The sequence below is a fragment of the Dreissena polymorpha genome, chromosome 14 (assembly GCF_020536995.1).
Source record: "Dreissena polymorpha isolate Duluth1 chromosome 14, UMN_Dpol_1.0, whole genome shotgun sequence".
In the NCBI taxonomy this organism is placed as follows: Eukaryota; Metazoa; Mollusca; class Bivalvia; order Myida; family Dreissenidae; genus Dreissena; species Dreissena polymorpha.
In genome coordinates this window covers 47525813-47597901 of record NC_068368.1, presented here as the reverse complement: position 1 = coordinate 47597901, position 72089 = coordinate 47525813, and the positions used below count along the sequence as shown (strand labels likewise).

Genomic DNA, 72089 nt, shown 5'->3' with positions numbered 1-72089 from the left:
ATGTGTATCTCATGGAGCTGCACATTTTGAGTGGTGAAGGGTCAAGGTCAAGGTCATCCTTCAAGGTCAAACATCATATAGGGGTCAAGGTCATCCTTCATGGTCAAACATCATATAGGGGGACATTGTGTTTCACAAACACATCTTGTTCTCTCTATGTATATAGTGACAACGTTAACACTCTAGAAGTCACATTTTTGGCCCAATTTTCATGAATTTGGTCAGAACATTTGTTTCTTTGATACAAAGGTTGAGTTTAAAAATGGTTTTGGTCAAACCTTGTGATGGAACACTATGGAAGTCATATTTTTATGCCCCCCTTCGAAGAAGAGGGGTATATTGTTTTGCTCATGTCGGTCCGTATGTCTGTCCACCAGATGGTTTCCGAATGATAAGTCAAGAACGCTTAGGCCTAGGATCATGAAACTTCATAGGTACATTGATCATGACTGGCAGATGACCCCTATTGATTTTGAGGTCACTAGGTCAAGGTCACAGTGGCCCGAAATATTAAAATGGTTTCCGGATGATAACTCAAGAACGCTTACGCCTAAGATCATGAAACTTCATAGGTACATTGAGGTGACCCAAAATAGTAAAATTGTTTTACTTAGAACACTTATGCCTAGGATGATGAAACTTCATAGGTACATTGATCATGACTCACAGATGACCCCTATTGATTTTGTCAGGAACGCTTATGCCTAGGATGATGAAACTTCATAGGTAATTATATATTGATGAAAACTTGTATAAATTGTCTACATTGATGTGTCAAGTCCATTTAGAGAAGAAATTGTTTGCATTTGATTATCTGATAGTCTATATTAAAAATCAGGCACCAGTTTTGTCCACAGGGACATAATTTGGTACTTGACTAATAAACTAGTACAAGATAAGTATTGATGCAAAGCATCAAAGGGCATCGGGAATTTCAGTGTAAAAGGCACTCAATGAAGTTTCATGGAACAATTTTTTTTTCTACTGTAAATATTAATATAAATATTAATATAATTATTGGTCGATTATTTTAAACAAAAAAGAAAAAGATACTGGTATAACCATTAAATATAATTTTGTGTTATAACAACCAAACAAGGGCTGTTTGTAAAACATGCATGCCCCCCATATGGGCTGTCCGTTGTACCGGCAGCCATTGTGTGAATACGACTTTTGTCACTGTGACCTTGACCTTTGACCTAGTGACCAGAAAATCTATAGGGGTCATCTGCAAGTCACGATCAATGTACCTATGAAGTGTCATGATCCTAGGCAAAAACATTCTTGAGTTATCATCCGAAAATCATTTTACTATTTCGGGTCACCGTGACCTTGACCTTTTACCTTGTGACCTCAAAATCAATAGGGGTCATCTGCGAGTCATGATCAATCTACCTATGAAGTTTCATGATCCTAGGCATATGCGTTCTTGAGTTATCATCCGAAAATCATTTTACTATTTCGGGTCACCTTGACCTTTGACCAAGTGACCTGAAAATCAATAGGGGTCATCTGTGAGTCATGATCAATCTACCTATAAAGTTTCATGATCCTAGGCATATGCGTTCTTGAATTATCATCCGAAAACCATTTTACTATTTCGGGTCACCGTGACCTTGACCTTTGACCTAGTGACCTCAAAATCAATAGGGGTCATCTGCGAGTCATGATCAATCTACCCATGAAGTTTCATGATCCTAGGCGTATGCGTTCTTGAGTAATCATCCGGAAACCATTTTACTATTTCGGGTCACGGTGACCTTGACCTTTGACCTAGTGACCTCAAAATCAATAGGGGTCATCTGCGAGTCATGATCAATCTACCCATGAAGTTTCATGATCCTAGGCGTATGCGTTCTTGAGTTATCATCCGGAAACCATTTTACTATTTCGGGTCACCGTGACCTTGACCTAGTGACCTCAAAATCAATAGGGGTCATCTGCAAGTCATGATCAATGTACCTATGAAGTTTCATGATCCTAGGCCCAAGCGTTCTTGAGTTATCGTCTGACAACCACCTGGTGGACGGACGGACCGACCGACCGACCTACCGACATGAGCAAAGCAATATACCCCCTCTTCTTCGAAGGGGGGCATAATAACCGTTATTTATGATGTTGTGTTATAACTCCCAAATAACCATTATCTATGATTTTGTGTTGTAACCCCCAAATATTTCATAGTTCATTTTATTTACATTGGTTTCCTTTTTTTTAACTGGCATCCGTGTGCAGTTTTCATTAATTGAACAGAACTGTGTAGGTTTTAAAAAGTTTGCTTCATCTTGTAAGCGTAATTTCATACTTTTCTCAACTTCAAGGGGAGATGATTCTGAACTTATTCTTACGTTGCTCATTTACGATAGGAGTTGAGTACTCATTGATATAAAAACACTGTAAAAGTTTGAAAATAAATTGAATGAAAACTGTAAATTGCATAAAGAAGCTGCATTTAACAATACTTTGAAATTCAGTAAAAGATCATAATAGATTTATTGCTCCGATATTCATCTTTTTCAATAGGGTTCGAGTAATACTGATATAAAAACACTTGACAGGTTTGGAAAGATTCAGACGAAAGTTGTGAAATCTTTTAAACAAGTGGAAATTTTGTCAAATTTAATAAGAAAAAAACTCTGGACTTATTGTCCCGATGTTTCTCATTTTAATTGAGGTAAAAATGCTCATTGATATGAAGACACTCTAAGTTTTGAAAGAATCTGATGAAAAATGTTGACATAATCACCTAACCAAGCAGTCTTTCACTTTTATTTTTAAATTCAAAGAGACATCATTCTGGACTTATGGTCCGATATTGCTCATATAGAGTTTGGGTTGGGTCCTCATTGATAAAAAAATCTGTGCAAGTTTGGGAACAATCGGATGAAAATTTGGACATCGAACAACGATTTCAAAATTTCTCAAATTCTAAGGAAGATAACTATGGACATAATGGTAGGATAATGCTATAGGGCCCATACCACCTGGATAATAATACGTGTCGCGCTTCGCGCTCTATATGTGGTTCTTAAAAAAAACTCCGAGGAGTTCTTGACTCTAGGGAAACGGGTTGCTGGGACACAGCTCCTCCTTGATAAGCGACTGCTTCCTTTATCGCAACTCATTGTTACAATCAATAATACACGTCGCGCTTCACGCTCTATATGTGGTACGGATAGTACTTAGGGCCTATGATAGACAACCATAAAAATACATGGATAATAGATGTGTTGTTTGCATTTATTTGTTAACATAAAAACACGTGTATTTTTTATAAGATATTAAAGTGATGTAAGAAATTTTAATTAGCGTTGTCACCACGCAGCATCCATTAATTTTAATAAAAATGTCTAATTGTAGTAAAATGGATTTTAAAATGTCTACATAAAATAAAGCTTTATCATATTTATTAACCTGACTGAAAACAAATTGTCAGCCGCCGAACTGTTCCTTTGTGCCGGAACCCGGGATTTGTACCGGTGGCCTTTAGATGATTGTTGCGTAAACAACTTCAGTCTAATGCTCTCCCAACTGAGCTATTCCGGCTGACATCATTTATGTACTGCTATTTGGTGAAGTTGTGTATAGCGATCGTTATTATATGCCTATTAATAAACTAATACATTGTACGTTTTCGTACCACTACACCTTTCAATAAACTTGCTTGCGCAATAGGTCGTCAAATATCGTACTACATTGATTCTCCACTAAGTAAGCAAATTAGAAAAACCACAAAATAAATATATTTTGATTATGTTTTGTTTTTATACAAAACCAGAAAGTTTCGCGTATTTGCCCAGTCCCTGTGATCTTTCCCCTGTGATCAGTTGTGGATCAGTTATTAATTAAAACAATTAGCTTTGCATTATTGGCAATAAATGTGGTAATAAATGTAATAGGCACAAATGCAGTACTTATTTACACTAATTTACACAAAAAATCACCACTATGCAAGATATTCTTAAAACAACAAGAGGGCCAAGATGGCCCTAGTTCGCTCACCTGAGAAGAGTGTGTTCATTGAATTATTGTAAAACATGCATGCCTGCATATGGTCAGTTGTAATGGCAGCCATTGTGTGGATATGAATATATTAGTCATTGTGACTTTGATTTTTGACCTTGGTTTCTTGAGTTGTCATCTGGACACCATTTTACAGTGTTGAGTCATTGTTATTAAGACGTTTGACCAAGTGACTCAGACATTATGTTGGTCATCTGCCAGTCATGATCTATGTAACTATGAAGATCATGAATCTAGGCGTAAGCATTGTCTGTAAATATCAAGAAACAATTTTATTGTTTTGAGTCACTGTGATGTTGATCTTTGATGTAGTGATTTATATATATAACCAAACTGCCTTTAATCATTAAATGTTTGCAATATTTTAGGTGGTGGAACAGGATTCGTAGGCAGGCATCTGTCAAAAATGCTGAGAGAAAAAGGGCACAGAGTTATTGTTGTTTCTCGCACAGCAGGAAAGGAAAAACTAACATGGGTATTAAACAATTAATTAATATTTTAATATGGTTTTTAAAATGTTTCAACCTTTAAAGATTTTTCTAAAGTGACCAAGTGGGCCCTGTCTTACAAAAAATTATAGTTAACAAAAAAAGACAATAACCATTCATTTGTAATTAATTTTATTTGATTTTTAATTAATCAAACAAAGCTAAGGCTAAAAGGGAAATACTTGAATCACTGAAATAAACTTAAAATTTAATTATAAGGTTGGTGCTTAGCATTGATACTTCTTAAATAATTGAATCATGACTAAAATTTCTCTTGGATAGGTGTGTAAACAGTATACATGTGTGTATTTTTTATTAGAAAATGTATGTATAAAAATTGTATAAGATACTAATTTTTATGCCCCTCATCGAAGAAGAAGGGGTTTATTGTTTTGCTGGATGTCGGTCGGTCTGTCTGTCGGTAGACCAGTCTGTCTGTCGGTAGACCAGTCTGTCTGTCTGTAGACCAGTTTGTTTCCGATCCATTACATGTCAGCGAATTGACAGATTGGCTTGATACCTCACATGTGCATTGGCCTTGGACAGTAGATGATCCCTATTGAAATTGGGATCTCTTGGTCAAAGGTCAAGGTCACTATCACACTAATTGTGAAAATCGTTTCTGATCAATAACTCGTTAACCAAATGACCGAATGGCTTGATACTTCACATGTGCATTGGCCATGGACAGTAGATGACCCCTATTGAAATTGGGGTCGCTAGTTTGCCCTGTTTGGTGGGGCATATGTCTCTGATACAAAAGACTTGTTAAATAATTATTATCACTGTAAAATTATTGCTTATTTGCTTCAAAACGTAGCAACATATATTAAGATCTTGACCTGCATTACAAATAATATGTGAGCATTATTAAGGATGATGTGAAGAAAAACGGACTTCCATCTGGATGTACTGCTGTGGTGAACCTTGCAGGACGTCTCATACTTGAGCCATTCAAACGGTAACATCATAATACTAGAACCTTTCAAACCGTAACAGCATAATACTGGAGCCTTTCAAGCAGTAACATCATAACATGAGAGCCTTTCAAACAGTAACATCATAATACGAGAGCCTTTCAAGCAGTAACATCATAACACGAGAGCCTTTCAAGCAGTAACATCATAACATGAGAGCCTTTCAAACGGTAACATCATAACACGAGAGCCTTTCAAACCGTAACAGCATAATACTGGAGCCTTTCAAGCAGTAACATCATAGCACGAGAGCCTTTCAAACAGTAACATCATAATAAGAGAGCCTTTCAAGCAGTAACATCATAACACGAGAGCAAGTAACATCATAACACGAGAGTACTTCAGCCATTCAAACGGTAACATCATAACACGAAAGTACTTCAGCCATTCAAACGGTAACATCATAACACGAGAGCCTTTCAAACAGTAACATCATAACACAAGAGCCTTTCAAACTGTAACATCATAACACGAGAGCCTTTCATACGGTAACATCATAACACAAGAGCCTTTCAAACGGTAACATCATAACACAAGAGCCTTTCAAACAGTAACATCATAATCTCTGCAATTCTATGCCTTTCTCAACAACTTCTTATGCTGCATAAAAACTTAATGAATTAAATTATTTCAGTTAAGTCTTTCATATATAATTGCTTTCATACCTGTTGTGGTATCCAAGAAATGCACTTTAAAAATTGAAAAATTAATTTTTGGTACGAAAAATTAAAGCCCTATACTTAAAAATGCTGTTTTATTGTCTAATCAATTTGGTTATGGTTTATTTCAGTCTCGATGAAAAGTATTTGAAAGAACTCCATGACAGCAGAATAGACACATCCAAGCTATTAGTTAGTGCTATCACTTCTGCAAATGTGCCACCAAAAGTGTTTGTTACTATATCTGGTGTAGGTAGGTATCATAACTCATATTTGAAGTTACAAACCAAGGAATTATGGGATTTAAGTTTGATAAATGTTTGACATTAGAAGTCAACTGTTGCTTACCACTAAGATGTGCAAGTTAATTTCATGGTGCAAATTTGTCACTAAAAGATTAGCTCAATTCACTCTTGTAGCGTGTGCTGCTGGGTTTGAGTCTTGGACTGGCTGCCTAATTTACTTTCTCTGTGACATTTACTCCTAAAATAGAGCCATGTCTTTATCTTGGGTATACTGTACAAGGGCCATAGTCATAACACCCTCAATCCCCGCATCAGCACATATTTGCGTCATTTTGGTGTCTGAAATCTGCCCACATCGCCCTAGTCAAAGTTCCTATACCCGGCCCCCCACCCCCCCCCCCAAAACCCCCCCCAAAAAAACGACCTGACCCTGTATTCGAAGAGGACGTCATATTTGAGAGTAGGTGTTTGTCAAGGCATAAACATCGTCACATTAGGGTAGTTGTATGGCTGCCCTGTAAACTCAGTTGTGAGTGCCCTCGTCCTGATAGCAAGGCTCCTGGTTGGAGGAGGAACTCATTTTCAAATGGATTTTTTTACCAAAGTAAAAACTTGGTCCTGGAAAGAAGTTGGGGTCAATTTGGCTCAGTTTGCTGAGAACCTCCTTGATAGTGGGAAGGGGCTATGAGTACCAGATGGCAGCACAATTTCTTCGTTTTGACAGAAAGAAATGCAAACAGTATACACTTATTTTATGGATGCGTGGTGAACAGTTAAAACTGTTTCCCAAGGTATCAGGGATGACTTTGGTACTGTCGGCCTCGGGCAACAGTTCCAAATGTCAGCCCTGATACCGAGGGACAACAGTTTTGACTGTTCACCAAGCATCCATGAAATAAGTGTTTTATTACCTGATCAAATTTCCAACATAGAAATAACAGCAAACTAAATTTTTATTTAAACACAACAGTAATCGATAAAATAAATAATTTTGACTGTTTAACTGTAAAATGACGTCATTTTTTTGACGAAATGACGTCATTATTCCAGCGGGCAACAGTTCAAACTGTTGACCGGTCAACAGTTCGATATTCACCGGTAACAGTTTAAAACATTGCAAATTTCTTTTTCGACGAGGAAATAGCAAAAATTAATTAATTATCATTTATATAAGACATCAGGTAATAATACATGTTATGAGCACTTAGCATGTGTGGAGAAGGTCTTGTTTTTGTGTCGCTCTGTAAAGAAGGAAGCATTTAGCAGTTGCACTATCCATCTGTATGTCCTAAAGTCTGTATGAGAGTCAAGATGTCTGTCTAAAAATTCCTGTCTCTACCTTGCTTTGCCTGTCTTTGCCACATATCATATGGATGGCTGTAAAGAGGATTTTGCACAAATGCAAACTATCATAAGAAGACGTGTGGTCACCCATGTCCATACCTCAAAGGTCAGGGTCACACTTAGAGGTCAAAAGTCAAATTGGCCATAAAATACCTTGTCTAATGTCAAAGTCACACTGAAGAGGTCAAAAGCCGAAATTTGCTTTATAACATAAATGCTTGTTTTTGACATTAGCGTTAAGACCAACTTGGAATGTGGGGGGCACGACTAATCTTGTGAGAGTTAAATTTCTCACATTTACACCTTATTACAGTTACTAGTAATCATTAGCCAAACATGAAATAGTCATTATAGTGATTGATGTTATTTAAATTTCTCACATCTACACCTAATTACAGTTACTAGCAATCATTAGCCCAACATGAAAATAGTGATTGATGTTATTTAATTTTCTCACATCTACACCTAATAATAGTTACTAGCAATCATTAGCCCAACACGAAAATAGTGATTGATGTTATTTAATTTTCTCACATCTACACCTAATTACAGTTACTAGCAATCATTAGCCCAACATGAAAATAGTGATTGATGTTATTTAATTTTCTCACATCTACACCTAATTACAGTTACTAGCAATCATTAGCCCAACATGAAATAGTGATTGATGTTATTTAATTTTCTCACATCTACACCTAATAACAGTTACTAGCAATCATTAGCCAAACATGAAAATAGTGATTGATGTTATTTAATTTCTCACATCTACACCTAATTACAGTTACTAGCAATCATTAGCCCAACATGAAAATAGTGACTGATGTTATTTAAATGTTTCTTTACTTCTTGGGATTTTTCATTAAAACATGAAAATGCACTAAAATCTGCTTTCAGACTAAACTTTAAAAAGGGCTTGACTTGCCTGTTTATATCAGTTTAAAAAACAAATAAGAGACGTCTGTAAAATTAGCCCTTTGTCAATGTTCATGTGTTCTATAATAGTGCCTTTTCCTGTCCCCAGGCTACTACCCTCCCAGCCCCACTGCCACATACACAGAGGATGGAGTCAATGGTTCAGACTGGCTGGCAAAACTGGCCAAAGAATGGGAGGCGGCCGGAGTGCTACCAGAGCATGTGACCACACGCAGAGTCATTGTACGATCAGGTATGGTAAACAGATTTTGCTTAACACATGTATCTATGCTTGTAAGTTTGTTATTCAATAAATGTCACAATGTTATTCTTCAAATTGGCCTTTACATGTATATCAAATCCGTACAAAAATGTTGGTTCTAGTTTCTTGTTAAATTGAGTCTCATCAAACAAGATTGCTTATTTAAAATGTTAAAGTATAATGAAATTGTCATTTTCCCTGCAGGAGTTGTGTTGGGTGCAGATGGTGGGATGATAAAGACACTTTTACCGGTTCCTGCAGCTGTCTACCTCCCTATGCTGCAGCTGGGATCTGGAAAACAGTGGTTCCCTTGGATACACGTGAAGGACATTGCTGGAATCATAACTCATGCTATCGAAAAAGAACACATGAAAGGAGTGTTGAATGGGGTTGCTCCGCATGCAATAAATAACAAGGACTTTACTGAGGCATTTAACAAAGCGTTTAAGAAAATGAGTTACGGGCCGATGTTTGTGCCTGCGTTTACCCTGAATATGGTCTATGGATCTGAGATGGCCAAGATTGTGCTTGAAGGGCAGAAGGTCGTGCCAGAAAGGACATTAGAGGCGGGCTACGAGTATTTTTACCCTAGTATTAATGACTCTATGAAAGAAATCAGTGCAAAATTTTAAGTGTTTGAGTTTGGTATTTGTTAGAAGGTGTTTTTGTACACGAACAATTTATTTAACGTTGTATAGGCTTAAAGTCCTGTTAGATATTTGTTAAAACTTTGTTAATACATTGTATTGTGAATAAATACCAATAGGAAAGTATGTTAAAAACATTTAATTAAATAATGCATTGCATTATCTGCATAAAAATATAAGCAAGTCAAACCACAACTTGAGACACTTCTAAACTTTTTATTACACCCCCACAAGCAAAGTTTAGGGGGGTATATAAAGGCTTGCTACTTAACTTGAAAAGTCAGGGAAATTTGATTTTTATTCAAGGTCAGTGAAAAGTCAGGGAATTTAAAAAAATAGTCAGTGAAAAATGAAATTTCAGAAAAGTCAGGTCAGTGAAAAGTCTGGGAAAAATAGAATTTTTGGTCGATGCATACCGGAAAGTTATTTAGTGGCTATGGCAGTCTTCAGGTATCATTTGTTTAAGTAGATTAAACAGTATTTTTTTGTTGAAATGTTTTGACTATTCCTATGTACATAAAACATTAACATGTGTAAAGCATGTTCAACAATGAAAATCTTTGATCATTTTTTGTATCCTTGAAAGCTGAATGGCTTTGCAACCCTTGCCCCCAGTGCTGATTAATTCTATATTTTATGCTTTGCAGGATCATTAGAGATGACAACATGAAAGAGCTAAACTAACTTTGCTTATTTATTTCAGTTATCAAGAAGACCTGCCTCTGCTTCTAACTGCATGATTTTCATGTTTTAACCTACCATATATCACAGATCACAAATTGATTTTCTCTTCTAATTTCGGATGTATTACATAATGTACACATAGATAGACATATTACCAGCATGAGTGAACAGACATTATTTAATGATTGTTGGCTCAAACACCCTGAGTTTTCATCCTGGTTTGGCAAAAACTCTAAAAATAGAAATAAAGCACGTTGTCTTACATGTATACGTGGTGGTGGTTCCTTTAAGCTGTGAACATGGGAAAACAAGCTCTAAGGAGTCATTCCAAAGGCAAAAAGCACAAAGACAAGACATGTTTTTTTTTGTGTCATAGGTGTTTTGCTACTACTGTTGAAGCGTTTCACCCGTCATGCCGGCTATCACATTAAAATTAAATTAATAATTCAAATTATAATTTATTTAGACAGGGAAAGCTACTGGGGCTCGTCTGAGACTAGCTTGAGGCACAAGAAAAATCAACAACAATGTGACTAAACTATTTTTATTCTTTCCACACATTCATCATTTATACGCAATAATGCAAACAATACAAACAATTCATACAGAAATACAGTTCATAAACGTTCAACAGTTAATCATAATTGAGACAAAGTTTCAAAAACAATTATACACTTTCTTGTCTAAACTGGTTCAACAGTTTGTGTTCAGTATGAGGCATATGCCTGTATAAAACACTAGGGTAAACAAACACCCATCACCACTATAATTAAATTCACTCACAAACTTCACTTTCACTTTACATATAATTCAGAGCTCACTTTCATAGTATTGTTCACTTACATCTAATGTTAGTCGGTTAATGAAAACAAACAGTTTAAATCCATTTCTTCAACTTTGATAAATCACTTATAACTTGCATTAATCACAACACACGAAGTCACTTTGATTAAAAGACTAGCTGAGATTTGTCATTTAATAAATTCACTATGTTCACTCATCACTTATTAAAACACTAACTTGTTGTTGCACAAATTCACTAAGTCCTATTCTTTATTAAACCACTAACTCAAATTTCCACTTGAGAGAAAAATACTAAGTCCCTTTGCCTTAGTAATCACTAAGTTAATAATCTCACTTTGTTAAAAGAACTAAACAAACTTCACTAACTTAACATTTCCAGTTAGTGAAACACAAACAAAATCACTAATTCAATATTTTCATTTAGAGAAAATTGCTAAGTCCCTTTTACTTAGTTATCACTAAGTTAATATTCCCTCTTAGTTAAAAGAACTAAACCAACTTCACTAACTTAACATTTCCAGTTAGTGAAACACAAACAAAATCACTAATTCAATATTTTCATTTAGAGAAAAATACTAAGTCCCTTTTACTTAGTAAAATTTCAACTTAGAACATTAAACTCACCTCCATGATAGAGTTAGTCCACTAAATGAAAGTTTGGGGTTAATGAATTACTAACTTGCCAGATCAGTTTAGAGAAACAAGCTGTTTGGTTTATTGTGTACCCAGATGTTTTGAGAGTTCTTTAGGGAAAGGCCAACAATGTGCCAGTCCCCCTTATTCTGAGGTGTTTCTTGCATATATTGTTAGCTGCCTAGACAAACATCCAATCAAATTAGAGCACTTCTATTCTTAGTATCCAGGTAAAGATAAGCACTGGTCAGAAGAGATGCTGACCACTGATGTAAACTACCCACACTCACAGAGAGTTTAAAGCATGATAGTATTATCATACAGTGAAACTATACCGGATCTATCATTTATGAATTTAACAGTTATTAAAAATTGTAATTTAATGAATCATAATTGTAAGAATTAAAACAAAGTAAACAATTACAAGGCAGGCGTTACAATGCCCCCTACCTAAAAGATTTGGTCCCCAAATTGAGGGTAATTCTTGTAAGTACACACATAAAGGCATATATATATATGATCAAGAATTATTGTTAAACAAAACTACCTACATATTATACAAAACAATTGCATAAGATGTGACAAATTACATTACCTACATCAAAACACATACACACAATCTTTGTGAAACAAACCCTCCAGTTGAGGTCCCTTTCAACAATGCATTTATCTACAATCTAAATGTTCCGATGAAAACGACACTTAAAATAATAAAGATTCCTAAATTATATTTAAAATTGAAAACTGGCATCAACCTGACAATGAGCACAATTTCCCCCGACACTAATGAACCTAGTATAAACCTATTTGTTTGAGAAACATATTATAAAAACAAGTATTCATTAAAGAATGAGTGGTTTCACTCTGTCACTTGGAATCCTAAACACAATTTATTAATATTGCGTTAATTAAATCCACTTGACTTTTCATTTCACATGACACAGATTCATTTGTAATGATGTTTTGCCATCACATTCCTAATGTGAGCTTCTACGGCTTGGATAAAACCATCCAGTTCATAATATTTTGCTTCATAGAACATTTCCCAAAGGTACCGGATGTCCCCTGGGAGTGTTTTCAAATCAACATTTTTATTTCTGGGGTAATTCAAAATGAATCTGAAATGAGCAGGATCACGGTCTATAAAGATGGCTGTTTCGTTTGACTCTGCCCTTCTTGCTAACAATGATGGAAAGGCCATCAGAGTTTTTCTGGTTGTTATGAATATTGTTCCTCCAACATTTAAAGTTATCTGTTCTTCACCTATCAGATCTGTTGTGTTTTCATTGACACTTAAGACGTCACCCATGTCGTTTTTCACTGGGGTCATGTTTGCTGGAATTGATTTACTGACTTTTATTACTCTAAGATCAAGAGCGTCACTTGCAGAACTATCTGTATCCTTAGTTGTTAGATCTTCAGGCTCTGGACTTGCTGAGGAATGGGATGAGGAGGCTGTTGATGAAGATGATGATGAAGAGTTTGATGATTGTGAGGATGAACTTGATGATGATGAAGTTTCCTCGTCATCCTCCTGAGAATCTTTGTTCGTTCGAGGTGGCGACATTACGTCTACCTCACTGATATCGGACAGGTCTGGAATGTTGTTCAGTTGGTTTCTTAAATCGACAGTGTTTGGTGCCGGGGCCTTATTGTAGGTTTCATCGACTTCCGTAAGGTGCTTGATGTATCCATTTGGGACTTGTCTAACCATTCTTGGTAAATTCTTTCTTTTCCAATCTTGCAGACGTTCAAACGCGTTGTGCCTATTACCATGTTGGTCCATGATGGTAAAGTCCTCTGGACGTACTTTTCTGCAAGGAGCATGGCTGAGAACCTTTCTAGCAAAGGACTTTTTGCAATAGGTACATTGGTATCGGAACATTCCGTGCCACTCTGTTACGTGTCTATGTGCCAGGTTCTCCCTCACAAATGTGACATTGCCGCAAGGCACACACAGAAACTGGAAATAGATAACAACCAAAAACATAAAGAACAGTTCTTGATGATTAAATTTTTATTATATATTCTTGTTTTATTATTATTATCATTTAATTACTCCTTTCCACCTCTGTATAATTTCAACATGTCATGGTGAACAACTTTTGGTTTAGAACGTGTTGAAAATTGAACCTTATAATTAACATCATTTAATTTTGAAACTACTTCACAAGGACCTATCCAATGTCTTGCAAATTTACTACCAACACCAGGTTTAATTTGTGGTCTATATAACCAGACTTTGTCACCAACACTATACTTATGTTCTACAATATTTTTGTCATAGGCTCGCTTTTGTGTTTCACTTGCAAACTTTATATTCTTTCGAGCCATTTCATGAACTTTTTCAAGTCGATTTTCCAGTTCCCTAGCATATTCACTGTGATTTACTAATGATTTTTCAGGATTTCCTAGCACAAGATCAAGAGGTAAATTCATTTCTCTTCCGAACATCAATAGACTTGGAGAAAAACCACTACTTTCCTGCACTGACGAATTATAAGCAAAACACAAAACAGACAAATATTTATCCCAATCTTTTTGGTTTTCAGAAACGAACTTTGAGACCATTGATTTAATTGTCCGGTTGGCACGTTCCGCTAAACCATCTGATTGTGGTCTAAACGCAGTTGTTCTTGTTTTTTCAGCTCCTATTATTTGACACATTTCTTTAAAAACCTTTGATTCAAAATTTGTTCCCTGATCGGAATGAATTTGTCTTGGAACACCAAACACTGTCACGAATTTTTCAACATATTTGTCTGCAACAGTTGTAGCTTCCTGATTTCGCATAGGCACTGCCACAATCCATTTTGTGAAATAATCAACTATTGTCAAAATATATTTATTACCCTTAGTTGTACGAGTCATTGGACCAATTATATCCATTCCTACCCTCTCAAGAGGTGCGCCAACATTGTATTGTTGAAACGAAGCCTTAGCTTTTCTCTGAGGACCACGTCTACAAGCACAAGTGTCACATTTATTACACCAATCAGTAACATCTTTCCTCATTCTATACCAATAAAACCGGTTTTTAACTTTGAACAATGTTTTCTTTATTCCTAAATGCCCTGCAGTGGGAGTGTCGTGTAATTCTTTTAAAACATGTGGTATGAGTGGTTTTGGCACAACAATGAGCAATTCTCCACCAGTGTCTATCTCATTTTCCCATCTTCGATACAAAATACCATCTTTCACTTCAAGGGAATCCAAGCGATTCCAGTTATATTTCACCTCTACTGAGAGAGAGGCAACCTCCGACCACGTGGGTTTCACATCTACACTTTTCCAATGTTTAACTAAACTTATGACGTCATCTTCATTCTGAAAGTGCCTTAGGATTTTAATATCAAGACTTGCGACATTATCTATACATATTTCATCCTCATTTACATTTGAGTTCTTGAAAATGTGCTCCTTTAGAACTTTTCCACTTCCGTCTGTTAGAACATCAATGTTTTGATTTTCAGAACTTGCTTCTTTTGATTTAATACCAATCAACTTTCTCTTTATCATGTTTCTTTGACATTGATTATTGCTTTTGGCCGTACCGGTCACACCAAAGCTAATGTCACGAACATTTGAAACATCTTTGCCGAGAGCACTGGACCTATCAGTGAAATCAGGGGCCCTCTGAGTATCATCACTGTCAGTCACAGTGCCACTTCGTGTGCTCATGTCATACTTCTTTCTCTTTTCACTCTGGCCGGTCTCATGATGATTATTAAAATCACCACCAGCTCTAAGCGAGTGTTCTTGACATTCATTCTGCGCACAAACATCCTGACAATTCACAGTGCTCACATTAGCAGACAGTGAAAAATCATCGACACCATTTGGGATATTGCCGTTCATGTATTTTCCCTCAATTCTGTCACAATACTTGCACTTGTCAGACAAACAAGGGCGCCTGGACAATGCATCAGCATTTGAATGAACACGTCCAGCCCTGTAATTTATTTCAAAGTCGTAGGTTGACAATATTTCCAACCATCTAGCCATTTGACCTTCAGGCTTTTTGAAATTGTTCAACCAACGCAAAGCACCATGGTCACTTCTAACAACAAAGTGTCGACCATAAAGGTAATGATGGAAGTATCTAACTGCACTTACAACAGCAAACAGCTCTTTCCTAGTTACACAATACTTTCGTTCAGTTTTAGAAAGGCATCTGCTATAATATGCTACAACTTTAATATTATCACCTTGTATTTGAGATAACACTGCTCCCACTGCACTATGACTTGCATCTGTATCTAATATGAATGTTCCGTCTGAAATAGGATATGCTAACAAAGGTGCACTTGTAAGTTTATGTTTTAATTCATTAAAAGATCTTTCGCAATCATTACACCAAAGAAAATGATTGTTTTTCTCTGTCAACCTGTGTAAGGGTTTTGCGATCTTTGCAAAGTCTTGAACAAACTTTATATAATAAGAACACAATCCTAGGAAACTTCTTACATCTTTTACTGAACGTGGACGTGGCCAGTTGGACACATCTTTTATTTTCTTTTCACTTGTGGCCATCCCTTTAGCACTAATAACATGTCCTAAAAAATCTACACTTTCCTGGCACAACACACATTTCTCTGGGCTCAATTTGACATTTGCTTCTTTTAATTTTGTGAACACATTATTTAAACAAGTCATATGCCCTTCAAATGTTTTCGAAAATGTGATAATGTCGTCTAAATATATGAGACATTGTTCCCATGTCAACCCTGCTAATATTCTTTCCATGAGACGTTCGTAAGTAGCTGGGGCATTACATAAGCCAAAGGGCATGACTGTGAATTTCCACAGGCCACTGCCTTGAATGGAAAAAGCTGTTTTCTCTTTATCTTTTTCTGCCAAACCAACTTGCCAAAACCCAGATTTACAATCAAGTGTACTGAACCATGCTGACCCAGATAAAGCATCAAGTGTGTCGTCAATTCGCGGTAAAGGGTGACTATCTTTTATAGTACATTCATTTAATTTTCTATAATCACAACAAAATCTTATTGAACCATTTGGTTTGGTAACCATAACAACTGGACTGCTCCATGGACTAGTAGATGGTTCAATAATACCTTTTTCGTGCATTGACTTAATTTCCTGTTCGGCAGCCTTACGCTTGGCTAAAGGCACTCTATATGGGTGTTGTTTTATAGGTAAAGATGCCCCAGTATTTATTGTATGTTCAATTAAGTGTGTCCTACCCAGGTCACTATCTGATCTTGAGAAAACACTTTGGTTATTTACTAAAAGATATCTTAATTTTTGACATTGATCATTTGTTAATGTTTTTGATGATTTTTCATACATATCTATTAAATGTTTTGGCAAGTCCTGTTTTTCAGAGTTCCCAAAATTTACGCTATTAACAGGTTTAATGTCAGGAAAGTTTTTATTTTCAAGAGTTTCACTTATTTCACAACTCTCTAAATATGCAGCTATCGTATTTTTGTACAATTTGCACGGAGAACTACTCAAATTGGCTACTCTGATAGGTATTATTTTCTGAGTGCTATCAATCAAAGTCTTTCCAATTAACAAACCACTCTTCTCAACAAATATGGAGTTTGGCTCAACTATACATGTGTTTTTAGGCATAACCCCAATAATATGACCTTGAACCAATACTTCAGTTTCAGATGGAATCACTATATCCTCAGTCACTGCAATTTTACAACATGAAGTGCTATCATTTTCAAATGAACACATTATTTTTGTTTCTCCTATATAAAGTACTTTTTCTTTCAAGTTAATTGAGCAGTTGTTTTTCTCCAGAAAATCCATTCCAAGTATACCATCATTTTTAATGTTTGCCAATAAAACATTACTGTTTATTGCACACGTACCTATCACCATTTCTAAAGATACTTTTCCGGAAAAGGGTTCAGTTTCACCAGTTGCAGTTTGCATTTTAAAGTTAACTCTTTCAACAGGCAATGCTAAATTCATTTTTTCAAATACAGAAGTTTTCAAAATTGTCACATTTGATCCAGTATCTACCAAAAATGAAATAGGTAGGTCATTGATTTTAACATTCACCATTAAACCCGTTTCTTCTGTTGTTACACTTGATAGTTGTATTTCTTTGACTGTGGACCTCGATATGTTGGTCGGGTTTCGGTCCTTAAACCCGACTTCATTTCGTTTCCCAATCTTCTTTGCTGCAAGAAGTCCCTTGAGTCCTGTTGATTATGGAATTTGTGTTCATCCAAGTAATTTTGTTTTGTATATCTTCCTTGGTTATATCGGTTAGCATTATGATTGGAGTTATGTGCCTGATTGTTTTGATATCCTGAGCGGTTTATTGGTTTCTCAATAGTGTGTTGTCTATATTCACTCATGTCTTTCATAAGTTTCTTCATTTGCTCTGATAATTCATTCAACTTTTTCTCAGTCTGATTTACTTCAGGCTGAACACTCCTCACTGAATGTTTTCCCCGGTTTTTATCAGCCACCTTGTGAGCATCAAGCCTGACTGCTATTTTCTCAGCTTCACTGATTGACGTAGGCCCGACCTCTCTTAATCTCAGCCTTATATCAGTATCAGGCAATGCGTCAATAAAATGATCAATTGCCAGTAATTCTAAAACATCTTTTGTCGCACTGGGATATGCTTTTCTTGTGAGCTTTCGAATCGATTGTGCTAACTCTGGCAGTGTTTCATTTCTTTCCAAGGTGCGACTTTGTAATTTAGAGCGATAAATTTCTGCTCTATGTATTGAACCATATCGGATTTGAAGTGTCTGTACTATTGAATCATAATCCTTTCTCCCCTTGTCATCAAGTTCACACAGATTAGCACGTGCATTTCCCACTATGCTACTAGCAAGGTAAAGGGATTTTGTTTCATAGCCCCATTGGTTTAATTCAGCCACAATGTTAAATTGCGTAAGATACTCATCAAGATCATCTTCACCATTAAATGTATGTGGTTTGATGTTGTTTCTGGCATTGACACTTATTTCACGGTTTGCATTGTGTCTTACTACACGTTTTTCGTCATTATTTACAGGAAACGCAAGTGTTTCTTCTTGTACTTTAATAGAAGACAACATTTTATTCACTGTTTCCTGAGGCCTCGACTTATCGCCCTTACTGTCTAACTGTGTTTGAAGATTTCCAAGTTTATTATCAAATTCACGCAATGACTGCTGAACACTGCTTTTCATCATGTGCATGCCATTTTTGAATTCAGTTGTCATTTCAAGTAAAATTCTCTCAAATTTTTGTTCAAATTTATTTTCAAAATCACCTTTTACACTGTCTTCCTTATTCACTTGGTCATCTTCAATCACCTCATTAATTTCATTTTCACTATGTATGTCATCCACTGCAACTTCATTATTATGCACCTCAACTTCGACCTCGTGCACATTGTTTGGCTCATTATGCTCTTCTCCATGGGGAATATTAAGTATCACTTCATTGTCTTGTTCAGTCATGATTATTTCTTTTCTATGTGCCACTAGTCTCAGATTTATTTGGCCTAACACATACAATGTCACTAAAGAATATTATCTATTTGATTTTCCTTTGTTATGCCTTGCCCCACGTTGGGCGCCATTGAAGCATTTCACCCGTCATGCCGGCTATCACATTAAAATTAAATTAATAATTCAAATTATAATTTATTTAGACAGGGAAAGCTACTGGGGCTCGTCTGAGACTAGCTTGAGGCACAAGAAAAATCAACAACAATGTGACTAAACTATTTTTATTCTTTCCACACATTCATCATTTATACGCAATAATGCAAACAATACAAACAATTCATACAGAAATACAGTTCATAAACGTTCAACAGTTAATCATAATTGAGACAAAGTTTCAAAAACAATTATACACTTTCTTGTCTAAACTGGTTCAACAGTTTGTGTTCAGTATGAGGCATATGCCTGTATAAAACACTAGGGTAAACAAACACCCATCACCACTATAATTAAATTCACTCACAAACTTCACTTTCACTATACATATAATTCAGAGCTCACTTTCATAGTATTGTTCACTTACATCTAATGTTAGTCGGTTAATGAAAACAAACAGTTTAAATCCATTTATTCAACTTTGATAAATCACTTATAACTTGCATTAATCACAACACACGAAGTCACTTTGATTAAAAGACTAGCTGAGATTTGTCATTTAATAAATTCACTATGTTCACTCATCACTTATTAAAACACTAACTTGTTGTTGCACAAATTCACTAAGTCCTATTCTTTATTAAACCACTAACTCAAATTTCCACTTGAGAGAAAAATACTAAGTCCCTTTGCCTTAGTAATCACTAAGTTAATAATCTCACTTTGTTAAAAGAACTAAACAAACTTCACTAACTTAACATTTCCAGTTAGTGAAACACAAACAAAATCACTAATTCAATATTTTCATTTAGAGAAAATTGCTAAGTCCCTTTTACTTAGTTATCACTAAGTTAATATTCCCTCTTAGTTAAAAGAACTAAACCAACTTCACTAACTTAACATTTCCAGTTAGTGAAACACAAACAAAATCACTAATTCAATATTTTCATTTAGAGAAAAATACTAAGTCCCTTTTATTTAGTAAAATTTCAACTTAGAACATTAAACTCACCTCCATGATAGAGTTAGTCCACTAAATGAAAGTTTGGGGTTAATGAATTACTAACTTGCCAGATCAGTTTGGAGAAACAAGCTGTTTGGTTTATTGTGTACCCAGATGTTTTGAGAGTTCTTTAGGGAAAGGCCAACAATGTGCCAGTCCCCCTTATTCTGAGGTGTTTCTTGCATATATTGTAAGCTGCCTAGACAAACATCCAATCAAATTAGAGCACTTCTATTCTTAGTATCCAGGTAAAGATAAGCACTGGCCAGAAGAGATGCTGACCACTGATGTAAACTACCCACACTCACAGAGAGTTTAAAGCATGATAGTATTATCATACAGTGAAACTATACCGGATCTATCATTTATGAATTTAACAGTTATTAAAAATTGTAATTTAATGAATCATAATTGTAAGAATTAAAACAAAGTAAACAATTACAAGGCAGGCGTTACACTGTATTGCCATAACTAACATCACATGTATCTACCTATAGAAGTACATGTATGTTTTGTTCATAGATTTTGAGACGTAATCATATTACGTGGTGGTTGTACATGTATGCATAACTTTTTATCTTTGGTTTTATGGTATTTACTATATAGCCTTGCATCAATCATAGTTAAGTGTACAGGAAGTACTGCTTTGTTATTTGTTAAATATTTTATGTTAAAGAATAAAATAAACATTAAATGGGTGGATTTGGTTGGCTGTATGGGGAGGAGGAGGCCAAATTTGTCCCTAAAGTAGTCAGTGAAAACCAAGATTTGGTCAGGGAAAAGTCAGTGAAAAGTCAGGGAATTTTATTTCATCAGGTTGGTGGCAACCCTGATATAGGAGTGAACTTGTTTGTCGGTCGGTCTGTCTGTCGGTGGGTCCATATTAAGTGTCCGCTCTCTAATTCAAGTTGCTTTCATGCGAGCTTCACCAAACTTGGTCAGATGTTGTATCTAGATGATGTCTAGGTAAGGTTCGAATATGGGTCATGCCGGGTCAAAAACTAGATCTACGGGTCACTTAGTGCGTTTTAAACAATGAGCATGGTGTCCGCTCTCTAATTCAAGTAGTTTTCATCTGAGCTTCACCAAACTTGGTCAGAAGTTGTATCTAGATGATGTCTAGGCCAAGTTCGAACATGGGTTATGACGGGCAAAAAACTAGGTAACGGGGTCACTTAATGCGTTTTAAATATTGAGCATGCATGGTGTCGGCTCTCTAATTCAAGTAGTTTTCATTATATCTTCACTACACTTGGTCAGAAGTTGTATCTAGATGATGTGTAGGTCAAGTTTGAACATGGGCCATGCCAGGTCAAAAACTAGGTCATGGGGTCACTTAGTGCGTTTTTAACATTTAGCATGGTGTCCGCTGTTATTTGTGAAGACAACATGCAAAATATTCTGTGTCAATGCAGCATGTGGTGGTATTCGTCACCTCTGTGACAAAGCTCTAGTTAACCATTGCAGCAAAGATGTAGGGAGCAGCACAGGAATGCCCTTCGTCCGTCACTCAGTGTCCCTTTTTTCCACACTTTATCAATGGAATTTTTTTGCATCAAACATTGAGGGTATTGTGATGATGTGCAGAATGCATTAGTCAGTTTTGCTGGCGGAAGGTCAAGGTTGTAATTCAAGGTCAAGGGTTTGATCATCCATTTTTGTGTCCACTCTTTTTATGTCTTTTACTCTTTGAAGGATTGTCATGAAACTTTTCTAAGATGTCTTGATCATTGAGACGATGTGCTGAAGGCATGCCTCAGTCACCCTGGCTGAAGGTCAAGTTTATACTTTTAATGCCAAAGGTGTTAGCCTCTCATTTGGTGTCTGCCTAATATCTCCTGTATCTCTTCAATGATTTTCATGAAACTAGCCACAGGGGGAACCCTTTAACCTGTTATAGGGAAGTAGACAATGTAAAGAAGGCATGAGTCAGTCATACCAGCTCAAGGTTAAACTCATACTCGTACTAAAGGTCAAAGGTTTTAGACTTTTTTGTGTCTGGTCAATATCATCTTTACCCATTAAGTTATTTTCATCAAACCTGGCCACAGTGTTTCTATCATTGTGACATTGTTCAGACGGCATTATTAAGTCACATTGACTCAAATTCAAGGTCACCACTGAATGGGGAAAAATATATGGGTGGGTGATATAGCTGTCTCTTGGACCTCTTTGTTGTTTATTTTCAGTTTTTCGTTGTGTTCCTACACTACTGTAATACTCTACATTTCTTTCAATGCAAATTCTTATGCCTCAGATAGCTGCTTTGTAGCTTCAATGTGCAGAAGGGTACATTGTGTTTCACAAACACAGCTGCTGCTGTTGTTGTTGTTATTTTTTCCCAGATTAAAAGCTCTAAAAGAACAGGAGATTGTATTGTTTTTGTTTCATACCCTCTAATCAAATTTAAAAAAAAAACACCCGACAAACAAAGTTGTAAGTGGGGTGTATTGATTTTAGGTTCCTGATGTCAACTGTTTTAGGTATCAACTTAAAACATAATAGATACATATATGGGGTTGGAGTGCATTGCAAAAAGCTACATCTTGCTCACCTATTTATAAAATTATTGCCCTGAAATAAAATGTTTAAAAAAAATCTGGAACATAACTTGAAAACTAACAGAAAGTATCAGCATGAAACTCCTTAGGCAGGTACACCTTATATTAAGGGGCGTGCAGTGCACAAGAACCTTAACTCTTGCTCCCCTGGTTTTTTAGTCATTGTTAATTTATTTACTTAGATTTGTCCTGAAAATATCTTCAAATCTCAAAGAGGTATCTACTTGAAACTTCATATGTAGGTGTCATGAATCCTTCTCACTTATTTTTAAGGGTTTTGCCCTTTGCTAATACATACATTAATAACTCAAATCTCAGAGAAGGAAAAAAATAGGTAGATTTTATTCAATTTAAAGGTTCAAAACAATTTCTCAAATGTTTTTGTCTCACCTGTGCTAATATAGTTAAAGAAACTTCAGCGTACAGTTTATATAGTATTGACATAAAGTTGCGCAAGTCAAAAATTATAAAAAGCGACATTTAAAATTATGGTAGCCAGAACTAGTGCTAATACTGCTCATACAGAGCTTTGAGAATGCTGTGGTTTGTGGATTCATGTGCTACTCCTTACACCCTTTGATAGACTTTATCAAAAATGCGGAGGAATAACCCTTGGGTGAACTTCATTCCTAATAGAACTGAGAGCATTTTCTAATTTTAGAGAGTGCAAACTTAACCCTTTGCATGCTGGGAAATTTGTCGTCTGCTAAAATGTCGTCTGCTGAATTTCTAAAATAAGCATTTTCTTCATTTTTTTTCAAAGAATACTATAAGAATAGCAAACAGTTTGGATCCAGATGAGACGCCACGTTCTGTGGCATCTCATCTGGATCCAAACTGTTTGCAAAGGCCTTTAAAATACGGTTCCCGCACTGAAAGGGTTAAAACAATGGTTGAAGTGAATGTCCATCAATAATTATAAAATGACATTGTGATGAAAATGTGCATAATTACTTATATATGTTATTACAATTTAGTCTTGAATATGTTTTCATAAACTAGTACCAAAGATGATAATGAACACTATTAGTCCATGGGTGTAATGAACAGAATGTTCTAATCAGTCACATAATGAAATAACTATTTAATAGGCCTGGATATGTGCTCTATAATATACCGGTAAGTTCTACGCCAGTACATAATTAGTACGAGTTCTCTCCCTTACACCACTGTTATGTTATCATGGTATATTCCCATGAGTTACTCCCCTTTGTTGGAAGTTGGCCATTGAAACTGCGTTTTTCACCAAATTGTTGTATCCACTTGAGAGTTAAATAAACCAGTTCATCATTGACTATCTGGCAGTTATTCCTTACTGGCGTGGTGGCAGCACTGTATACGAACCTACGGTCATCTACAAAACATCTAATCGGAAAGGAACATTGCAAATCATAAACAGATAGAGCAGTAAAAGTCACTGTACATCAAATGTGAACTTGGAACAGTTTAACACCCTCTATTGTGAACTCTGACAGTTTGTGTTTTCGCATTTCACCATGGCCCATACCAACCGTGCCCCTAAACAGTGGCAGTTAACAAGAACTGAAAGTATTACTACCTTTGAGGCATGGCGCCAAAATCTACAATACACATTGTCTCTAGATCCTAATTTTGCAACATTCTTGGTAGATGGAACTACTTGGGGTCGTAAAACAGCAGCTAATCCCCTACGCGGTTTCACCGATGATGGCGGAGAGGGAGGTCGTACTGCTGCTCAAAAAGTGGCGCAACTTGAGCTTATGTTGGGTCAAATAGCCAATTACTGCCCTATTATTGCAAGAAACACTATAGTGCGAAATTCAGTCAGCATTAACAACATATGGCAGTCAATTCGATTACATTTTGGTTTCCAATCTACAGGCGGACATTTTTTAGACCTAGATCAGATCCATTTAGAGCCCAACGAACGTCCTGAGGATCTATACCAGAGGTTGTCTAGCTTTGTGGACGACAACCTTATAAAAGGGGGTGGATTGATAACTCACCACGGCGAAGTCCCAGATCAAGATGAGGAACTGACCCCTACTGTCGAGAATATGATAGTCTTGACATGGTTACGATTGATTCATCCAAATCTACCGGCATTAGTGAAACAAAAGTACGCAACAGATCTTAGATCTAGAACGCTTGCATCCCTTAAACCCGAAATATCGTTGGCGATCTCTAGCCTACTCGATGAAGTTCATTCTCTTGCTGATGCGAAGGTACTCAGGTCATCTTTCCAACGGAAATTACCACCTAAGCGACCAACTTGCCCAATATGCAAGCAAGCAAAAAGACCGAATTTCCAGCATTTTTTGAGTAAGTGTACATACTTACCAGAGGAAGATAGAAAGTACATGAAATCATCTGAAAAAATCCGCTTCACTACATACTCTGACGAAAACGAGGATATTGGTCATGATGATACATTGGACTCTGAAACCCATAGTTTGCAACCAGTTGTAACTCACTGTTCGCGACGCGTCAGCACCAAACAGTCACCAGTCTTGAAAACGTTCTATAGACAGTTTCCCATATTGTTGACATTGGACAGTGGGGCTGAGGTTAGCATGATAAAAAGCTCAGTCGTGCAGTACATTGGAGCTCCGGTGATGAAAACAAACCAGAGCGCGCTCCAGGCTGATGGTGTCACTCCATTACAAATCATTGGGGAGACACATTTCTATGTCTCGAGAGGTGACACTGATCTGAAATTAGAGGCTCTAGTAGTGAATGACTTAGATGTCGATGTTCTAGCGGGGATACCATTTATGTGTACCAATGACATTTCAATTCGACCTGCTAAACACGAAATACTGATCGGCGGCATTGAACATGTTAACTATGGCTCCTCCAAATCTGACTCGCCAAGTAACCGCGTACGACGCACCCAAGCCTTTGTCTTACGAGCTCAGTCTACGTCATCTGTCGTATGGCCAGGTTCCTTCATTGAGTTGAATGTGCCGTCTGATATTGGACCTGAGGACACTGGCAATTGAGCCCAAACATGACTCTGGTATTTCCTGGATAAAACCGCAGGTTATCGAATCAGTTGGCGGTTGCATCAGAATCGCCAACGAGACACAGGAACCACAGCGAGTGTTAAGGCATGAACATGTTGGTTTCATAAGGAATACAGAGACAATGAAAGTTGGGGTTCTTACACCCATTACAGGAACACAGCTTAGCCATCAATCAGTTCCCAAATTACACATGTCTAATACAACATGCATCTCAACTGACCCTGATAAAGTGTTGACAGATGAACAACGCATGAAGTTTTTGACATTGGGTGATAAGTATGACGATGTGTTTGCGTCGGATATATCCGGGTACAACGGTGCCGTTGGTGACTTTAAAGCCGTTATCAACATGGGCCCTGTACAACCTCCCCAGCGTAAAGGACGGGTGCCACAATACGCGAAGGACAAGCTTGTCGAACTCCAACAGAAATTTGATGAGTTAGAGAGTCAAGGAGTTTTCAGTCGCCCAGAAGATGTAGGTGTGACGGCTGAATACCTAAACCCGTCCTTCTTAGTGAAAAAACCACAGGGCGGATACAGACTAGTCACTGCGTTTTCCGATGTTGGACGATACAGCAAGCCCCAACCTAGTCTGATGCCCGATGTATTCCACTCTACGCACAATAGGACAATGGAGGTATATAATACAGTCGGACTTAACAAATGCGTTTTATCAGATACCACTGTCAAAGCAGTCAATGAAATATTGTGGTGTAGCAACTCCATTTCGCGGTGTTAGAGTATACACTCGTTGTGCTATGGGAATGCCCGGATCAGAAACAGCTCTTGAAGAACTGATGTGCCGTGTACTCGGAGATTTCGTTCAAGAAGGGTTTGTCGCAAAACTTGCCGATGACCTTTATTGTGGCGCTAACTCTGTCGATGATCTATTGATCAAGTGGGAGCGTGTTTTAGACGCCTTGTCTCGATGTGGGTTGCGTCTAGCACCATCCAAGACTGTAATCTGTCCGAAGTCCACTACAATTCTTGGATGGATTTGGTCTGCTGGCCAGTTATCTGCAAGTCCTCACCGTATTGCCCCGTTGTCTTTGTGTACACCTCCAGATACTGTGAAAGGGTTGCGTTCGTTCATCGGTGCGTACAAGGTTCTCGGGCGTGTGTTGCCAAACTGTTCACGATATGTTAGCCCACTAGACGACCTAGCCGCTGGTAAACAGTCGCATGACAAGGTGGGTTGGACGGACTCCTTTTTAAAATCATTCAAAGATGCACAGGCAGCACTGCATAATCATAAGTCGATTGTCATACCGAGACCCACAGATCATTTGTGGATAGTTACCGATGGTTCCGTGTCTCAGCGTGGTATAGGAGCAACCCTGTATGTGATGAGAAATGACAAGTTGCACTTGGCAGGCTTTTTCAGTGCCAAGCTGCGGAAACATCAAGTCACTTGGCTTCCGTGTGAAATCGAAGCTCTGAGCATCGCGTCCGCTGTTAAACACTTTGGCCCTTACATAATACAGTCTACTGTGTCGGCTTGTGTACTTACTGACAGTCAGCCTTGCGTACAGGCTGTAGAGAAGCTATGTCGCGGTGAGTTTTCCGCTAGTCCGAGAGTGACGTCATTTTTGTCAACTGTGAGTCGTTTCCAGATAAGCGTCAGACATCTTGCTGGCTCTGCCAATGTGCCGTCAGACTTTGCAAGTAGGAATGCCCCCGAGTGTTCTGTGCCAACCTGTCAAATCTGTACATTTATCTGTAATACTGAAGACTCTGTGGTTCGTAACGTCTGCATTGACAGTATTGTGATTGGAACATCGCGTTTGCCGTTTGCTACCAGATCCTCGTGGCTTCAAATTCAATCCGAGTGTCCAGATCTGTGACGTACACACGCGCATCTCAAACAAGGTACTCGTCCCTCTAAAAAACTAACAAAGATCAAAGATGTTAAACGTTACCTTCAAGTCGCATCAATCGCCAGAGATAATTTACTGGTGGTAAAACGCAGTGACCCTTTATTGCCTTTATTGCCACCATCTGAGTTGATAGTTGTTCCTCGTGCTGTTTTAGACGGATTGGTCAGCGCTCTACACATTAAGTTAGACCATCCATCTAAGCACCAGCTTGAACTTGTGATGAAGCGTCACTTTTACGCGTTGGACTCTATTGAAACTGTAACTCGGCAGTGCCACTTGTGTGCTTCATTACAGTCATTACCAGAATCCGCTATAAAGCATACAAGCGAAGACCCTCCAGAAGTTGTTGGCATGTCGTTCGCCGCAGATGTACTGAAACGTAATCAACAAACTATTCTAGTCGTGCGTGAGAGTGTTACCTCTTATACTAAAGCCTGTCTTATTCCTGACGAAAAAAGGGACACTTTAAGAGATGCTTTAGTGTGTTTGTGTACTGAGCTCCATCCATTAGACGGTCCCCCTGCAGTTATTCGTGTAGATCCCGCCCCGGGTTTTGCATCTTTGCAAAGCGACGAAGCCTTGAAACGTCTCAACATCGTGTTGGAGATCGGCCGTGTTAAGAACATAAACAAGAATCCTGTGGCTGAAAAGGCTATACAAGAGCTAGAAAATGAGTTGTTGCGGTATGAACCAGGTGGAGGCCCCGTTACTTGCATGGGCCTTGCTATTGTAGTCGCAAGGTTGAATTCACGTCTACGCCATACGGGCCTGTCTTCCCGTGAATTGTGGACCCAACGCTCTCAGTTCACTCATGTTCAACTCCCTGTGTCTGACCGTGATGTGATCCTCCAGCGGCATGATTCACGTATGAAAAATCACCCCCACAGTGAAAAATCTAAGTCCAAGGCTAGTGTTCCGGTACGTGTTGGTGATGTAAGTGTCGGTGATTTAGTGTATCTTATCTCAGATAAAAGCGAAATTGAAAGCTCGCAATAGGTATCTAGTTGTGTCGTGCGATGAAGAGTGGTGCTTTGTTAAAAAGTTCTCGGGAAATCAGTTACGGGCTTCATCCTATAAAGTTAAACGAAGCGAGTGTTACCGTGTTCCGTATGATAAAATGTGTTGCGAAAGGCCTTTAGTGTACTCCGACCCAGACCATGAGTCTGATGACGAATGTGTTCATTCACCAACTTATAGTGGTCCCCCAGCACCTTCAAGCATTCCTGCAACATTGACTACGCCAGAAAGTGTAGAACCAGTTCCAATTATTGTGTATGAGCCGGATATGACGTCATCATTTTGTGAACCCCCCCAAGTACACGTGTCTCCAGAAACAAGTTCTATGAGTATGACCTCGCCCGGTTACACTGAGCCAGCGCAAAGACCTCAACGCTCACGACAGCCTCCAAAATATCTTGATGATTATGTATTAGAATGATTAGAGTGGTGCAAGTTTGTTTGTCATGTTCAATAGTGTTTGGTTCTCTTAGTATATATGACTGACTTGTTCAATGATTTCTTATCCTTGGTTTTATGATGCAAATTCTAAATATGCAAGATACATGTTATGTACTTAATAGTTGTAGAAGTTAAATATTGTGTTTCTATCATTAGACATTTTTAATCTATTGGGTTTAATTTTCTAATCCTGTACTGATTTTGTATGTGTTATTATATGAAGTATGAGTTGTGTTCATTTGAAGGAAAAGAGGTTCCGCCAGTACATAATTAGTACGAGTTCTCTCCCTTACACCACTGTTATGTTATCATGGTATATTCCCATGAGTTACTCCCCTTTGTTGGAAGTTGGCCATTGAAACTGCGTTTTTCACCAAATTGTTGTATCCACTTGAGAGTTAAATAAACCAGTTCATCATTGACTATCTGGCAGTTATTCCTTACTGGCGCTATGACTCTTACTGACCCAGTATGGTATTCTTCAGTGTCAGTAAATTAAGTTTGGATTAGAGTGTAGCCACCATGTGGGGTCAGTATGAAGCCTGTTACAAATTTATCTTTTTGAGAACCATTCATTATCTGTCATCAACATAATAACAGGAGAAAAGTTAGCTATTCTGTTTTATATAATGTTGTCTTGTTTACATCTGTGACACCATTTAATTTTACTTACCTAATATCAAAAGCTTCCCACCTGATATTGCAAAAACATAGTCAGCATGTGACATGACTAAGCCAACGAAAAACAAGAATTCTGTACCTGTGTAAGATAAAAAGCATGCAATTACTAAGCTCTTATGCTCTGAGCCAATTATAATCAAAACATACAAATGCCAAATCAGCTTGTGTCCCTTTTAGTGTTCAATAAATGGTGAAATCATTATTTTCAATATACCCACGGTACTGTGCAGATTACTAAATATTTGCATTGTGGTTGCATTTATTGCAAATTATTTGTAAGTGTTCATTTCATCAACATCTCAAGTAGATGTCCAATCTTTACTATTTAACATCTTTTCATAAAATCAAATAAATGTGTAAAAGAGGTTTTATTTAATACAACAAAATGCATTGATAAGTTGGTTTCTTTTAATAAACATGTATTTAAGTTTAGTTTAGTTTTAACCTACTTATTTGATCTTGATTTCATCGAAACCTGAGACTTATATGAAACGCGTTTGAGTCCGTTTCCTCGGACTAGAACCAGTACTTGGTATCTAAAGAACGCTCCCACAGTGGGGATAAAACCCAAGACCTCCCAGTTGCTTGGCGGACACATTATCCCTAAGTTTATTAGGGTGAAAGATTGGCACTGTATAGACAGACAGACAGATAGTTTATTAACGTCTCACTTTCGTACATGATATTACAGATACAAATATAAAAGTATGGTAAAAATAAGACATGTACAAAACCACTCAGAATGAGTTATGAGAGACACACCTATATATATATATATATATATATATATATATATATATATATATAAATATATACAACTGTTATGACATAATTATGTTCATAAAAAACCCGCTGTTAAACATGATATTATAAAAATCATTTGTTTAAAATGTGACATAAAACAAAACACGCTAGTACAATAAGCATCACATATTTACAAAATATCCCCTATCTATACAAGATATGTTGTCTGGTGACTAGTATATAATGACAAGCTTTGGCACTGTATTTAATGAGTTCGTCATTAGATAATATGTAACAGAATTTGTTATCATCACTATACTCCGTGAAATCCGGATTTATTTCAAATATCTTTATGAACAACTTTTCTCAAATATCTTCGTAGAGATTACATGACATTAAGTACATGATATTTGTCTTCCACTTGGTTTATACAGTTAAAACAAAAACGTTCATTTGCAACAATTCCTTGATATCGTCTAGTTTCTATTTTAAGTGGTGCTACACCACAACGGAATTTAGCAAATGCACTTCTATGGGACCTAGGTATAATATTATTTTTAACATAAGACTCGGTGTTATATGTACATGAAAAAAATCAGAATAGTAAAACTAGAAAGGAAATGCTGAAAAAGGTGGACTATGAGCAAATTACCAAAATTGTGGAAACAGCAATCAGCGCAAACCCTCAACCAATCGTCCAGGAAGGGGCCAGTAAACTCGAGATCAAGCTAGTGGACAAGAAAATATCAGAAATTAAAAAGTCAGTAGAGGACCTGAGGCATATGAGATCAGGGAAAGCGCCAATAGGGAGAGAAACTATATTATACACGGTTTGAAAGAAAGCGACGAAAAGGACCCAACAACCAGGAAAATTAACGCCAAGAAAATGATTGACAACTTGATGGATTTTCTGGGGATAGAACATGAAGGATATGACACCGTAATAAGACTGGGGAAAAAAGTGAATTATCTGAAAAACCAAGACCAACAAGAGTAATATTTAAAAACAATGAAAACAAGCTGAAAAACCTACATAAACTCAAAAACATGGACTGTACGAATGTTCTGAGCAAAATTGGGGGTGACTGATGACATGACAAAGGCCAAAAGGGAGCAGAATAAGGAGCTCATTGACTTAGCCAAGGAGAAAACAAGTTACGACAACTCGGGAAAATACCACTTCCTGGTGTGGGGTCCACCTTGGGCAAGAAAAATTGTAAAAGTCGCCAAAAAGGACTAGTAGCACAAGGAACCGTTCATTTGTTTAATACTGTTTCTAATTGTGAGGATAAGCATCCTAAAAATGTTGTTAATTGTGAGGATAAGCATCCTAATGTATATAAGTTGGGTTCTTCAAGTACTTTTGGTGATAAGCATTCTTAAAATGTAAATTAGTTGAAACTTGTTGGTCAATGTGGTGATAAATATAACAAGAAGGCCAAGATGGCCCTAGTTTGCTCACCTGAGAGGAGTCGGTTCATTCAATCTCTACCAAACGTCAAACTTGACCTAGATATTGTCCAGACAAAATTCCTGGTCAAGTTGCATCAATATTGAACCAAAACTCTGTCATATGGAGTGTTTTTGTAAGATTTGACCTGGCGACCTATATTTTGAGTTGACCCCCCTTACCAAACATCAAACTTTGCTTACAAAAATAAATATTATGACCAAGATTCATAAAATCTTAAACAAAATTGTGACCTCTAGAGTGTTTACAAGGATTTTGTATAATATAATGAAAATGTGGACAACCTAAGAGCACTTAATTATGTATATATAATTATGGCATTAATTATGTGATATATATAAACCTAATCTTTGCACCAAGTTTCATGATGATTGTGCAAAAAATGTGACTTCTAGAATGTTCACAAGCTTTTTTTACTATATAAATATAAGAAAACTGCCCCCCCCCCCCCGGCAGCCATGTTATTCAACTGACCGGAACCATTTTCGAACTCAACTCTCATATCAAGGAAACAAATATTCTGACCAAATTTCATGAAAATTGGGCCAAAAATGTGACTTCTAGAGTGTTAACATGTTTTCACTATATACTTATAGAGAAAAATACCCCGCCCACTGGCGGCCATGTTTTTTCACCGATCTGGACCATTTTCCAACTCGTCCGAGATATCAATAAAACCAATGTTTTGACCAACTTTCATGATGATTGGGCAAAAATTGTGACTTCTAGAGTGTTTACAAGGTTTCTCTATAGCCACATAAGGAAAACTGCCCCCCTCCCCCGTCAGCCATGTTATTCAACTGACCGGAACCGTTTTTTCGAACTCAACTCTCATATTAAGGAAACAAATGTTCTGACCAAATTTCATGAAAATTGGGCCAAAATGTGACTTCTAGAGTGTTCACATGTTTTCACTATATACTTATAGAGAAAAATGCCCCGCCCACTGGCGGCCAAGTTTTTTCACCGATCTGGATCATTTTCAAACTCGTCCGAGATATCAATAAAACCAATGTTTTGACCAACTTTCATGATGATTGGGAAAAAATTGTATCTTCTAGAGTGTATACAAGGTTTCTCTATAGCCAAATAAGGAAAACTGCCCCGCCCACTGGCGGCCATGTTTTTCAACGGACCGGAACCACTTTTGAACACAACCAACATATCATTAAGACAAACTTTTTGACAAAGTTACATGAAGATTGGGCATGAAATGTGACTTCTACAGTGTTTACAAGTTTTTTTTCTCTTTTTTGATCTAGTGACCTAGTTTTTGACCCGGCACCACCCAGTTTCAAACTCGACCGAGATTTCATTGGGACAAAGCTTCTGACCAAGTTTCATGGACAATAAATGTGGCCTCTAGAGTGTTTACGAACAAATGTGGACGGACGGACAGACGACGGACAAAGACTGGTCACAAAAGCTGACCTGAGCAAAAGGGTGAGCTAAAAATCGTAATCTGAAATGTGTGTATTCTAACGCAGTTTTATAAACAAACTAGATGAGTTTAAAACTAGATTCATGTCAGATAAGACGGACATCATTATGATCACGGAAACTTTACCGAAAAACAGCAGATTTGAAATTATGAAAAGTGAAATTTCGCTAGATGGATACGATATGTTTCCTGAAAACTTTCCAATTAAAAGCTCCAGGGGTATAGTGATCTATGTAAAAGGTGAACTAAAAGCGATAGAAATTGACATAAATCAAATATTTAGTGAATATTGTTGTATCAAGATTAAGCTTAGCATTCTTGAAGAAGAATCGTTTTCCCATATATTAATCACGGGTGATTAATCCCAGCCATTAATTGGGAAAACATTGAAACAAGTGATAAAGTAAGTTCAAATTTTTTGGAATGCATAAGAGACTGCTTTTTTGAACAGATAGTAGATAAACCAACTAGATTCCGTATTGGACAGGAACCATCTATTTTGGACTTGATAATTACAAACGACTCAAACAATGTACAAAACATTAATTACCAAGACCCCTTGGGGCATAGTGATCATTTAGTCATAACATTTGACTATGTATGTTATACTCAATATTCCAATACTAACACTGTCAAGTTTAACTATAAAAAAGCTGAATTCGAGAAAATAAGAGAAGGAATGACCTTGGACTGGGATGAAGTATTGGAAAACAAGGACACCAATGAAATGAAAGACATATTTATGACCAAACTGAACAATGAAATGAACGAACTGATACCAAAAAGAAAGAGCAGTGTGAGGAAAAACAGCGTGCCACTTAGTGAAGAAATAAGAAAATTAATTAGGCAAAAACATCGAGCATGAGAAAAGTACATGAAGGATAACAACGAAGAAAACTACAAAATATATACACGGACTAGAAACAAAGTGAAATCAATAGTAGCAAAGGAGCGTAAAAAATACGAAAAGGAAATAGCGGAGACATCAAAATCTAACTGTAAAAATTTCTGGACATATATAAACTCAAAACGGAAAACGCGTAGTTGAATATCGGAATTACACGAAACGAAAGATGGAGAAATATTTATAGCTAATAGTGACCAAGAAAAAGCAGATGTTCTAGCAACATTCTTTACTAGTGTATTCACAGAAGAAACCGATGAAAACTTTGATAGAATGGAGAACATTAACTTTGAGAAACTGTCAAGTGACGATGAATTTAAACCAGAGGAAGTGAAAACCCTATTAAACGAACTCAATACATCTAAGTCTCCAGGTCCAGACCAAGTTCGCCCAATTGTTTTGTCAAAACTGTCAGATATAATCCACATACCTATGTGCCATATATTCAACAGCTCTTTCAAGTCAGGTATTGTGCCTTGTGAGTGGAAAATTGGCCAAATTACAGCATTATTTAAGAAGGGAGATAAAAAAACTAGCCTCAAACTATAGACCAGTCAGTCTTACTAGTGTAATCTGCAAATTGATGGAAAAATTAATTCGTAAACGGATAGTTGACCATATGAATGATTTATTCATTGATAGGCAGTTTGGATTTATTGGAGCCCGATTAACCAAACTACAGTTACTCAGAGTTAAGGACCACTCGACTAGTATACTAGATGAAGGAGGTGAAATTGACACAATATACACAGATTTCATGAAGGCGTTCGATAAGGTCCCACACAAAACATTAATATACAAATTTGAAAAATATGGCATCAGCAAACAAACATGTAAATGGGTACAAAACTTTTTAACCAACCGTGAACAAAGGGTACAAGTCTATGGGAGCTATTCACAATGGCACGATGTCACCAGCGGCATTCCTCAGGGTTCCGTTCTAGGTCCTATCCTATTTGTGGTGTTCATAAACGACTTACCAAAATGTGTGAACTCTAGTCTTTTTATGTTCGCTGACGATACAAAGATATTCCGTGAGATTTCCACCAAAGATGATCAGTTAATTCTTCAAGATGATTTGAATAGACTTTTTGAGTGGAGCAATAAATGGCTGTTAAAGTTTCACTCAGACAAGTGCAAAATATTGCAAATTTTAACAAAACCCTCAGAAATAAGATCATACACTATGCCAAAATATGAAGGATGCCTCGTTTCTCTAGAAAGAGTTGAAAATGAAAAAGATGTTGGTGTAACAATAAACACAAAATTGAAATTTGATGAACACATACAAAACCAAGAAAATAAAGCCAACAAAAGGATGGGATTAATAAGACGTTCATTTAAATTTCTAGATATTAGAAGCTTCAGATTATGATACAAGTCCATTGTAAGACCACATCTGGAATGTGCGAGCAGTGTATGGAGTCCATCAAAAATTAAAGACATTGATAGCATTGAAAACGTCCAACGTAGAGTAACCAAAATGTTACCCAAACTTAAGGATATGTCATACGATGAAAGACTTAAATTTATTAAACTACCCACTTTGAAATTTCGCAGACTACGGGATGATATGATTGAAACATACAAGATCTTGAATAATATCTATGACAAAAGAACAACAGCTGGAATTTTTACTCTGCACACAAACACAAATAGAGGTCATCCATTGAAACTTGTAAAGCACAGATGTGACATTCGCAAGAACTTTTTCTCCAGCCGTATTGTAAACATGTGGAATAATCTACCAAGTGCTGTCGTCACAGCCAAGAACACGGATACATTTAAAAGACGCCTGGATAAAGATTGAATCAACCACCCGATGATGTATGATTATAAATGTGACTATAATGTAATAACGGTAAACCGGAAGCAAAACACTGAGACCATTAAAAAGTGAGGACGAAGAAGAGGCCACTACAGACCTGCGGTGGTAATTAACTGGTTCCCCGTTGAATATAACCGTTGACTATAATATACAATATATAAAATTAGCCTGTACCGATCCCTATATAGAGAGTAACGATAGATAAGGGGAGGTAACCAATCTACGGTGGTAAACCACCCAAGGTAACCTAAGGTATGTTTGCTTAAACAGCTTATATGTTCTAAATTTGTTTCCTCCTCTGTCATGAGCAGCTTGCTCTCTGTTTATGTTATTTAACCAAACAGCCTTATAGTCATTAAATAGATCATCAATACAGTTATTGGTAATAATATTTGCGTTCAGATGTCGAATAGCTAATACTGATGTCCAGCGGTACTTTCATACATATCTTTTGGTGCCAGTTGTTTGTGTGGTGTCTTTTCATGTAAGACCATTTAACACTTTGTAGTTGATACGGTTATTGTCCATACTACTTAACCGGAACCAGTGTGAGAGGACGGACTTCCATTGCCGTGCATTTGGGGGGAGCCTACCCATATCTCCAGTTATTCCCGCGTTAGGCGTATATTTTCCCACTCCGAGGTAGAAACGACACGCTCTGTGGTGAACGGCATTGATAGAGGCATAGTCCTGGGTTCCCCATATTGCTTCCCTTATAACTTATGGTTATCCACAGACTGTCTGTCTGTCTGTCTGTCTTATTTAATGTGAACGAAAACAATTCACTAATGAATCATTTCTTTAACTACGTTGGTAAATTTTTACATCTCTCAATCTAGTGCTTTGTAAACTACGATTTGCCGGTACTTTATCTTTGGGTCAATTGGAGCAAGTTGCCAGGGTCGCTTTGAGATCTCTGGACTATATTGAATTTTATGGTGCTTTAACAATGTCAGCTATTGAAAGGTGTTAGTATCGTTTTGTTAACTGGTTTGCTGCATTCTCACAATAGGAAGTGTGTAACACCGTGCTTAAGTAGTATACAAAAGTGTGCAATCAAAGCGGAATTCACATGCCAGTATTCTAAAGCTAACTTTACAGAGTTTACTTTAAACCTAGTAAAAAGTGTTGATAATGAAGTATTAACATAAAAGAAAGTGCTATGAAGAGTTTTGATTCTTTGAAATTGAATGTGATTTGTAAAATGTATAAATTGCATTTGACATCAAATAAAAAATCATAATGGTTAAATAACTTGTAGATCTATTAAGATTTAATATGTGATATATCAATCTGGAATCTGGAATCATAATATACAGAAATGTACATAAGATGAAAGTGATTTATGTCTACCATTTGTGGAATAATGTAAATAAAATTGGTAGTGGATAAAATGCCAACACTGACAGAAAAGAAGAATATGTTAAACAAACCACCAATCTACTTTCAGACTATGAAAATATGTGGGAATCAGGTCCCAAGTGGACCATCCAAAAGGAGAAAGAAAAGTAAGAAAATGAAATTTCGGAGACAGTTTGTATCGATGACATCCCTTATTCAGTTAGATAATAACAGTAACAATACTGAACAAACCTCTGCTGGAAAATTCAAAGCAGATTCATCAGAGAGTAATCTATTTATACGAGATCTATATAAACCTGCTCGCCAAATAGACTGTGAATCTGCCTCTATGCCCAAACTGCCACAGCTTTCTTACAAATGTTCAACACCTACACCATCAGTTTCTTCAACAAGGACATGCGATAGCTCTCTTAGGTCTTCAATCGGTTGTCGTTTACCTGTCACACTTCCTGCCAGTTTGCAACCAGCCGCACACGAGAGGCGGAAAAAACTGCCACTACTAGCTGCCATAAAACCTGAAAATGAAAAAAGTGAAAGAGACAGATTCATTCGTTCTAATTTTAATTACAATCCTGTTTTTATTTATCGTTTTCCTGCGGAGGAGGATATTTTGGACAAACTTGGAAAGCCCTCTGACAAATATCTCAATATTGTAAGTATTGCCAATACTATTTGTCACTTACCAGTATGTACTGTACCTGCATCCTGGACCTGTGTGTTGGCACGTGAGCAGAAATCTTGTGAAACACGTATTACACTAACTCGTTCGTAACTGGATCCTGCAATCTTAAAAATACTTGGAACAATTTGGTTTACTTAAGAATAAAGGAAAATGTGAGAATTACACACAACTTCATAGATCATGTTGATTTTACCTAAAATGAAGCAAGACTTAAAATTGAAATACTGGAAACTCTAAATTACACAAAACATTATCATGAAACTTGATATAACCCTGATAAGACCATACATTTGCCATTTGCTTGTCTGTAACATTTTTCGACTCTCAAGTGATTTAAAATGTATGCCTATTAATTTCTTTTTTTATACAACCTCTACATTTCAGTGCTCAGGGCTTTTTTAGCTCACCTGATTGCTCAGGTGAGCTTTTGTGACCGGTCTTTGTCCAGCGTATGTCCGTCCGTCCGTCTGTCCGTTAACATTTGCTCGTAAACACTCTAGAGGCCACATTTCTTGTCCCATCTTCATGAAACTTGGTCAGAAGCTTTGTCCTAATGAAATCTAGGCTGAGTTCGAAACTGGGTTGTGCCAGGTCAAAAACTAGGTCACTAGGTCAAAAAAAGAAAAACCTTGTAAACACTGTAGAAGTCACATTTCATGCCCAATCTTCATGTAACTTTGTCAAAATGTTTGTCTTAATGATATCTTGATTGAGTTCAAAAGTGGTTCCGATCCGTTGAAAAACATGGCGCTAGTGGGCGGGGCAGTTTTCCTTATTTGGCTATAGAGAAACCTTGTAAACACTCTAGAAGTCACAATTGTTGCCCAATCATCATAAAAGTTTGTCAAAACATTGGTTCAATTGATGTCTCGGACGAGTTTGAAAATAGTCGAGATCGGTGAAAAAACATGGCCGCCAGTGGGCAGGGCATTTTTCTCTATATGAATATAGTGGCAGTTTTCCCTATTTGGCTATAGAGAAACCTTGTCAACACTCTAGAAGTCACAATTTTTGTCCAATCATCATGAAAGTTGGTCAAAACATTGGTTTTATTGATATCTCGGACGAGTTTGAAAATGGTCGGGATCAGTGAAAAAACATGGCCGCCAGTGTGCCGGGCATTTTTCTCTATATGTATATAGTGAAAACATGTGAACACAGTAGAAGTCACATTTTTGGCCCAATTTTCATGAAATTTGCTCAGAACATATGTTTCCTTGATACGAGCGTTGAGTTCAAAAATGGTTCTGGTCAGTTGAATAACGTGGCTGCTGGGAGGGGGCAGTTTTCTCATTATGCCCCCCCCCCCCCTTTCGAAGAAGAGGGGGTATATTGTTTTGCTTATGTCGGTCGGTCCGTCCACCAGATGGTTTCCGGATGATAACTCAAGAGCGCTTATGCCAAGGATCATGAAACTTCATAGGTACATTGATCATGACTCGCAGATGACCCCTATTGATTTTCAGGTCACTGGGTCAAAAGTCAAGGTCACGATGACCCGAAATAGTAAAATGGTTTGCGGATCATTACTCAAGAACAATTATGCTTAGGATCATGAAACTTCATAGTAGGGCTCCCACGGGTCAAAAAATGTCTTCGGGTCGGGTCGGCGGGTCAAAATTTCAAAGTACGGGTAATTTCGGGTCGGGTTGGGTATTAAAAAAATCAATTTTTTTTTTGTAAACTACAATAAAACATTTATTATGCCCCCCTTCGAAGAAGAGGGGGTATATTGCTTTGCTCATGTCGGTCGGTCGGTCGGTCCGTCCACCAGGTGGTTGTCAGACGATAACTCAAGAACGCTTGGGCCTAGGATCATGAAACTTCATAGGGCCACGACTTTTTTTTTTATTGGTTTACAAAAATTATTTTGAAAATGGTCCATCGGGCGGTCGAAAAAAAAAAAAAAAAAAAAAACATCATTGGAAAAAAAGTTAATACTAATAACATCAGAACAAAGACAACATATCTTTTATAACCTTAACACAGAGACAAAAAATCAAATTATGCAATAAAACACATCTATATCTTCAAATGAAATGAGTCCTAAAAGCACCTTTTGTAACATCAGGCAATTTTAAACACTCCATTACATGACATGCGTTCTTCTCCCATTAAAACGAAAAACTGCGCTTCATTTCCATAATTCGATGCGCACCATTACGCAATGCGATGCCCGTTGCATAAATCTTATATAAGATAAACTACTCATACACAAATTACCTGGTATGTGTTTGCTCTTACTCGACTTATGAGATCGTGCATGAAAAAAAATCGAGGTAGATCGATCCATGCGTCGTCGCGGTAATGTTTGTCAATGTTGTTGTTGTCATGAAAACTCGTTGATTTACAAAGCAAAACGTCTTATTTGAACTGACGCGAATTAATTTAATCATATTTGTCAACTTCGCTTTTGCTTTATTTTGATAATTTAATCCAAAGTTTAATGTTAGCAAGTGTTTTTGTTTACTGGAATTGTAAACAAGGAGTCAGTTAAAGTCTTCCGAAAATGTGCAGCCTGTGTGAATTGACAGTTTGACGTCATCAAAGGAAAGCCGCTTTCTGTCGGAAGCAATAAAGCGACAAATTTCGCGCCGAAAAAATTGGCTTCCTTTGTCTAGCAATCAACATGCCGAACCAATCGTGTGTTTGTTTCTCAATTGCAATCCTCCAATTTAATAAAAGCACGTGCATAGCTCCGCCTTCGAATCTTTTGCAGAGAACGGAGGCGGAGTTTAACTGTTAATTGAGCAAGTGTTTTACGCAAGTTGAGTTCCGATTTGCCGAAATTACTCGGCCCTAAGCATTAAAACGACAAATACATTTATCAATGATTTTCCGAGATATACCGATTTGTTCCGATTTCCAAACTTTCTGTACAGTTCCTATAAACTATGGCAGACGTGTTTACAAAATTCCTAAACACATATATCGTAAATAATGGCAGTGTTTTATTGGATTATTTATACTAATTATCAAATACTTTTTATCTACTATAATATCGGGTTTGTTTAATATAATTAACATGTTAAACAATATAGTTGCGTCACAGACTCGGAAATAAATTTTGATGGGGTCGACATTTTACTGACGCTGATTTTCTTATTGTCTGTAATTTTTACCCGAAATAAATTTTGAGAAGTGCCCATAAAAGGACTGGTACATAATGTGTCACATTGAAAAATATCCCGATCTCTGCAATATATGTGAACCAATCGGTGATTGTACGTACTTGATTTTATTCGCAACCGTACTCAAACCAGATCGATTTTTTTCTCGTTTCGCTCGTTTTGCAGTGCGGTCGGAAATAAAATATTTAAAAAAAAGACGATTTTCCGATTTTATTTTTTTTCCCATTTTCCAAAAATTAGGGTCGGCGGTTTTGTAAACCAAGAAATATAAAAGTCGTGGCCTAGGTACATTGATCATGACTTGCAGATGACTTCTATTGATTTTGAGGTCACAAGGTCAAAGGTCAAGGTCACGTTGACCCGAAATAGTAAAATGGATTCCAGATGATAACTCAAGAACGCAATAATTCTAGGATCATGAAACTTCATGGGTAGATTGATCATGACTCGCAGATGACCCTTATTGATTTTGAGGTCACTAGGTCAAAGGTCAAGGTCACGGTGACCCGAAATAGTAAAATGATTTTCGGATGATAATTCAAGAACGCATATGCCTAGGATCATGAAACTTTATAGGTGGATTGATCATGACTCGCAGATGACCCCTATTGATTTTCAGGTCACTAGGTCAAAGGTCAAGGTCACGGTGACCCGAAATAGTAAAATGATTTTTGAATGATAACTCAAGAACGCATATGCCTAGGATCATGACACTTCATAGGTCGATTGATCATGACTCGCAGATGACCCCTATTGATTTTGAGTCACAAGGTCAAAGGTCAAGGTCACGATGACCCGAAATAGTAAAATTATTTTCGGATGATAACTCAAGAACGCTTTTGCCTAGGATCATGACACTTCATAGGTACATTGATCGTGACTTGCAGATGACCCCTATTGATTTTAGGTCACTAGGTCAAAGGTCAAGGTCACAGTGACAAAAGTCGTATTCACACAATGGCTGCCAGTACAACGGACAGCCCATATGGGGGGCATGCATGTTTTACAAACAGCCCTTGTTTTCTTTAAGGTGAAACACATCAGATACATTTAACAAATAGCCGTTGTGAAATAAGACTAAATTACTTCACAAAAAAGTATTCTTTATGCAGAAGTACCACATTCTTTATAGTAATACATAAATTTATTATAAACTGTGCTTGATAAAACCTCAATTATGGGATATATAAAGACAATGTTTAGCAAAACAAATTGCATATGAGTTGAAATAACCCTTTCAATAAAAAAAACACTGCTATGATGTGCTTTCTCTATAAGAATGTAGGTGTATCTATTAGAATCAAAATGACTAGAGCAAATAAAGAATATAAGAGATCATGGGAATAGAGGTCTATCTTATTTCGTTATGTAGTATTATTTTCTTTAAATTAAGCACACAAAATAAAAAGGCTTAAATGCACAATATAGACTGGTTAAAAACAAATCCTTCATAACTTTGTTACAATAATTGTGAAAAACTTGATGTATCAAACTGTAAACAAGATCTTATCTCACCATATCAAGACTTAATTAAGACGTATATAAGATGGAAGATGACTAGAAAACTGGGGAAAGTGAATACTTTCTTAATTAATTTAAATTATAACAAAACTTCAGCGTAAACAATTCTATACTAGTCAAATCACTAATTTCTTTTTCAAAAAGAGCAACATATTAACATTTTCACTTTTCATGCAGGATCTTTGTGCACACACAATGTAACCAGCTGTAGAGAACACATGCTCACTGGCAACTGAAGTTGCTTGAGTAATTAAATACTTCTTGGCGATGTGTGCTAAATGTGGGTATTTCTTCTTGTTGGAATTCCACCATTAAAGTGGATTTTTGCCCAATTTGATACTTGGTTCAGCATGGTTATCATTCAGTTCAGTTGATACTTTATCAGCATCAGGAACACTAAAACAACGCTCATAAAAGATATCCCCAAACAGTTCAGTAAGTGCAGTTTGTTGTTACACCACAACAGAGAGCTTCAGGAATGTTGTTATCATCAGAATCTTAACTGGAAAAATGACTGGACAGGTAGCTTCACCACCTCGACAGTAGAACGAGTTTCACACACAAGTTCAACTTTACAATTTTTACAAACAGTCATGCCTTTGTTGGTATCATAATGTCCTTTTCGTTTTGGGATTAAAAACTTAAATACGCCCATACTGGCGAATCTAACCCCTTACCGCGTCAATAGTTTTCATTCCTCTTTATTCACTTGGTAATCAATACACACAGATTGACAAAATACTTATAATACCACAGAAACATGAGCTTTGAAATCGAGATTTGAAACCACGAAACTATATTATTTAATCCCGAAGCGAGATGGAAAGTCAGAACGGCACATTTCAAAACGGCCAGAACAAAACGGCAGAGTTGATTTAAGGCCTTTCTTTTGAAAAAATATTGACCCGACTGGTACCGTTTGCAAAAACTTTGACCCGGAATCGCAGGTATTTTTTTTTACCCGCGGTTCGGGTATTTTTGGGTACCCGTGTGAGCACTACTTCATAGATACATTGATCATGACTTGCAGATGACCCCTATTGATTTTCAGGTCACTAGGTGAAAGGTCATTGTCACGGTGATCCAAAGCAGTAAAATGGTTTTCCGATGATAACTCAAGAACACTTATGCCTAGGATCATGAAACTTCATAGATACATTGATCATGACTCGCAGATAACCCCTTTTGATTTTCAGGTCAAAGGTCAAGGTCATGATGACCCGAAATAGTGAAATGGTTTCCGGATGATAACTCAAGAACGCTAAGGCCTAGGATCATGAAACTTCATAGGTACATTGATCATGACTCGTAGATGACCCCTATTGATTTTCGGGTCACTAGGTCAAAGGTCAAGGTCACAGTGACCCGAAATAGTAAAATGGTTTCCAGATGATAACTCAAGAACGCTTATGCCTAGGATTATGAAACTTCATAGGTTATTGATCATGACTCGCAGATGACCCCTATTGATTTTCAGGTCACTAGGTCAACGGTCAAGGTCACGGTGACCTGAAATAGTAAAATGGTTTCTGGATGATAACTCAAGAACGCTTATGCCTAGGATCATGAAACTTCATAGGTACAATGATCATGACTCGCAGATGACCCCTATTGATTTTCAGGTCACTAGGTCAAAGGTCAAGGTCATGGTGACCTGAAATAGTAAAATGGTTTCTGGATGATAACTCAAGAACACTTATGCCTAGGTTCATGAAACTTCATAAGTATAATGATCATGACTCGCAGATGACCCCTATTGATTATCAGGTCACTAGGTCAAAGGTCAAGGTCACAGTTCCAAAAAACGTTTTCACACAATGGCTGTCAAGGTCACGGTGACTCAACTTAGAAAAATGGTTTCCGGATGATAACTCAAGAATGCTTACGCCTAGGATCATGAAACTTCATAGGTACATTGATCATGACTCGCAGATGAAATAATGATGAAACTTGACCAGGATGTTTGTCTGGACAATATCTAGGTCAAGTTTGACATTTGGTAAAGATTGAATGAACCGACTCCTGTCAGGTGAGCGAACTAGGGCCATCTTGGCCCTCTTGTTTTCTTCTGTGAGATTGGCCGTTTTTTCACAATATTTGGAAATTCGTGACTCAAATTTTCACAATTTCAAGAAGTTTGCGACTCTAATTTTCACAATTTTAGACAGTTTACGACTCATTTTTTCACAATTTTGAACAGTTTGCGACTCATTTTTTCACAGAATAGGGGGGCCAAGGCCACTTCACAAACACAGGAAAAAAAGCCCTGGTGTTATGTTGGTGCATAGTCTGAATAATGAATGAACTATTTGATATTTAATGATGCTCTTTTTTTATTTCTAAATTTGCTGAAATGTGTGACAATATTACAATTTAATACATAGAAAGCATATGCTATTGGCATTTGCTGCTACCCCTTCCTAGCAACTGGTGGGAGGGTGATAGAAGTCGGGGGGGCTGTTATTATGTAAATGTAATATTGTCACAGAAAAATTGGGTGTACATGTATATATATTTCGTAATCAACTTTTTTAAACACCCATGCAAACCAAGTTTAACACATATATTGGAATCACTAATGGTCACTCATAATTGTGTACAGAAATTCACTATTTTTTAAGACCATTAAATACTTAAGCATATATTTTTCCTTTAAATTTAGAATCTGTTCATTTATTGTAATCATAACAATACATTACAATCTTTAATTAATGGCACATTGAGTTCATTTGAAGATTTTGTTGAACTTATTAAACTGCTGGAAATTATTTGCTGATAAAACAGTTTTAATTTCATGGTATTGAGTTGGCATTAGTACATGGATTGTAAACCTTATCGCTATGATTGAAACTTATAAAGAATTGTTTCAGAACAAAGACTGGTTACAACAAAAGACGCTCCAAGGTTTATCCTTGGGTTATCATTTACCTTGTTCAAACAATAACTTACAAAATGTTTTTTTGAATGCTGTAACAAAGTGCCCTAAAAGCATGGGTAAACTTATTAATTTTCATAAAGACATTCATTGCCTGTGCAGTATTTATTATCTTTTGTAACAGTTATCTTGCGTAACCTTTGGGCTGTTTGAATTGCCAAACACTAGTGCAGGTTATTTTTCACTTAATGCAACAGAAGGCAATATAGGCCTCTTCACAATAAATAGTTTCTTTAATGTCATGCAGTTGCCCCTTTAATAAAAACTTAACGTGAACAGAAAATAAGAATAGGAATTAGTTTTTTGTTTTTATAGTAAGTTTTATGTAGTATTTAAGTTTTAAATGTTAATTGACAGGAACAACAATGAAAACTATGTTTTCTGCAAGAGAATGAGAAAACGCACTACATGTAATATCAACATTTATATATCGATGGTCCCAATTTAAAATGCTGAACCTACATTTTTTGGCATTTCGCAATTTTCAAACTGTGCAAAGCAGGAAATCAATGCACATATACCCCCAAAATAACAAACTAGTTAACCAATCGCAACAGCTCAAAAAACTCATGTGATGTTAAGACAAACCCCAATTGATTGAAATCAAAATGACGAAGCTCAAAAAATTGTAACTTCGGCATTTTGCGCGCTAATTAATATATTAAAGTATCAATAAAGCTATGTATCTTAAGGTAAATTGACGAAACGTAAACTTTTGCTTATAGAATAATTCAATGATGTACATTTTATAGCATTGATGAACGCAAAAAGAGATCAAAATAATACAAAATGCTGAGGCTTTAACTTAGTCACTTGTGGCCACAACAAATAGCTTGTTCCTACAACTTATTAAGGTGAGCTCTCAACATGGTAAGTTGTTCCTTCAACTTAATAACTTCTGGCCACAAGTTACTAAGTTGAGACCACAACTTAATAAGTTGTGGGAACAACTTTCTAAATTAATTAAGTTTGGACCACAACATAGTTTAACTAATCAGATTGGCAGTTTCATCTTAACCGTTTTAACACAGTACCCTTTAACTCGTACTATTGTGTGTTCGGGTTCGAGCGCTGGTTTGAGCACTATCCCTGTAAGCTATGGATCCCTGGATTGAGCCCCTGTCTGAGCACTTGTCATGTTAGCGACTGGGTTCAGGGTTCCATCCCCGTTGTGAGCACTAGCAACGTAAGCGTAGGATCCCGGTTTCGAGTCTTGAAGCACTCCCTTCATAGAAAAGTGGCCCATGTTTTTTGGATTCGAATCCGGGACGCTTCTTGTAAAGGGCAATTGCTCTGACCAGGGCTCGATCCCGAAACCATCGCTTACGAGGCAAATGCTAGATGCCTAAGTTTTCGATGGTCCCTGGGTTCGAATCACGGTATGAGCACTAGTCCTTAAAGCTAATTAGGAGTTTTCGACGGTCCCAGGGTTCGAATCACAGTACGAGCACTAGCCCTGAAAGCTTTGGGTCTCTAGATCGAGCCTCGGTTTGAGGACTTACCCTATAAGCAACGGCTTGAATTCCGATGTGAGAATTTGCACCAACAGTGACAGGTCCCGGGTTCGAGCCCCAGTCTGAGTACTAGCCCTGAAGGCTATGGATCCCGGGTTCAAGCCTGTGTCCTACCAATTGCCTAGTTAGGAAATGATCCTGGTTGCGAGTCTGAGCGTTCGTACCAAATGAGAGCTTGCCTTGCAAGCAATGGGTGTTCGAGTTCGAGCACCGGTCTGAGCACTAGCCCTGTAAGCTATAAATCCCGCATTTTTCAGTCCGGCGCTAAGACTAGGACTTGGATCAGGGCCCGTTGACATATATTGTAAGTACTTAAACCGGGATTTGAGCCCGGGACCCATAGCATACAGGGTGAGTGCTCAGGCAGGACCTCCTAATCAGGACCCGTTACGTAGGATGCGAATGCTCAGATTGGGGTCCCAGTCGCTTACAGGGAAAGTCCTTAGACTGGGGCTAAAACCCAAAGACCCATCGTTTAAAAAGGGAGCTATCAGGCCTGGATTCCAAGCCGGAATCCTTTGCTAATGTGCTAGTTTTTAGACCAGGATTCGAACCCTGAACCCAGTCATTAACTTGGCGATTGCTCAGATAGAGGGCTGAAATCTGGAATCCATGGCTTACATTGCAAGTGCTCAGACAGGGCTCGAACGGGGGATCTATAGCTAACAGGGATAACGCTCAGACGGGCGCTCGAACCCGAGCATCTAGTAGTATAAGGGGTACTAATTGTGATAAAATGGTCAAGATGAAACAGCCGATCTGATTGGATTAAACTTAAAGTAGTGGCTTCAACTTACCGGTAGTTAGTTGGTCCAACAAGTTATCTAGTTGAGGCAACAACTAACAAGTTGTGGGAACAAGTTTAGAAGTTTTCGCCACAAGTTTCTTAGCTGAGGCCTCAACTTAATAAGTTGTTCCCAGAAGTTATTAAGTTGAAGGAATACCTTAATAAGTTAAATGAACAAATTACTAAGTTGAGGCCACAACTTAATAGGTTTTTGGAAAAAGTTATGAATTTGTGGCCACAAGTTACTAAGCTGAGGTCACAACTTAATAAGTTGTGGGGACAACGTACTAAGTTGTTTCCACAAGTTATTTTAAAAGTTGTTTCCACAAGTTATTAAGTTGAAGCCACAACTTATGAAGTTGTTCCCTCAACTTTATAAGTTGTTCCCACAAGTTACTAAGTTGAGGCCACAATATAAATAAAGAATTGCGGTGTCACCTCTGTGCCACCGTGTAAAACAGAAAAACACGCATTGCTTTGCTATATCTAATGGAAAAGAGTGGAATAATTTATTCTCTTGAAACAAAATCTATTACAATTAGCTGTCCAATTTGCCAAAACTTCACATAAATGCAAGTCTAAATGATGAAGATACATTTTACAGTAGATTTATTAACTTAACGTCAAATTAATTCCATACGAACATGCTCATTCATGAGACACTTTTAAAAATGTTAAAAATAATATGTATTTGATTTTGTGCAAGAAATGTTCAACAAAAACACGTCTCCTGAAAACTTGTGTTTTTGTAAGTTCGGCATTTTAAATTGGGACCATCGATATACTGAAGATTTTATTGGTCCAGCAAATCCATTCTGGATTGGGAAGTTTTGTTAGGTTGTTGGACCAAATGTCGGACAATTTTCTGAAGGTTTTGCAAAGTCTGTGACAGCAAATGTAATATTTAAGAAAATGAAAGTATTTATTGTCGCACCAGAAAGTAGTTTTTTCTGCAGACTTTCAAAAGAGCAATATTTTGATGAACAGTTTTTGTTGAGAATGTATAAAGAAAAAACAGAACACTTCTTAATCAGTTGCAGCCATTTTTACAAAACCTGTTAATTAACCCTTTGCATGCTGGGAAATTTGACGTCTGCTAAAATGTCGTCTGCAGAATTTCTAAAATTAGCTTTTTCTTCTTTTTTTTTCAAAGAATACTATCAGAATAGCAAACAGTTTGGATCCTGATGAGACGCCACGTTCTGTGGCGTCTCATCTGGATCCAAACTGTTTGCAAAGGCCTTTAAAATTTGGTTCCCGCACTGAAAGGGTTAAAGTCTGTTTTATTCCCAGCACTAAAAAATGATGGCTTCATTTAAAAGAAAATGGCCTTCATTTTACTACAGCAAATAACCAATGTTACATAAAAACAGCATTATAACTCTAGCATTAATCATTGAACTCTATTGGATAAATGAGTTCTTTTCAATGAAAAAATCCAACAAGTGCTGGTATTTTTTGCTTCAAATAGATTTTGATTCCAACTGTATTTGAATCAAATTGAGGAATATATCCTGTTGTATAAATATCAGTGTGAACAAATGAGCTGTGTTCTGAGAAAACTGGGCATAATGCATGTGTGTAAAGTGTAGTCCCAGATTAGCCTGTGCAGTCCGCACAGGCTAATCAGGGACGCACTTTCCGCCTTAATTAGATTTTCGTGTAGAAGAGACTTCCTTTACACGAAAAATACCATAAAAGTGGAATGTGTTGTCCCTGATTAGCCTGTGCAGACTGCACAGGCTAATCTGGGACGACATTTTATGCACATGCATTATGCCCAGTTTTCTCAAAACATGACTCAAATAGATGTGCTTACATGTAAAAACAAATACTATACCATATTTTGGACAGAATGTAAGTATAAAAGAAGACAATTGCTTTGTATATGTGTAAATTTCTGAACTCTAATAGTGTTGGATCTCAAGGGTCAATTAATGTTTTGCACTGCTTTTAAAAAAACACAAACAAAATGATATATCTTGCCAAAATGTAGTTTGTTATATTTTAAGTTTAAGACAAGTTTTTATTTGCAGTGATTCTCTAAATTATTTTAAACAGGTCCATGTGACTATAGAATTTAGGTTGCAGAGCTCACGCTGCTGCCAGACATTATTGCCAATGGTGTTTACAACTATATGTGTTCTTATCAAGTGCATTTACAGAGATATTACATTAACACCTTGTTTATTATGATAGCTTTTATAATAAATAGAAATAAAAACTCAAATTGAAATTGTTGATGGAGATTATTATAAAACCAAGTTTCACAAAATGGTTGGGAAAGTATGTTGTATTGCATTATCTATATCATGATCTTATTATTTTTCTACTGGTGTAACTTCAAGGATCAGAATCTGGATCCTGCGATTACTCAAACATTTCTTAAGCTAGGTTGATGAAACGGTGTATTTGGATATCAGATATAGTGACTTTTAAAGAATATGCATATTATTTCAGTGTTTTCTTCAGACAGAAATTGTGGTTGTTAAAGTTACAGAAATAATTAAAAAACTAAAATTTGCATCCTGCCAAAATTCTCGGAATTTAATATCTTTCCCTGTTTTAATGAACATGCGATGTATAATGCTCCGAGTGTCTTATATTTGATAAAAGTGAAAACGAATGCGGAGTATATATATAATGGTCTGAAAGATAAGGAAATGTAATTAAGTACTTCATAGTTGTTTGTTATGTGCCCAAATGCTATTGACCTGTTTTATTTAATTATCAATTTTATGACTGCTTCCATATCTGTGGCATACCAAATCAAGGTTTACTATTGACAAGGTGCCTGTACCACGTGACTTTTTCGGCTATGTGTGGGACAATTGGATGTCAACAAATCATCGCTTCAGGTACGTTTCTGATAATTTCTTCATTAATTCAAAACGGTTGAAAAAAAAAAAAAAGACGAGAGCCCGGTCTTTGTCAAAATACACAACTGTGTTAAGTTTGCGCAAAATTTATTAAGTATTTTTTCCAAAAAGTGCAACAGCGTGTTTGAAAACACACAAAGTGAAATGCTATGTGTGGTATATTTGTTATTTAAATAACATAAATTGTTGCAGGTTTAAAAAATAGGGCGGACATTGTAATTCTTCATAGAGAAGCTACATATATTGTATGTTTGTGCATATACATCTGATTCGGAGTCTGTGTATAAAAATGCAATAATGCTATGTTTGGGACACATTTTTGAAATGCTATGTGTGGTTTGCAAGAATTTTCCTGTCAGTTCTGCATTTAATCTGAACACAGTTTTGTAATAATCTAAAACATATACTTCAGTCTGTACTGCAAATATATCAAATTAACCAATGTTACATGATGGAATACTGAAGTAATTGTGTAATGTTTAAACAATTTATGTTTAATTGAACATAAATTTTAAGTAAAACACACTGCGTAATTGTTATCCAACCAATGGTCTTTTTTAACAAACACGTTTAATATGTTGAACAATAACATTTTCTTTTTTTTGACTTATTGTCTTTGAATAAATATCATGATTGATATTTCTGCCTGATTATTAAATTCGGTCCTTTTTTTATAAATGAATGACATAGAAAGTAAAAGCACTTGCTTTAAAATGGGTTTTACTTCTGTTGTTTTTCAGACTTGACATGGATAAGTCGAAGGATTTGTAATGCTTTAAGGCGCGAAGCTGTGTTAGAATTAGATTAACACCATCAAACCACACGGAAGGTGTTATGCGGCAAGTTAATTATCAAAACCACAGTGACAGAGACGGACACAGCTTCATTCTGTGATATTTACGGAAAGCTATTTCAACTAACTATGCAAACATACCATTCAATATGTGTTTTGGCATAATCAAAACAAAGTGTATGTATTGATATTTGTGTATATCTATGTGTTTTGTATCTATGTTATTAATAAAATTGATTAGATGAATATAAAATCTAAGTATATATGTTAATAAAACAATTGTTTCAAAACAAATAATATAAATCCAATGATGATTGTTTGTGGTCTATTAAGTTCATTTAGTTTCCAATATCATCTCCATATGAATATCTTAAGTATATTAAAATAAATAAAATTAATAATAACATTGCTTTATAACCAGCATGCACATGTTACAATAGAAATTAAAGCACCAAGTACATAAAGAAGTACATCAGTATTCGCAAAGTAACAAATCTTGCTATACAAACATATAAATGATCTAATTAACACGTAACAAATGATCATCGCAAAAAAGTCTTGGCTTTGGGGGTTTATTGTACCAACAAACATATTTAATTGTATTAATACTTCATGAACTCAATTTCAAATGAAATCTGAATAACTGAAAATAGTGTAAGATGTTTAATGAAAATACTCATTCGACCCGGTCATGAAAGGGGCTGCAATATCTTGTTACCACCGCACCAAGTAATAAACAATACATGTTGTTCAATTTGTTGAATTGTCAAATGTGTATTTAATGTTTACTTTGATTGTTTTCTTTCACTGCAATACTTGCACCATCTGGTAACACAACAAACAGTCTTTTAAACTTTTGAACATTAACTATATATGACAAATTTTCATTGATAAAGATATCAGAACGTCTCTTGAAGGTGCTTCCAAAAATACTTTAATCTCCCTGAAAAGAACAAAATACACATGAAATAAACTGTAAAACTTAAAAAAAATAAAAATAATTGTCATGCGTGATATATAAGATAGCTCAATAGGATTTAGATACGAATACATGATTTTACAGAAAAATAAGTTATTGATCCTTTTGTCTATTTGTATAAATAATGCTGTATTATCTCTTTATGCTTATTTAATAACTCTCGTTACGGTCTAATATGTTTACATATTCCTGATAAAAAGCACACAACCATAAGTTCAATAACACTTTTTGTAATTTTGTTACAATTATATTCACATGACACCTTGCACAAACAATCCTTACGATTTTGTGTATTAAACAAGTGCCTTAGTTGGAAGTAAAATTCACTGAAAATTTAACGTTTTGTAACAATCAATTTTATAGAAACTCACAAGAAAAGGTTTGCCGCAACAGAAATATTTTCCTTCCCGTGCGTGGGTGGCTTTGTGTTTGGAGATTCACGACTGTGTTTTGACCTCTCAACCACACTGTTCCCAAACAAATGGCAATCTACAAGTAAAAAATATGAATATAAATTATCGACAATCATGATAATTTTGAGTAACATGAACGTCGTGATCATCTTATTTTAGGCACGCAAAACAGTACCAACAATGTTTTATTGACCAACTTTTGTTATTTAGACAGACTTAAAATATTATTGATGTTTATGCCAATCTTTCGATTCTCTAGTTTAGTTTGTATACCACACATAGCATTTCAAAAACGTGTCCCACACATAGCATTATTGCATTTTTAAGCACACACTCCAATTCAGAAGTATTTGTGCAAACATACAATGTATGTAGCTTCTCTATGAAGAATTACAATGTCCGCCCTATTTTTTAAACCTTCGACAATATTATAATGAACGTTTTTGTTGATTGAATAAAAAATATACCACACATAACATTTCAATTCATGTCTTTTCAAATGCGCGGTTGCACTTTTTGGAAAAAATACTCAATTAATTTTGTGCAAACTTAACACAGTTTTGAATTTTGACAATGACCGGGCTCTCGTCTTTGTTTTTTTGAAAATGGTTTTGAATTAATAAAGAAATGATAAAAAACTTAACCTGAAGCGATGGTATGTTGACATCCGATTGTCCCACACATAGCCGAAAAAGTCACGTTGTACAGGCACCTTGTATTGAACACATTCCATATCTTTTCTGCAAATAAGGCAAACAGTTGTTACAACACAATTACCAAAGACTTGATGGATCAATTTGAATTAAGTTCAAATAAATCAATCAATGTATTTGGCTATAACATGGACAAAAAAAGGAACTAAAAACTGGAAATACCATATTAGTGTTTTTAAACCCTTGGGATGATTCCCTTTTAAACCTGTTGTACAACATCAGCTTGGTCAAAGTTTCATGGTGAAGGTTGCTATTTAAAGGTCATTGCAAAGACTGACAAGATTGTTTTGAAATAGTGAAGTTTCTTTGTATTAATAATTATAAAGTAGATAAGTGTGCATGTTTTGAATAATTTACATGCTTTGACACTGTATCATGTACCGTTTACAATCATTAGACGGTTCATAAAAATAATTGTTAAAATTGTAAAAAAATAAATAAACTGTCAATTGAAATCCCCAATATAATATTGTTTTTTTTTATCATTTCATTTATATGATCTGTGTGTCTTTCGAGATGATGTTCTGATATCATTGTTTACTGATGTTGACCAGATATATTAGTGGGGTTCAAGGTCAAGATTGTTCCTTGCAAACTTCAATATAGTAATGAGCAGCACATTCTGTCTGCCATAGTTTTGACATTTTGTTTTGTTTCAAAAGGCACAATCTGTTTAGGGTCAGGCAAACAGAACTTTGCTGCATTAAATATGGACCTAGGGATTCAATTTACAGTGAATATTTTTATAATAATTAACTTTATCATTTTTTCAGGCCATACTTATAATGGAAAAGGCCATGGAGCGCTATGGAAGTTATGAACAGTTTGAAGAACAGACGGGCAGGAAAATTCTGCAGCGCTCCCAAATAATGGCCCTAATACAGCGTTACCTCAAACGTGACGAGGTTGAAAGGGAGATTATGATCAATCTCTCGGAGGACCTTCTGTCTAGAGGGTCCATGACCAGGGTGAAAGGAAAGCCAACACTTAATGTCCGCATCGTAAATTTACGTGAATTATGGGTGGAAGGACTTCTCCGGCATGAGATAGGTGAATGTAATTTATTCACTGGCCATTTTCTGTCCATAACCAGAAGTTTGTATTGATTTTATTGTGAACTGTGCAAATGTTTTACTTGGTCCTTTCATGGTTCGACATTAATGTGTTTAGACTTGAATTGCATTTTTCTGAATAGCATTGGTATATGAACTGTCAGAAGAAAAATTACGCCAAGTTTGCGCAAATGCTGAATGCGATTATGCAAATTAGGCTTAATTTTTCCAACAGTTTACACATCTATTCAATACTTATTATAACAAACAACTAGAAATGGCATGGCAGAGGCCGACGCGTATCCCCACGCCGAATGTTTGACCTAGGTGTGCCCCAGGGTTGGTAATGGGGCCATGCATAGCTGAGATTGACCGTATTGTCATAAGAGAAGTTCATCATCAATTAGAAGTGAATTGGTGTAGAAATGAAGAAGTTATAGTAAAAGGCAATTTTGGGTGGGTGTGACATATGTGGGCAGGGCGCCCCAGGGTTGGTAATGGGGCCATGCATAGTTGAGATTGACCGTATTGTCATAAGAGAGGTTCAGTATCAATTTGAAGTGAATCAGTGTAGAAATGAAGAAATTATAGTAAAAGGCAATTTTGGGTGGGTGTGGTCTATGTGGGCGGGGCGCCCCAGGGTTGGTAATGGGGCCATGCATAGTTGAGATTGACTGTATTGTCATAAGAGAAGTTCAATATCAATTTGAAGTGAATCGGTGTAGAAATGAAGAAATTATAGTAAAGGCAATTTTGGGTGGGTGTGGTCTATGTGGGCAGGGCCCCAGGGTTAGTTATGGGGCCATGCATAGTTGAGATTGACCCTAATGTCATAAGAGAAGTTCAGTATCAATTTGAAGTGAATCCGTGTAGAAATGAAAAAATTATAGTAAATGGAATTTTTGGTGGGTGTGGCCTATGTGGGCGGGCGCCCCAGGGTTGGGATTGGGGCCATGCATAGTTGAGATTGACCCTAATGTCATAACAAAAGTTCAGTATCAATTTGAAGTGAATCCGTGTAGAAATGAAAAAATTATAGTAAATGGAAATTTTTGGTGGGTGTGGCCTATGTGGGCGGGGCGCCCCAGGGTTGGGAATGGGGCCATGCATGGTTGAGATTGACCGTATTGTCATAGGTGAGGTCCAGTATCAATTTGAAGTGAATCGGTGTAGAAATAAAGAAGTAAATGTAAAATAACCTAAAAAAATGAGTGATAATTTCTGACGCGGCCCCACCCCAACCCCTATAACTTTTGACCCAGGGGTCAGATCAAAATTCCAAATAGTGCAGGGTCGCACATATGCTCATAGCTACCATGTGTGTAAATTTCAAGGTTCTAGTGCTTTTAGTGTAGGAGGAGATAGTGGCCAGGACGGACGGACAGACGGACGGACAGACGGACGGACAGACGGACGGACGGACGGCGGAGATCACCACAATATCCCCACCTTTTTTTCAAAAAGCGTGGGGATAAAAATGTCAGATTACCTGCTATATTACAATTCTGAAAGCCACAACATAATTCTATGTTTTCGGATGTATGAATCAAGTTTTTATTTTTGTTTACAACAAACAGCATATCGTTCACATAAGCGCAAAACAATATCAATACAATTCACGCAAAATATTGATGTAATTTTGGAACTTGTTTTATTGATGTTCACAAAACACAATAATGCAATTATATTTTATATTTATCTTATTCTACTGCTCTACGATATTTTCTAATTTTTAATTGTAATTATAAATGCTCAGTACCAATATATGAGACCTGTCATTACCCTTTAACTACACTATTATTTATAATGAAGCCACTGTTAAATAGTGCATACACTGTACCCTGCTGTTACCTACTTTTCAGGAACACACTACTTACGGAGCTACAACAACAAATTCCAAGAGTGGTACAACTGGAAAGTTCGCAAGGACCTCGGCATAAAGCCAGCCAATCCCACTGAGGAAGGTCTAGCCTCGCTGCACAGTGTGCTGCTACGGAAGGATCCTTGCCTGTGGAGGATATCCCTGCTGTACTATGTTGCCTACAAGTCAGCGTTCATGTCCCTCAAGGATCTGTTCCATGACCTGAGCCAGTACGTCAGCGACCCTGTGGCACGCTGGGACTATTGTTTGCGAGCCAAACGCGGCCAAGTAGACACGTCTAAGCCCGGTAAATCCTTCTGTCTGAGCTAGATTTCTTTAAAAACATGTATGCGTTATTGAAGAAGTTTGGAATATTAATTTTGTGCCAAATTAGACGCAATCTTTGAATGATCCAGGTAAAGCATGCATCTGTCATTCTATGGCCATCATTTTACTTTTAAAACATGAATTTAAGATGTATTAACAAATTGTTATGGAGGCAATAATAATTTTAAGATTTGAAAACCTTGTATGGAAATATAAAAGGAAAGGAGAAACTATTTGAATATTTTAAATTTAATTAAATTATATCATGAAATGCCTGTTAAATATTCTCAATAATGTATTATTTTTAAACCCAAATAGTATCGCATTTAAAGAAAGTATTTTGACGCAAAACATATCATGCCTTAACAACAGTAGGATCATTATAACCCAAGATTTGACTTACATATTGCATCTTTCCTCATTATAAATTATCCATCTGCATTTTATATGTTTGGTTCTTGTTGTTACCTTTTAGAATGTATCTACTTTTCCCTTTTATATAATACCTTATGCTACATTAAAATTTAAAGTGCTTACTGCAAACTGCTTTCTTCAATATCAGTGGCTTAAATATTAACATAGTTTTCATTGGATCTGTCAAGTTCTATGTTTAAATGCCTTGTTTTATATGAAACATTGAGAAAACATTAATGACAAAATGGCTGCTTTAGAATTAGAGTGTTTTTATTTTTATAATTAATTCATTATTTTGAATCTGTTACAGAGAAGAAAGGGAAATGAGATTTTCATTAATTTAAGAGTAATTTATATCGAACCTTTTTAGGGGTCACAATTACAACATCTTGGTCCTCGTGTTCAACGATCATTTGTATATACTCAGGCATTTCCCCAGGAATTTGGGCAGGCACAGCGGAAAGACAGCGTTGACGGGGGTTGGTGCGGAAGGGGGCTTGGCCCCTTCCGCGTGTCGATTTTTTTATTGTTTTTAACTGTTCTAAATCAAAATCTACACTACTTGGGAGCTTCTAAAACACAACATTTTCTCTTTTTTTATTTATTTATTTGTCCTCAATTTATTTCATTCAAGTCATGTATTTAAATATTAAATAAAAAGCAGAATAACAGTAGACATTAGCAAGCAAAACATGATTGAAAAACAACAACAATACAGTCACATATTACATGTTCAAAACACTGTTCTGCGAGGCTTCTCCTGGTGCCAGGCATCCACCATTTTCCCGAAGTCTACTGCCTCAATGTCTGGCCCTTCAATGCTGACCGACATCAGTGCATTGAGGACAGCAGACTTCATGCGAGAACGATTTTCCGTCTTTATCCTTTTCATCGTGCTGAATCCCCTCTCGCAGTCTGAAATACACACAATATTGTAAACTAATCTGAAATAATATCTATTGAATCGCTTTGATTTAAGAACAAAGAGATATTTAAGCAAAACAAAAACATCATTCGTTTGTTATTGTGCTCTTGACAGCCTAGTCAAGTACCTACCAGCTGTAGATGTAGGGAGGAGCAGGCCAACGGCTGCCAGCTTGTAGAGCTGGTCGTGGCTATTACGCAAATGGATTGTCACCCACTCCATTGCCTCTTCAGCCTTCTTCTCTGTGCCCTGTAGGCTGCCTCGAACCTGCCTCCAGTTGTGCAGTGTTGCGTCAACGGGAAGGTTGAAGTGGTCAGCCAGTTTCTAAACAATAAAAAAGTTACACTGATTGATTTTATAAATATTGTCACACAATCTGATAATTAACAATTGATTATAATGGAGTACATCTTTGAAATTATATTGGTTGACTGTAAATATCATGTTCTAGTTTAGTGCATTACCTTGATGTCCTGTTCGCCATGGTTGCCCATATCTCCAGTGGGGAACTTGGTGGTGTTGAAAGCCTCGAAGAGCTGCAGCAATGGCAAGTCTGGAAATCGCTCTTCTATGTTGGACATCAGCTGCTGCACAAAAGGCCGGTACAACTGGAAATGAGTTGGAAACAGATTAATTATTGATATGCCAAGTGTTAGCTTGTCTTTGTATTTATTTACTAATACATTAAGATTGTTGCAGCTTAATGAACTCCTATGCTAGCAAAAACATACCTTGTCCGTGAAATGCTGGACCTGCTCTTCAGTGGGCACAGTGATGCCAAAGCCATCTGCATGGAGACGGGCCACTCTATCGGGGGCTGCCTGGAAGTGTTCTCCTGGGGTATTCAAGAGGCCCTGAAGAATGGCCAGAGTTCCAAGGACTAGAGGCTTGATGCATGTGTAGATTGCATCTTTTGCCTGAAACACACATAACTATATATAGACTCGGGCTTGTGTATAATAATACACTTAAACAAAATAAACGAAACTGGAAACATAAGAAATATAATTAACACTGGCTGAAATACATTTTCTATTTGTTTTTTTGTGTACATACCTGCATTGCCTTGGAAAGATCAGAAAGATGTGGAAGCACGTCACACATCATGTGCAGTGTCAGCACAAACTGGTAGTTCTGAGAGAATTTTGCGAGACCAGCTGCCCTTGCATCGTTTCTTTCTTCGGCCTCACGATCCAAGCTTTTGTAAACAGAGGGAAGGCACCTCCTCAGGGTAGTGGTCGCCTTGTCATGCGACAGCCAACGCACATCCTTCGCCTCCACAAGCTTGAGATCTGGCTCCTGGAGTAACTCCTTAAAATACAAGATTTAATGACAACATTTCAAAACAAAACAGTATAAATCTCCACATGCTTTAAATATCATGATTATTTCTGTCAACAAAATTACCTAATAAATTCAACAAATAACTATTTTTGTTTTTGCTCTTTAAACACTTACTTGAATCTCGTGTAATCCCCGCGTTCGCACAGCACTCTTTGCGTAGAAACGATACAAGTCTCCAATGATGTCCTTAAACTTGAGCATGTATGTCAATCCATTTGCTGCTTGTCCGGCTGCCAGGGCGAGACGGTGAGCCACACAATGGTTGTTTATGAGGTGCGGTACAAGTTTCCTCAACTGGGCAGCGACACCATTTTTTGAACCCACCATAACAGGGGCACCATCGCTGCCGAAGGCACACATACGATCGAGTGGCAGATGGAGCTCTCTAAGGTGTGTTGTGAGACTTGTAGTGATGGTCTCTGCCTTGCAGTCGTTTAGTGGCAGTATTGACAGGAATCTTGTCTGGCTCCTGCCATCTTTCAGGAACCTGATGAATATCATGTCAGGAATTATAACAGAGATGTTTATCAAAATATCAGGAATTATAACAGATATTTTTATCAGAATGCCATTAACAACAGAAGCTCTAACAAACTACTAGATTAAAGTTGTACAGTCTTGTTCTGCCCCAATGTACCTTATATATACTGTCATCTCACTGATAACAGATATATCTGTTGTCTCATCCACCATGATGGTGTACCATGGGGAGTCGATGGCCTGGGTCAGGATGTCCTGCCGAATGATGTTGCCCATGGCCAGAACCGCTTCCTGTACAAAGCGCTGCGATTCACCTTTGTTGTTCTGACCCTGGTTCATGTTAGCCAGGATGGAGCAGCCTTGTAGCTTCACTGAAACAGCAATTATTCAACATACATTTTTTATTAGCAAGCAACTTTATGAAATGCTCTTTATTGATATAGAAAATATTAAAATAAGCAATGTCCGAATATCATAATGCGCAGTTACTTACCAAGATCATTAAGAGGGAGGTAGTTTGTTGTGTGAGGAACTTCCTGCTTCATCAACCAGTACAAATTCTTGAATGCTGCGATCCTAGCACTTTTCTGTAGACAGCCCATCTCTTCAAGCTGCCCCACCAGATTTCTTGGAGCCAGGCGGTTTGCCTCCAGAAGTTTGGCCTGGGAGTGGGTCTCTGTCCTCTGATGGCGATTAAGTGAGTCCCTTGCTATCCAAGTGCAAGGCACATCTACCCACGGGGCACTACCGATTGCTGAACGCGCAGGTCTGCACATGTGACGAATGCACAAAGAGCACATCATACCTACAAAATATTTTTATTTTCAAACAACTGTTGTATTACATATTCCATTGCATGTTTGAAAAGTTAAATTTATTTATGCGTTCATATTGAAATGTAATGATCTGAAATGAACAGGCTAATCATGGACGTCACTTTACGTACATGCATTAAACCCCCTTTTCTCAGAGCGCTACTCATTTGCGAACTGCACAGGCTAATCTATGACGTCACTTTACGCACATGCATTAAACCCCCTTTTCTCAGAGCGCTACTCATTTGCGAACTGCACAGGCTAATCTGTGACGTCACTTTACGCACATGCATTAAACCCCCTTTTCTCAGAGCACGACTCATTTGTGAAAAGTTAAATGCTTGTTATATAACCCAAGTGCGGTAAAGAACTCAACACTCTTACCTCCTTCAACTTCTGTGACCCATGGAAAATCTTGCTTCCAACTACTATCGAACCCACTGGCACGCTGCTTGGACCGCTTTGTTGGTGGTTGGGAAGTCTCATGATCACTTGCTACGTCCTGGACACTTTCACGTTCACTTATTGAACTCTCTGACAGCGACGGTTCATTATTAATCCTGACCAAGAAATTAGTTATCACAGATTTGCCAGACACAGGGACTGGTCGTTTCTTAGACCTAATCATTCTGTCATGCACAAAAACTAAAGAAAAATGTGTTGCAGGTATTTAGCTGTTATTAGCGTATTCCGTGAATACGAAAGAAACTATTTGATCTGAATAAATTAAGTGTCAGCACTGTAAAGTTATAGTCGCCGATGAAAAAAATAGTGTGAAAACATTTGTAGTGGGCGGGAGCAATCAAATGAGACTTCTAATTAAGGTTAATTGTAATTATAACTTAAATTACCCACAACCGCAACAAACAAAAGTAACTGTTTATTTTTGAAGTACCGCTAAAATCGTCGTTAACAATTAAAATAAAACAAACAAACCAATTTAGCATAACTTTAACTGCTCTTACGCCACTAGTACCGGTAGTAATCGATCATTATCACCCATTAGGGGACAAACACCATAATTGACCCCCATAAACGACCCGTAAATCGTTCGCACATCTTATCAAAGCCCATTATGCACACACCGCTGATTAGCGCGTGCGCGTTTTATCTGGTCGTCGGCCGAATGCAGACAACATTCGGATCAGAGCTTGCGAGCGCTTGTGAAATTTTCAAGCGTCGCGGCGACATGATCGGAAAAACAAGCGCCGCGGGGAGATTGATTTTGAACTCCAAGCACCGCGCACCCGCTGTTCTAAAACCGCCTGGGGAAATGCCTGATACTACTTATGACAGCTATGACGCTGTTTCTTTTTGCATTGTCAGGTGGTTTCTGCAAGGACCAAGTGTACCTGGAAGGCGCCCTGCAGATCCTCAAGAACCGTAGGCAGATTGATTTCCACCTGCTGGTGCAGCTGGGTAAGATATCCTGGGAGGACATTGACAAGCTGCAGCTACTGGGTAACCTTGACGACACTAAGGTCCCGTTCTTTATGCAGGACCTTGCAGCATACCATTCATGCCTGGATAAGATTTGTGAATCAAATGGACTCACCCAAGAAGTTTTGGAGTCTGTTTGAATGATATTGTATCTCCATAAGAGTTCTGATGTATACAGATTTACAAAAAAACTTTATTGCAAAAAGAGTAACAGTTTGTATCAGTTCTAAAATTTGATTTTAAATCCCATTTGCCTGATTTCTGAAATTAGCTACTGGTAGATTTCAGAAAAAATACATTTATCTTGGTACAAAGGTAAGTGATTTAAAATTGTAATAAAATCTTATACCCTGTCAGTTTTCTTTATCTAATCAAAACTGGAATCGGTACATAAAATTGCTTCAAACAATTATGTTTGTTCTTAAGAATAATATGGGGTTTTCCAAAGATTTTGACATCAAGATGAAAATTATATACATGTATGCTGCTGAGCTAATTTTTCAAGTTAACACCCATAACTTTATGTAGATGTATATTTTACAATAATTCAAGTCTTTGATTTGGAAAGCATTTTTCGTAGGTATGAACAATTCATTAACAGCTCCGTGACTCTAAATAATTTACTTATTTGTCCAGAGTAAATTAACTCCTGTAATTAAATAGAAGCGACATGGTGTGAACTAGGAATTTGTGATGTTCAGTGTCAGAATATGGCCACATACCCTGTATGAATTTGGCTTAAAAATTCAGAAAGGTTTTTTAAATGTTCAACAGATACAACATTTTCCTCAGACTTATCAAAGAGACGTAATGATTAAATAGCTGCCTGCCATGAAACATGTGTATACATGTGTAACCATAGTGCATTTATGTTGTTTGCTGTTGTCATGTATGGTACTATAGCATGCTGTTAACTGTGGTAACTGTTTTAGGTTTAGTAACCTGTATCATGGACTTGCGTCTTCCAATCCAGTTTTGCTGATGTTTAAATATTAACAATCCTTATATAGAGTGCTATTGTTTTTAATGACATAAGTGTACCATTGATTTACATAATGCTAATATTTTGTATATTGGAAACTTGTAAAATGTTAAACTTTGCCTTAAATGTAATGTGTTGTTTGTTATTTAGAAACTTAGAAACTGGACGTGTGGAAAGTGTTTTGATTTTAGCGATATATTACTGTATTACAAGTATTGTGGTACAAGTCATACTGTCAAGTTATTTGTCTTTACATAATTATATATGTTATGTGTTAGTTAACTGAACATTGGAAATCAAAAATTACTTGACCACATCTACTCTCATATCTCCGTACAATACTGCTATGCTTGCCACATCAATCTATGAGAATAGCCAGCCTGCCAATGCCTTGTATTATACTGAGATACTTTTGATACTGTTAAACTGTAGATTGAACCTGTCCAAAAACCGAAACTAGACCCAGCTAGTATGAAAGTGCTCAAAACACACACATGTTAGTAATGAATGAAGCAAGTACAACACTGTTAGGTTGTGTTACAATAGATCTTATTGCAAGTTTATCACAGAAACAATTTCAGAGAGTGTTGCAAACAAAACAAACTGTCGTTCTTATCATAATCATGTATCTTTTGCAGCATTACTAGAATTTAATTAGCAGTTTCAACAAATTAGTGTACTGGTAGCATATCGCCTGCTATTTTTACAGAAATGTCTCAAGTTGCTGAATAACTACTAGTCAGTATATTGTTAATTGATGTTTATAATTATTGACTGAAAAATGGCAGAGATATGTAAACACTCATGAATAAAACATACATGCATGTATAATTTAAGCTCACCTGAGCACAACATGCTTATGGTGAGCTTTTGTGATCGCTTTTTGTCCGTTGTGCGTCGTGTGTTGTGCATCGTCAACATTCTGCCTTGTGAATACTCTAGAGGCCACATTTATTGTCTGATCTTCTGAAATTTGGTCAGAACATTTGTTCCATTGATACCTTGACCGAGTTCAAAACTGGGTACTGCTGGGTCAAAAACTAGGTCACTAGGTCAAAAAAAGAAAAACCTTGTGAACACTGTAGAAGTCACATTTGATGCCCAATCTTCATGTAACTTTGTCAAAATGTTTGTAAAATGATATGTTGGTTGAGTTCAAAAATGGTTCCGGTCTGTTGAAAAACATGGCCGCCAGGGGGCGGGTTGAGTTTTCCTTATATGGCTATAGAGAAACACTGTGAACACTCTAGAAATCACAATTTTTACCCAATCATCAGGAAACTTGGTCAAAACATTGGTTTCATTGATATCTCGGAGGAGTTCGAAAATGGTCCAGATCGGTGAAAAAAAACATGGCCGCCAGGGAGCGGGTCAGTTTTCCTTATATGGCTATAGTAAAACCTAGTTAACACTCTAGAGGCCACATTTATTGTCTAATCTTCATGAAATTTGGTCGGAAGATTGGTCTCAATGATATCTTGGATGAGTTTGAAAATGGTTTCGTTTGCTTGAAAAACATGGCTGCCAAGGGGCGGGGCAGTTTTCCTTATATGGCTATATATGGCTATAGTAAAACCTTGTGAACACTCTAGAGGCCACATTTATTGTCCAATCTTTATGAAATTTGGTCAGAAGATTGGTCTCAATGATATCTTGGATGAGTTTTAAAATGGTTACGTTTGCTTGAAAAACAAGGCTGGCAAGGGGCGGGGCATTTTTCCTTATATGGCTATATATGGCTATAGTAAAATATTGTTAACACTCTAGAGGTCACCTTTATAGTCCGATCTTCTTGAAACTTGGTCAGAAGATTCACCCCAATAATATCTTGGAAGAGTTCAAAAAGGATGCTGGTTGGTACAAAAACATGGCTGCCAGGGGGCGGGGCATTTTTCCTTATATGGCTATAGTATAACCTTGTTAACACTCTAGAGGCCACATTTATTTTCCGATCTTCATGAAACTTGGTCAGAAGATTGTCCTAATGATATCTTGGATGAGTTCGAAAAATGGTTTCAGTTGCTAAAAAAAAAACGGCCACCAGGGGGCGGGGCATTTTTCCTAATATGGCTATATATCATGCTTTAGTAAAACCTTGTTAACACTCTAGAGGCCACATTTATTGTCCGATCATCATGAAACTTGGTCAGATGATTTGTCCAAATGATATCTTGGATGAGTTTGAAAATGGTTCCGGTTAGTGGAAAAACTTGGCCGCCAAGGGGGCGTGGCATTTTTCCTTATATAGCTATAGGTAAACCTTGTTTACACTCTAGAAGCCATATTTATTGTACGATCATCATGAAACTTTTTCAGAAGATTTGTCCCAATGATATTTTGGACAAGTTCAAAAGTGGTTCCAGTTGCTTGAAAAACATTTTTCCTTATATGGACTTATGAATCTTAATGAAACTTTGTCAGTATATTTGTTTAAATGATATCTTGGATGTGTATGAAAATGGTTCTGGTCTGAAAAACGTGGCTGCCAGGGTGTTTACTAGTCATGAAAGTTGGTAAGAACATATTGTTCTAATGACATCTTGGGCTGCACAGAACAGGTCAGTTTCTTTGAATCTCGGGTGAGCGACTTTGGGCCTTTCAGGCCCTCTTGTTCTTATTTTCAATAGCAATTATTTGACTTCCATTAAGAAGTTTAAATTTTATCTGGAATTACACTGGCACATACATTACCCTCTGCTCTACCCGGTATATGCAATGTGCTTCATTAAAGTTCAATTTTTAGCTCATCTGAGCACAAAGTGATCAATGGTGAGTTTTTGATCACCTTTTGTCCATCGTGCATCGTGTGTCGTCAACATTTTGTTGTTAACACTATAGGCCTGATCTTCATGAAACTTAGTCAGAAGATTTGTCCCACTAATATCCTGAACGAGTTCAAAAAATGGTTCCGGTTGGTTGAAAAATATGACCCCAAGGGTGCGGCGTTGTTTTCTGTCTACAATATATAGCTAAAGTAAAATCTTGTTACCACTCTAGAGGCCACATTTATTGTTTGTCTTTATTAAACTTGGTCAGAACATTTTTTCTATTTATACCTTGGACAAGTTCGAAAATGGTTCTGGTTTGTTGAAAAGCATGACCACCAGGTGGGGGGTATTTTTCCTTATATTGCTATAGTCAAACCTAGTTATCTATCTAGTTATTGCAATGTGTATACTTATTTTACTAATACAGTTTGATACATTTGTTCGTTGTGATGTTTATTGTGTTATTGTTCGTTTTTGATGTATAATATAAAAGAAGTTAAAAGCATTATATACCACTGTCTTATTGTTTTGTTTATCTTTGAGAGAACATTTACCCCATTTAATCACTTAATCATACCACCGCATTGATATCTGCCTAATATAAAGTTGCCTTGACTTGAGGTGATCCTGAGTTTATTTGTCATCTGCTGCGGGATTAGTCCCAGTAGCTGGGATAGGCAGCAGGCGGCTAGAGCGTCTTACCCCTGATTTCCACACCCCTCTGCTCTGTGGGTCTGTGTTTCCCATGCCACAGGTGTGCAGGTTATCCCTGACACAATCAGACCATGCTTTTCTTGGTCGCCCTCTACCTCTAGCACCAGGAATGGCCATCTTTATGATAGAGTTTATGCAAGAAGTGGCACGTTCGACATGCCCATACGACCTCAGACGTCTGACACTCAGTGATGCAGTGACTTCTGGTATCCCTAGTTTCCCATACAGCGTGTCAGTATCGACTCCCTCGTCAGGTTTGACGCTGCAGATCCAGCGGGCCATTGCTCTGTTGTTTCTACGAAGTCGTTGTAGATCAGAAGCGGATGATGCCCACGCTTTACTGCCATGTAACATAGCAGACCGGACACAAGCATTGAACACTTTACCACGTGTTTTAAGGGAAACATGCTTCGATGTCAGTATTGGTAGTAGCTTCTTACACTTTCCCCAGGAAGTGCAGCATCTGGTGATGATGGCAAGTTCGCAGCCTCCCCCAGCACATAGTGTGTCAACCAGATAGCAGAAGCTGGCCTCAACATCAAGCTGTGAGCCGTCGACGACCACCTGGGTAACTGGTCTTCCATCAATTGGACGTGCCTGGTCCAGGCACCTCAGACATACATAGTCCGGGATGCTGGTGATCCTTCCCTTGATGCCACTGCACTTTTTGTGCACCCACAGTTTGCACTGAGTGCACTCAATGGAGTTCACTCCCACTCCACTACTACATACCGCACAGGGATATGCTCCAGAGTCACGCTGGAGATTCAGTCCAGGAACGGTGATCAAGAGCTTTGTCTTCTTCATATTGACCCTCAGCCCTTTGCTTTCCATTCCATCCTTCCAACCTTTCAGTCTGGAGAGACACTCCTCCAGTGAGTCCGCGATAATAGCAAGATCCTCAGCGCAGAGGAGCTCCCATGGAACCCCGGTGAGGAATTCCCTCGACAGAGCCTCGAGGACTAGGATGAAAAGCAGGGAAATGAGAACAGAACCCTGATGCACCCCTATTCCAACTCCAAATTCCTCGCTGTACTGTCCGTTGACACGTACTTGGCTCCTGGTGTCTGTGTACATGCCTTGTATGACATTTCCTGCCCATTCCTGAACGCCAAGACTCCTCAGGGCCCACCAGAGGACATCCTTGGTACTCTATCAAATGCTTTCTCAAGGTCGACAAAGGCAATATACAGTGGCTTGTTTGCAGCAATGTATTTTTCCTGCAGCTGGCGTATGATGAAGATTGCATCAGTGGTACCTCTACCAGGAACAAAGCCAAACTGCATACCATCGATGTCGACCATCTCGCGTATGAGGGTGTCAAGTACACGCTCAATCAGTTTCATCGTCTGGTCCGTAAGCTTTAACCCACGTTAGTTTCCTCTGTCTAGAGCCTCTCCTTTACCTTTGTAATGTGGTTCTCCTTCCAGTCATTGGGGATCACACCATTGCTGAAAACGACCTCAGCCGGCTGTCTCAGCATTTCTGTTCCATCTTCACCAGCTGCTTTCAACATCTCGGCAATCACTCCTGATGGACCAATTGCTTTGTCGCATTTCATCTTGCCAAGAGCTTTGCGAATTTGTTCTACTGTGAATGGTTGAGAGGCCCTTCTACAATAGCAACTTCAGGAAGTAGCTCACTGGTCCACTCAAACTCGACATTTAGTTGCCTGATATATTTTTAGCATAGGTGCGTTTACGCACATATGCTTATGGTATATACCACATTTCGAAAATCCACATCGATCGGTTGCCCATTATGAAGCCTTACCTGATCAAAAATCAGACGAAATATCTATTTAATTTAGTATATGGTCATTCTTACAAATTTTTTTTGGAAACGTTTTTCTAACGTTTTCTTCCAAGAATATTGCTGACACCGTTTTTAGTGAATTTTTCTAAGACCGTTTTATGTCAAAAAATCTTCTTATAACCTAAAACAAATTTCGTTCGTAAAACAATTCTATCTGCACTATAAATCTCAATCTCCTACGCAGTGGCCTCCCTTATTATAGAAGTTACTGACCGGGCGAAGCAAGGTAAGTAACTGCTGTGAGGAGTTTCTATAAAAATCTGCATTCAGAAATCTGTATTCAGAACTCAATCTGTTGTGCACGTCTGCATCTAACGCTTACCACAAGTATTACGACAAATTCTTGACGCAGACGAATAGGGTAGCGTCTATTTTCATTTGTGAAAAGAATAGTTTGATACAGATCTGTCCGTGCTTAAATTTTGAAAGTCTTGGGTAATTATTTTTCATAAGCGTTTCAAACACTGATGTAAATGGAAAGATTATCTATTTAAATAGTCGGTAATTGTTTGAAATTATTGATTTGAGAAATTCGCGGATGACGATATCGAACTGCATTATACCACGTGACGCCATTCTTCCCTGTATCTTGCACCTATGCTTTTAACGCCATCGGCGCTCTCGTTATATATCATGGTTAACAGGAAGTTCATATATCAGTCATGTGTGGAGGATGGTCATATTACTCGGAATCAACTAAAAAATAATGATTGATCATTATTAGTAAAATCAAATCAGATTCAACACAACAAGCAATTTGATACAAGATGTAATATATTTAAACATACAATGCAACACAAACAGCAAAAAACATTTTTTACAAATATTAAGCGCGCGTGCTCATGATTTCATTATTAAGAAGTCAAATGACAAAAGTCATATTATTTCCTGCTAAAACTGCAGCTTGTTAGCGATTTGTACATTATTTCTTTAAAATCTGGGACGTATGATAAACAGAAAAATAAGTTACTGTCTGATCTTTTTGTAATAAATCAGGCTCGGCACGAATAAAATAATAGCTCGGCAAGCCTCGCCATTATATTATTCTTAGCCTTGTCTGATATATTACAAAAAGATCAGACAGTAACCTGTTATTATCTATACGGACATCTGTTAGTACGGATAAACTTGTTTGTGGACATTCTCCTAAACTTTTCAAGGTACAACCTTCAAACTTGCATGCAATTTACCCCATGATGTGAAGTTGTGCATGTGCGATGTTTCACGTTACGTTAAAAATTACCTGAGTTATCCGCTTTGTTAAGTTAACATCATGTTTATTAAAATACACTGTTAGGAGGTTATTACACCAGTGAAGTAAAAGGGAATGTACTGGAATCACCATTGACGTGCGAGATGCATCATCCTATGTTAAAAAATAACACATTTGGGAAAAATCAAAGTCTAGTTTGTACTTGGTATTTCAACACTTATATTTATAGTATTTTCTCTTTTGCAACTATTGGTTGTCTTGTTGGTACTTAGCACATTTGTGCCAGCACCTACTTTAGCTCGGCCAAGCTTATAATGCTCTTGGGGATCTTTTAGAATACTGCACATGATGTCTTCAGCCAGTAGGCACCCCCTGTACGTCGATAATCCAAACTGAGTAGGATAATTCAAACTGAAGAAAAAAAATGGCGACAGAAATAAAGACTCCAGTCATTTATTTCTTAGAACACGTTTATTTAAGGAAAGTTGTGACATAATAAACGTTCCTTTTTGATAAAATGCTATTTGCCGGATACAATGCGCTAATAAAACAATTACAATTTAAAACAATTACGTCGAAATAAAATGAATATGTTTGAAAAGCTGGAAAAAGTAAATGAAATTGTAGAAAGTTTTAGGCCAAAAACAATTATGATCGAATGTTTTTAATGTTTTAATGCTTGGACTTATATATTAACCTTTCATATTTGTATGTAAAAAATTTGATCGGCGTAAATGCTCGAAAACGCAATATATTCGTATTTGTTTGGGACAAGAATATACAAATTGGATAATGACCTAACTAGTGTATGGATAATCCCAAACTAACATTAGGAAGTCGATGGATAATGACCAAACTGCAAGATGTCTTTATGTAAAGCTCTATGTAAAATGAACACTCTTGTAAAATATTTCGAGATATATTTAATTGCTGACAACAAAAGCATTTTAGCACATTGTTAAACAATCATCATACAAATTTTAAATGATTTTGCTCTCTTTTCAGGTAAAACAGAAGATAATGGAAAAGGGTCACGGGGACAACTTTTTATTATTATTAAAATACAAAATTTATAGAAGATTTTTAATATATATGTCTGTGTATTGATAAATCATTTAATATGTTATTTTCAATGAGTAAATATATTTCGGAAAGTAAAATGCTATACTAGCCGTCGACATGCCCCTTAAATATTTGTGTACCATTCGATGCAATCTTTCTGATATAATGTATAATGAATCAGAGCAGTAATGCCTCAAATAATATTCGAAACCTCTAATATGATGACAAAAACATGAATCAGCGGGGCAAGTTCCGTTGAATTTAATTTCACTAATAACAAATAAATGAATGTTGATGTTCGTTGAAAGTATTTTTTATATTCCATTATACACATCGTGTGAGTTTTGGGTTATAAATTGTTGTTTTCAAAGAATTATATCCGACCTGTCTTTGGAAAACATGTTCAATACATCGCAGTTTGTGCATTATCCATTTTGAGTTTGGTTATTATCAACAGAAATTTTCATATCAGTTTGGATTTATCCATTTGGATTTATCCATAAACTTTTATACCCGTCCTGTAAACACATGATTTTAACACATAAACATTTTAAAGGACATTCATGGTATAATTTGGCATATCGCTGTTTCAGTTTCGTTCGCTCTTTTGTCAATTAACGTGTAAATAATTCAACACAAAGGTCGCATTTCATGAAAATTGGCATTTTCCGAAGACAAGTTTATCGTTTTTTACTAGAAAACTATTAAATCATTGCAAAACTCAAAACGCATGTGTGTGTCAGACATTCATTATCACATGTGTAGAACAATTACGTCCTTATAGTTACTAAATACTTATAAGCAGAAATGATACAATATTAATCTACCTACAGTTTCAGTTTCGGCAGACATTTTTTTCTTCAGTTTGAATTATCCAACTCAGTTTGGATTATCGACGTACAGCGGGTGGTGGGTGTGTGTGCAGTGT

The 72089-nt window shown here is 37.0% G+C and overlaps 5 protein-coding genes across 11 annotated transcripts in view; 2 read left to right on the top strand and 3 right to left on the bottom strand.

Moving 5' to 3' along the window:
- The window catches only part of LOC127858547 (epimerase family protein SDR39U1-like), a 17672-nt gene extending 7992 nt beyond the window's left edge, over positions 1-9680 (top strand). For both annotated transcript variants that reach the window (XM_052395761.1, XM_052395762.1), the window contains exons 2-6: positions 4392-4498; positions 5387-5472; positions 6279-6400; positions 8758-8901; positions 9115-9680. In XM_052395761.1, coding sequence (XP_052251721.1) covers positions 4392-4498; positions 5387-5472; positions 6279-6400; positions 8758-8901; positions 9115-9542 — 887 coding nt within the window. In that variant the 3' untranslated portion in view covers positions 9543-9680. The remainder of the gene's footprint in view (positions 1-4391; positions 4499-5386; positions 5473-6278; positions 6401-8757; positions 8902-9114) is intronic.
- Positions 9681-12388: 2708 nt separating this feature from the next.
- Positions 12389-19123, bottom strand: LOC127857342 (uncharacterized). The gene is made up of 4 exons (XM_052393743.1): positions 18941-19123; positions 15292-15464; positions 14574-14640; positions 12389-13641 (listed from the first exon to the last, which is right to left on the bottom strand). The coding sequence occupies exons 1-4, from the start codon at positions 19121-19123 to the stop codon at positions 12625-12627; spliced, it is 1440 nt and encodes a 479-aa protein (XP_052249703.1). The 3' UTR covers positions 12389-12624.
- Positions 19124-28697: 9574 nt separating this feature from the next.
- On the top strand, positions 28698-66875 carry LOC127858540 (putative tyrosine carboxypeptidase MATCAP2). Of its 4 annotated transcripts, none has more exons than XM_052395752.1 (5): positions 28698-29700; positions 37691-38254; positions 54723-54999; positions 56864-57169; positions 62494-66875. In XM_052395752.1, the coding sequence occupies exons 2-5, from the start codon at positions 37694-37696 to the stop codon at positions 62745-62747; spliced, it is 1398 nt and encodes a 465-aa protein (XP_052251712.1). In that variant the 5' UTR covers positions 28698-29700; positions 37691-37693; the 3' UTR covers positions 62748-66875. The 4 variants fall into 4 exon arrangements, with proteins under 4 accessions (XP_052251712.1, XP_052251713.1, XP_052251711.1 ...); XM_052395751.1 differs by lacking the exon at positions 28698-29700 and adding an exon at positions 36856-37206; XM_052395753.1 differs by lacking the exon at positions 37691-38254.
- On the bottom strand, positions 58191-62295 carry LOC127858535 (zinc finger protein 862-like). 3 transcript variants are annotated; one of them, XM_052395740.1, is made up of 10 exons: positions 62133-62288; positions 61552-61727; positions 60846-61157; positions 60510-60723; positions 59987-60359; positions 59585-59839; positions 59260-59445; positions 58993-59136; positions 58660-58852; positions 58191-58518 (listed from the first exon to the last, which is right to left on the bottom strand). In XM_052395740.1, exons 1-10 carry the CDS (start codon positions 62198-62200, stop codon positions 58337-58339), a joined length of 2103 nt encoding a protein of 700 aa, XP_052251700.1. In that variant the 5' UTR covers positions 62201-62288; the 3' UTR covers positions 58191-58336. The 3 variants fall into 3 exon arrangements, with proteins under 3 accessions (XP_052251700.1, XP_052251701.1, XP_052251702.1); XM_052395741.1 differs by having other exon boundaries at positions 58192-58518; positions 62144-62295; XM_052395742.1 differs by having other exon boundaries at positions 58192-58518; positions 62104-62291.
- A 115-nt stretch (positions 66876-66990) lies between the features above and the next one.
- Positions 66991-68417, bottom strand: LOC127857341 (uncharacterized). Its single transcript, XM_052393742.1, has 2 exons — positions 68204-68417; positions 66991-68033 (listed from the first exon to the last, which is right to left on the bottom strand). The coding sequence occupies exons 1-2, from the start codon at positions 68415-68417 to the stop codon at positions 66991-66993; spliced, it is 1257 nt and encodes a 418-aa protein (XP_052249702.1).
- Between the last annotated feature and the right edge of the window lie 3672 nt (positions 68418-72089).

Bases quoted from the DNA above. Each gene is read 5' to 3' on its own strand.
- LOC127857341 (XM_052393742.1), bottom strand. From the start codon at position 68,417: ATGAAACTGATTGAGCGTGTACTTGACACCCTCATACGCGAGATGGTC. The intron at 68,034-68,203 runs GTGGGCCCTGAG...TTTTCATCCTAG, and splicing joins AGTACCAAGGATGTCCTCTG to TCCTCGAGGCTCTGTCGAGG.
- LOC127857342 (XM_052393743.1), bottom strand. From the start codon at position 19,123: ATGACTGAACAAGACAATGAAGTGATACTTAATATTCCCCATGGAGAA. The intron at 14,641-15,291 runs GTCCAGTGCTCT...TTGTGCTTGTAG, and splicing joins GCCCCTGATTTCACTGATAG to ACGTGGTCCTCAGAGAAAAG. The intron at 13,642-14,573 runs GTAGGAATGGAT...ATCTATTTCCAG, and splicing joins TTGGCGCACCTCTTGAGAGG to TTTCTGTGTGTGCCTTGCGG.
- LOC127858540 (XM_052395750.1), top strand. From the start codon at position 37,634: ATGCCAACACTGACAGAAAAGAAGAATATGTTAAACAAACCACCAATC. The intron at 55,000-56,863 runs GTGAATGTAATT...CCTACTTTTCAG, and splicing joins ACTTCTCCGGCATGAGATAG to GAACACACTACTTACGGAGC. The intron at 57,170-62,493 runs GTAAATCCTTCT...TTGCATTGTCAG, and splicing joins AGTAGACACGTCTAAGCCCG to GTGGTTTCTGCAAGGACCAA.
- LOC127858535 (XM_052395740.1), bottom strand. From the start codon at position 62,200: ATGGGGGTCAATTATGGTGTTTGTCCCCTAATGGGTGATAATGATCGA. The intron at 60,724-60,845 runs GTAAGTAACTGC...TTGCTGTTTCAG, and splicing joins CCTCCCTCTTAATGATCTTG to TGAAGCTACAAGGCTGCTCC. The intron at 60,360-60,509 runs GTACATTGGGGC...GATATTCATCAG, and splicing joins GAGATGACAGTATATATAAG to GTTCCTGAAAGATGGCAGGA.